The sequence below is a fragment of the Molossus molossus genome, unplaced genomic scaffold (genome assembly GCF_014108415.1).
Source record: "Molossus molossus isolate mMolMol1 unplaced genomic scaffold, mMolMol1.p scaffold_m16_p_4, whole genome shotgun sequence".
Lineage (NCBI taxonomy): Eukaryota > Metazoa > Chordata > Mammalia > Chiroptera > Molossidae > Molossus > Molossus molossus.
The window spans coordinates 128652315-128723927 of record NW_023425377.1 but is presented as its reverse complement, the minus strand read 5'-3'; the positions used below and the strand labels follow the sequence as shown (position 1 = coordinate 128723927).

Here is a 71613-nt window from a genome sequence, read left to right as displayed (position 1 = left end):
CTTTGCCCTGAAATAAAATCTCATTATAGCTCATAGTAGGAAATTAATAGTAAAAAGTTACTTTGAAAGGCAACTTCATTGTAGCATGGATGGTTTATAGATGTGCATAGTTCTATTAGACCTGTAAGCCATTTTACTATTTAACTCTTCAAATATAATATGGGAAAGATATACAGTATCATAAGCAAATAAATTTTTCAAACTTTCATAAAGCCATACTTCCTTGGCTAAGATACAAATTTAAAACTTCTAAAATTTAGTTTAAAAGAGGGGTATTCACAAAGTCCTAAGTTGGTGATTCTGTAAGTAGATTTGGTCAAGCGACCAGAACAGCAGCGTCAGGGAGAGACCCATGCAGCAGCTCGGCCCTCACGGAGGCGGTTCTTCCGACTCTGACCAGTGCCTCTGGTGTGAAATGTCCGAGTCAGGGAGGAGGAAATTCCTATCTTCCCTTCAGGAGCGCTTATGTCTGGACTAATAATGACATTGAGAGACCAGATTAATAGGATAAATATCAATTAAATGCATCTACACAGGAGATCACAAATGATGCTAGAGAAATGATAGAACCAGCCAGCTTTTTATATTTAATATTTTTAAATTTGTGAAGAACTTAAAGGACAAAAAACTATGCCAAGTTTGGGCTTGGGTAGTAACTTATATGGGCTTTGACTCTGGAGGTGAGGATCTCTCAGCCCCTCACCCCCCCCCCCCAAGCAGGGAGGCACCTTTCACAGGGACACCAGGCCTGCTCTCAAGGACACAAAGGAGGGCCAGGTGCCCTTCCTGTAGCAGCTGTTTGTCAAGTATCTGGAAACCGAAGGAATCGATACACTGCTGAGGGGTATTTTGGAGCGGCTGGCCCTGCTGGGTCCCAGAATGCCCCTTTCTTGATTTTGTCTTCAAAGGAAGTGTGACTTCTCTCAGACACAGTTGTTCCAGGATTGCTGGTTAGGATTTCCACTTTGCTGCTTTTCTTTAGGGAATGAAAGGATGTGTCACAACATCCATCTCTGTGCTTAGATATACAGATGGGAGCACCTGGATTACGAATGTAGGTCAACCTCGCGGGGACATAGAGGCCACTGTGGGAAGGAGGAGGGTCTCCAGTATGGGGACGCGGGCGGGCGGTTGCTAAGAGGTGGTGGAAAGGGCTGGGGAGCGTGGAAGGCGTTCCAGGAACACGGAGACACGTGGTGTCATAGCTCGGCGGCTGAGCACCTTTACCAACACCTGGCCGCTGGGAGGAAGAAGAGGAACTGGGCGCCTCAGAATCAGGGAACGGAGAGACCCTGCCGCTGTGGATTTAGAGCTGAAACGGCAGAGTGCGGGTTCTACACCGTGACGAGAAAATAAAAGCAAAAGGGCTAAATATACAACTAAGAGAGGCTTTAAATGTTTAACTGCTTCTTTCTTAATATCCATTTTAATGCATTTGTGTATCGCAAATGCTAGTAACAGTAAAACCAACCTGATGAGGAATCCATCGAGCACCACAGTTAAGAGCACAGGCTTTGTAATCAACTCACACGTCCTGTAATGAATGAAGACCGACAGGCACAATGAATGTCACGCGCTTACCCCACATCTGGCGGCTAGGCAGCGTTCAGTTAGCAGTCGCTGACATCTTCATCGTCATCATCCACGGTCAGGGCTCCTGATCCTAAGTGACACAGATGCAATTTCAGGAGGAAGTTCTTGGTTCATGGTTCAGGTTGTCCGAAAGGCCAGCGGCAGATGCTGCTGCGATGCCGCCATCTCTTCGCTTCACTTCCCATTGGCCTCGTCGACAGCAAGCCCTCCTGCCACCGTCCAGCTGCCAGCCAGGGAGGAGAGCGTCTCCCTTCAACAGTGGCAGCAACAGTCAGGCAGAGCTCCTTGTGGCCTTTACAAATCCCTTAGCCCGTCAGATCCAAGGAGACGAAGTGCCCTGATTGCCCAGGCCTGGAGATGGGGAAGGGGGGCATCTTCAGCCAGAACACGTGGAACCAGAATGGGTGGGAGACGGTTTCCCAGAGTTAAATGAAGGTGCACCTGGCAGAAGAAGGAATCACAGCGGACAGGCAAAAACAGCAGATTTCCATGTTGCGTGCGTGACACAGCAGGAGGCACTACCCGGGAAACAGGCAGAAGGGACCCTTAAACTGCGACCCACTCAGTGGGAATCTGCGTGCTCATCTTGAAGGAAATAAACAGAGGCCCAGACTGCACAGATTTGTGCAAAGGTCAGAATATTCCACAGAAAAACATCCCTCCTCTATTTCTACATAATTAAGTTGTCGCAACACTTGAAGAAAGATACTACTGGATTTCATTATCATGAGAAAGGTGACCACTAAGGTATTATTAATTCAGGAAGCATGATACAATAAAAAGAGAAAGAATAAAAATTATAAGACATAAATTCTACCAAAATATAGTAATAATAATAGCTGCCATATATTGAGTGATTTTGGCGTGTATTTTAAAAGCTTCTCATCTATTTCCTCATTACATCACCCTAACTCTGTGAGGCGGGTATTGCTATGCCCCCCTGGGCACTGCAGGTCAGTGGTCAGTAGCTGGCTGTGCACAGTGACCGAGCCCCATCTGAGTCCACCCTGTTGGGTTCCAAAGCCTGACTTTTTCTTGATAGGCTCTGCCACTGAGCCTCTTGTTCCTTGTTTCTAAAGTAAGAGACTTTTATTTAATTATCTTCAAGGGTCCTTCTCTGTTGAAAATCCTGTGATTATTTAAGGGTTCGCTTTTAATTTCTTGTTACTAATTTTGTACGTGTTTAAAGAAGGATTTTAGAATCATTTATCACACTCCTTCTGTATGTCTTTAATCATGGTCCAAAGAAAATCACAGTTTTGATGAGAATGTTTTTCAATGTCCATGTTATACTCAGTATTGCTGAAGGGTCATGAAGGACATGCATGTGAAGATGTTCTTCCCTTGGGACCTCCCTACAAATAGTAACACTTGGCAACAACACAAAGTGATTCATGTTAAAACAAGAGGAGGCACCTCTGCATTTCTGTACTAGTGCACTCTTTAAGTGTGAAGGGGGTTTCTTGTTTGGTTTCTGTTTGCTTGTTTTGTTTAGTTTTTGCCTCGTCTTGTTAATGTAGAATATTTCTATTGTTCACTTGAAGTCTATGCAGAAGAAGCCTGCAGGGCTCCACACATCACAGTATATCAAGTCCTAGTGTGACGACTTGTGAGACATGGCTCCTCCTTTACCAACCTTGCCCTTCCTGTGAAAGCTAATGGCAGGGTGTACAGGGTGGCATGTCTTCTAACCTATAGAACCGTAGATGATGAGTCTGTGTTGTTTTAAGCCACTGACTTTGTAATGATTTCATATGGTAGCAATAGATTCTCTTTACAAGGACTAGATGTGGAGAAATAGAAGAAGATAAGGATCACTTTCAAAGTTGTATCAGAAGATCTGGGAAGAGATTTTCCCAAAAGACCCATAAAAGTCATTGTTCCAAAGTGGGCCCCAGGCCCTTCCAAAGCCAGTACTGGGGACAGGGACTGCCCCCGGGCCCAGACGTCCTCGTCATCCTGGGGGCTCTTGGTGGGCTGCCTCCCCTGAGGGATGTGGTCTGGAATAAGGTCTAATAGCAAAGGAGGTTGGGGTGTTCAGGAACATCCACAACAGAATACTGCTGGTCCCATAAACATCCACACATTGTTTGAGATTACTGTAATAAATAATACCTTGGAAAATAAAGACCACCTTTCATTTGCCAAGAAGTGAGCAGGGTACAAAAATCTATCAAGATACTGCTCTAGTGTTTGCCAAGCACGTGGTGAATTCTGTCCATTTATTCCATTATTATTCATGCAGCCCCTTCCGTGTGCTGCTGCTCCCAAGACAGCCCCTGCTGCACACTGAGGTCAGGGGTCAGCCACAACAGGTACGCGCCCGCCCACCCACCCGCCGCTCACAGGGAAGACACTGATCAGCAACCACACACACCTTGACACCAAGTTCAGAGGCACTGACAACATCACATGGTCTATGAGACTAATGAGGGGCAGGAGGTAGCCAAGCAAAGGAGGGAGGAGAGGGTCCTGGGCACATGCACACCTGAGCAGGTGAGCGCATGGCTAGTCTGAGATGTTACAGACCCATGTGGCTGAAACAGAAAGACAGAGGCTGACCACGGGATGAGACCAGCCCAGGAACAAGCCAGACCAAGCAGCGTCTCGGACATCATGTTAAAGACTTTGTCCTTGGTCCTAAGAGCATGGTGGGGCGGGTGAGTGGGTCTGTTGTTAGAAGGATGGCTATGGCTCCGTGGGGTGAACATCTTGCCGGCAATAAGGAATGTGGCCGCGCCATTAGGAGCGTCCTGGAAGAGTGGAGGTGAGAGAGGTCGTGGATGGTTCAGGGCCTCAGCAACAGGCGGACTAGGGTCTGTCCTCTGAGGACCACCTGGAAGGTCAAAGGAGGGGAGGCTGATGAGCTGGAAGTGGGTGTGGGGAGAGGGGGTGCAAGAGGGCCCAGGCTCTGACCTTTCTCTGCGGTGCTGCCACGGGTGCATGGACTGGGGAGCACTGAGAACAGTTTGAATTTTATGTTCAATAAGAACTTATAAACATCGCTGAATTAGGTGGACTTCTGCTATCCTCACGAGACCCAGTGGAAAAGGGAAAACGCGCTACCTTGAGGGGCTTCCCCGCCTCGCTGGTTTCCACTGTGCGCAACCTCGTCGCCACTCAAGTCCTAATGTATTTCTTTCTTAACTCAGTTTTCCTGATTTAATACATTATACTGAAGTAACTGGTCAATTTTCTAAACTTGAGAAAAACGCATAAAATACGCCTGTGGATGGAAGGAAGGAGGAGATCAGACTCAGGGCCACACCCACACAGGCCTGCCCTGCGCTGAGCCCGGCCCTGCGGCATCTCGCGAACTTGCTGAGCTGCCTGCAGGGGGCGCCGCAGGGGGGGCGCTCAGACCAGCGCTCAGACCGCCCCCAGGACCGTGTGGGGAGAGCCCTGCACGTGCGCCTCTCGGAGGGCGGTGCTCGGTGTCCTGGGAGCAGGAAGCGCTACGATGGGGTAGACCGAACCCCGCTGATGGAGGGGTGCGGCCCCTCTTCTCCCCGTGTCTGAAGGGTCCCCAGCGTTGTTGGAACTCCACCCAGTTCATCGCTGGATATCTTATGTTTCCACAAAACTTCGTTTATGAAGACCAGCCGCTTTCAGGCATTATTCCAGTTATTGTACTTGTTTCCTGTCCCTCAGATGGCCCAGATGAAGTACAGCAGTAAGGAGGCAGGATTGTAATAATCATTGAATCTGGTCGACTGCTTTCTCTAGTGTTGTGTGGGCTTGGAATTTTCTTATCAATACAAGAAGCAGCAGGTGCAGAGCCCTCGCTGGGCCCGACACCAGTCGCAGTCCCACCTCCTGACATGGTCTCAGGACTTGACTAATGTCCTATTTTGAGTTAAGTGTTGCAGCACCTACTTCTTCCCCTGAAAAACCCACACTGTTTGCAGAAAATTTTAAAATACATCTTCAGAAAGAACCACATAGATGACAGTACTTTCTTTGTACTAAAGCCACAAAAATAGTCGGGGGTAAAGTCTTAAAAAACTTCAATAACAACGGAAACCCTCAGAGTACAATGCATGCATAGAGTAAAATAGATGGAAAGAGTAAAAAAGGGAAAAAAGTTAATACAAGTTGAAGAAAAGAGTCCAGAAATGATAACAGTACCTACAATGTTAGAACTGGGCGGACAGCGAGGGCTGAGGGACCAGAACCGCCGAGTAAATGACGACGTTCAGGTCCCATCCTAAAGGCAGAAAGGCTTAGCCTCGGGCGGTAACGAGAATGTTTGTTTTGTTTCCTCGATATAGTATGTTATCATGGAACACACCCAAGTATAGAAAGCTGAGAAATATGAAATGGACCCAAACACAGCACATCAGTAAAGAAAAAAAATAATTTAGAAGTTAAATACAAATGTAAGAAAATGTTAACAAATTATAATTTGAGAGGAAGTTAGTATCAGAAAGGGATCATGTAAATCCATGTTATTGATTAGAAAGCTGAACTTTAGGAAAGTGAAGTACTTTGGTCAAGGTCACTCAGCCTAAGTGTGGAGCCTGGATTTGACCTCTAAGTATCTACAGCACCCCCCCTACACACACACTCTTTTGTTATTTTATTTTTATTTTTCAGTTACAGTTTACATTTACTATTATTCTGTATTAGTTTCAGGTGTGTAGCATAGTGGTTAGACAATCCTGCACCTCACCAGGTGCCCCCCCCCCCCCGGTATTTCCAGGACTCGCCAGCTCCACGCAAAGCTCTTATGATACCATGTTCCCTGGGCTGTGCTCCACGTCCCGGGACTGCTCCGTGACCACACCCTGTGCTCCTCCATCCCTGCCCCCACCTCTTTCCCACTCTTTTTGATTGAAATGAAAATCCAATTATACACACACACACACAGACACACACACACACATATATATATATATATATATATATATATATATATATTTTTTTTTTTTTTCAAATAATTCTGGCTCAATCTTGAAGTTTGGACTTGACCACAATGTATCCCTTGAGTCTCGCTCATCAGTGACACTCGGTGCTGCATGTAAGTGACCATTATATGGGGAATTAGGACCTTGAGGTGTTACTGAGATTCATTCTGCCTGGCTATTACAAACAAAAATTAAATTTCTTTTCAATCTTCCCTTAAATATGTATTTTTAAACTGTAATACACAATAGAAAAAAACATTTTAAACATGAAAAAATATTTTTTATTCATTGATGACAAATGATCAAGCTTTGGTTTCCACTGAAGGAATCTGCGTTTGAGTCATAGTTTCGAAGAGTCTCAACACTTCTTCCAAGTCCGTGGCTCTTTGGGGCAGGTGGTTCTTGCATTTTTAAGCTAATTGACTTAACTTTGGCATCGAATGCATACTTAATGGTTTTGAATACTTGTTATTATATGAAACCCTGTTTCTAATGATTTTTTTTTAAAACATATGAGTGGATTGTGACTCCTGGAAAAAATCAAGCTTAATAAATTATAGTTACAGCTGTGTCACCAACATGACAGTTTTTCTCTTATACCAGTTTTAGGGTCTAATGAGGAGAGAGAAACTAAATCCATTATTTTAACAAAAATAATTGCATATGAAGAATTGTCTTTGGAAGAGAAAGAACTATGAGATGGTTGCTATTCTTAAAGACCTTCACCTATTCCTCATTTTCTGTCTCTGTTTTGTTTTGCCTCGTTTCTCTCTGTTTGTAAAGGATGTTGAAGAATCACAGAACCACGCTGGCGAGCCTCCCGGAGATGAGCACAGAAAGATGGGAACCCTGTTTGGTGAGCTGAACAAGAGCCTCATCGACATGGGCTTCACCAGGATGTACTTCGGAGAACGCACGGTGGAACCAGTGATTGTCATTTTCTTCTGGGTCCTGCTGTGGTTCCTTGGCCTGCAAGCCCTCGGACTGGTCGCTGTTCTTTGCCTTGTCATTATTTACGTGCAAGAGTAAGATGTGGCCAAACGGGCTGTTGTCTGACGTCCGATGGCCATGTATGTAAGTGGCGAAATTACGTATTTCACTACATGAAAGCCAAAAAGTTTCCCTTGTTTCTAATTGTGTGCTATTTTATAATTAAATTTATAAGTGGATGTTGTTTAAGATTAAACTCAACTTTTGATTATGACATGGTTGAATACATTTTGTAGCTTATTCAAAACTCTTGGTTTACTACTGCAATGTGTGCCTGCTTTTGAACACCCCTCTCCCCAGGCCAGATCCTCCTAACACACCCAAGGCAGGCAGGGAAGACAGCAGGTATGCAGTTCGTGAGCCTTGTGCAGAGATCCAGCACACCCTGCAGAAGACAGAGGGGGAAACGGAGCTGAAAGTCAGTTTTAGTTGGAGAACTGCTCCCCACCCCCCCTCAGCAAACAAGCCCTTATTATTTAGGACATAATTTGGAACTCTGTTTTCCTTGTTCATCCTTAACCGATGTATGGATAGAATCACTATAACTGCATAGCGTCTGCATGGAAACCAGTGCACCAGCGCCCCTTCTGAACACTGAAAGGAATATGCTTGCTTTTGCTGAGGAAACTTCCCAAGTTAAATGTAACTTTTTATGATGTAATGACGTGGCCGACAATGAGACTTGAATAACTTCAGCGTATCATTTGAAGTTTTAGAAAACTGTGGTGCTAATTACTTTTTGAGAATCTTTAGTTTCAAACCAGGTCCATAGTTGCCTGAACCCCAATGCTTTTTTTTAATCTTTTCTTTTTTTATCTAACAGATTGCATATATTTTTCCTAAAGAGGCATTTTCAGTGGGTTTTCCCCCCAAATTTACAGTTTATAGTTCTTTTGTAGCAAGTATTCTATTTCTTATCTTGGCATAATTTTTCCACCAAAATTGATTTGTATTACAGCTGGGATACTTTACTACTCTTTTAGAAAAAAATTGAGTGTGTATTTGTGTGAGTGTGAGTGTGTGTGTGTGTGTGTGTGTGTCATATAAAACCAAATTCTTAAATCTGGAACTTAGCCAGTTACAATAACATTCCTCTAAGGCTAAAGCCAGTCAGAACTTGGTCAGCCATGTTATTAATGTGTCTTAATTCAGCACTTCAGGGTTTCATATGAAAACAAGCAGGTCTTTAAACATACTTTGGAAATGGAAAGTGGCTTACTGATATTTTGGATTTTGTTAGAGAACCTAAAATCATTATATATGCACAAAGAAAAAGTGGTTAAGATAATTATCTAGAAATTCAAGTAAAATCAGAGGGCAATGGGGCATTTTTATCATTGGTAGAGCAATAACTACAGCATGTAAACTATATTTGCTATTCCACTTGGTGAAGTTACCTAACCTGTTTTAAAACTTAAAATTTTTTTATTAAGCCTGGCCAGTGTGACTCAGTGGTTGAGCATCGATCCTGCACCAAGAGGTCGCCTGTTCGATTCCCGGTCAGGGCACATGCCCAGGTTGTGGGCCTGATCCCCAGTGGGGGGCGTGCAGGAGGCAGCCAATTGATGTTCTCTCTCATCAATGTTTCTAACTCTCTCTCCCTCTCCCTTCCTCTCTCTAAAATCAATTTAAAAAATTAAATTTTTTTATTAATAATTTTTTAGAGAGATAGAAACATCGATGTGAGAGAGATACATCGATCAACTGCCTCTTGCATGCCCACCACTAGGGATCAAACCTGCAACCCAGGCATGTGCCCTGACCATGAATCAACCCTGGACCTCTCAGTCCAAGGGACGATGCTCAGTCCACTGAACCACACTGGCCAGGCTTAAAATTTATTCTATACATTCTCAGTGTCTTCCATTCTGAAGCAGAAATTTTACTTAAAATGTGCAACTTAGATTTCTAAAATCAGTTCATTCTGAACAAAAATGCACTAAAGAGTAGATTTTCAGAGGGCACTAAAAAGCATCGTGCCTTTGTAGAAATGCAGATCTCAAAGTTTTACTTGAAAAAGGCTTTGTACTACATCATTGTTTTTATTGGGTTTGCAAATTTTTATAGTAACCTTTATGAACTCGTTGTATGTGCAACTTTTTTCAAAAGGTGTCTTCACGTGTACACAGCAGATAAAGTTTTTAATAAAAGTTATGAGATTTTCTATATATCTGCAGTAAATATTTAAAAGTACATTCTTTTCTAATGCTACTGGGAATTTTTGTTTTCCTTTAGAATGTGAAAAGATGCAGTGTGCGCAGCATCAGCGCTGGCTGTACCTGTGCCTAACAGAAATATTTCTAAAGTGAGTTTCAGTAGCAATTCCTCAGCACACTCTGAGTCCACGCTGACTTGCACGGCGGTCACAGGATGTAGGTCAGACCATGTAACGAATGAGGTACTTGCTGTTATTTTCCATGTTATTGGTGAGAACTGTGCACCATCAAATTTTTTACTTTGATGCGGAAAAAATTTGCTTATTTGATGGAAATAAAATATTTTATTTTATGAAATATTAAAATGCATATTATACTGATATCCTGAAATGAAAATAAACTGGTAATTTCTTTGGTTTATGTTATAAGGCATAATGTTAAAGATGATTCTTAAGCATTTCAATCTCAGATACAAACCACATTTAGACACTGTTATTGCTCATGAATAAAGATGTAAAAGTCACAATACTATGTTATGAGATTGTTAATGTATACACCACTCATACCACCAGGCCTCCATACAAAGGAAATTGGTCAAGACCTACAAATAAACGGACTATAGATGAATAAATTAATTTCCCTTCATGTAAAAATTCAGTATTCTTGGAGTTCAGACCTCTTGTGTGCTCAGCTGAGACACATGCGATCTCGTCTCCTCCTGGCCACCGGTCAGCGTGCTCTCGCTCCAGTGGTGCCTGGAGCCAGCCCCAACTGTGCGCATGTTTTCCGAGCTCTGCCTCCGGTGACTTCTAGCTTCAGACTGTCTATGGCAGGCGTAGTTACACTATAAAAACTGGCAAGCCCAGCAAATCAGGGCTCTTTTATGTGGGAAAGCCCATTTTTGACCCTGTGTCAGCCGCACTAGAGGTGGCGTTCCCACTTCTGCTCCTACAGAAAGGAAGGTGTTGAGGCAGGTCCCCACCGACCCACCCGAAAGGGATGTGAGCCTCTTCCGTGTGGACACCATGACCATGGCTGTCTTCCTACTAACCTAGCTCCACTTAATTACATGTTCGATCCGAGAAAGTCTCTCTGGCCTGTCACTGAGCTGCAGACCCATCAAAGACAGCCCAGGACTTCAGGAAGCAAGAGCCAGTCACAGGCCCGATGGGGGCAGGGGACAGCTGAGCACAGCTCTGTCAGCGGGAAGGCTCAGCCACGTGGAGGAAGGGACTGAGCACCAAGGCTGTTCGGCTCGTAGTCATATTTTGAGTTCTTACAGATGTTTATTGGTTTCAGGCCACTCGAAATGTTTTTCCTGCCAATTCATGGCTTTACAAGCTGAAAGAGGAGAAAAATATCAAACTCCCATAGTGCTAGTACTTGTACTAACAGCCCTGGCCAAGGAGAATGTAGACGTTGCAATAGATGGCTTCTAGGTTCTCACTGGACTTGGGGGTACTTAGTGGCTCCTGTTTTCTGCCAAGCCCTTAATTTTTGGTGTTCCTTCCATCAGCCCATTCTCATCACTCTCTCCATCCCCTTGGGCAACGTCTCCTTTCGTGCTAACCGCGTCCTGTCTGCATCTCCCGCCCAGAGCGCTACAGAACACAGGTCCACGTTCAGTTTTTGCCCAACACTTGTGTTTTACATTCTGCATGTCCAAAACAGGAACTCAGTTCCCTTCTCCTAAACCTTCTCTTCCTCCTCTGTCTCCGACCTTCGCCAACGCACCCTTGGCCTGTGCTGCCCACACAGGGCCAGTCCCCAGTCTGGGTCTCCTTCCCGCTCTCTCCGTTCCCTGCGTCACTTTCTTCGTCCGTTCCTCCGTCACCTCACACAGATCGCTGTCTCCGAGCCCTGACTGGTTTACTGTCTTCATTTTTCCACTTTAAAGCCATAAAAATCTTTCCAAAACATAACTCTGACCTTCTTGGCCTAAATTTTTCCAGTGGCTTATTGAAGCCATTATGATAAAATCTTAGTATGTTCCACAAGACCCTCCATGAACCAGCAAGTCCCTCAGAGAGGGCCTCCCAGGCTACCAGGACGAACCATCACCAGGTGTGTCTTGGGAGCTGGAGGTAAGTCTGTGCTTTCTGCCCCTTTCCCAAGCTCCGAGGCATTTTGAATGTTCAGACTTTTGGAAAAATGTCAGAGCAGAAATCACTCACCAGAAATCGTACTCTCCCCAGTACACACACCCAACACACTATTCTTTTTCTAATAATATGGAATGTTCACGAATTTGCTTGTCATCCTTGCTCAGGGGCCGTGCTAGTCTTCTCTGTGTCATCCCAATTTTAGTATACATGCCACCGAAGCAAGCACCCAACACGCTATTGCAATGAATTTATGACGAGATTTGACTTTTCTATTTATTTTTAGCACAAAAGGTCTCAGCAGCCATATTTGGTAATTCAGTAGGCACTTGAAAAGAGCTTTTTCCAGTCTTGGCTCAGAATATTTTGGGGGCCTCTACGAGTACTTTTAACTGCTATTTTTATCCCTGGAATCTTAGGAGTGAGCAAGATCAAGCAAAACAATGGCCCCAAGCCAGTTACCAGAACTGTGGCCGGGCGGAGGTGTGACTTCTCCTCTGGTGGTGAAGCTTTAGGACAATGTACACACCAGTGTTCGGATAAACAGATTTCTTTGTGTCAGACCTGAATCTAAGACTCGGGTCTGCCATCTACTAACTCTACAATCTGCATGCGCCATACCCACATCCCTTTAAATGCCAAGACTTCCACCTGTGGAATGGGGTAATTGTTATGGATGAGTGTGTTATTGCATAGCTTATCCTGCACCTTACCCACAGCAAGCTCTCAGTAAATGCCGCCCATCATGTAAACGTTCACACATCAGAGGAAGTTGTCCCTATCCGTGGACAGGGACAACATTGAGAGCCACAAGAGGTGCGGTCATTTTATTGTTGCCAAAAGATTGAGAGATACAAGGAAATTCCGTTGCAGTGCTGTGACTCCCGGTTCCTCATGAGTCAGTCTTTGTGATGTCTTCTATTAATTTCAACTACTAGTGCTTCATGAATCAAAATGATCATAAAAATAAGGACTGGAGACACTGAGGAGTTGAAGAGACCTCCTGTGAGAGACGCTAGGTTGTCTCTGAGTTCATCACCACAGTGCCGCTCGCTTCCTGCACCTTGGTGCCCTCCGTGTGGAATGACACTCACCAACGTGTACAGTTTTGCTCTGCTTTGAACAATTCACAAAACAAAGCCAATTCTGAAAATGCTTTTCTAAGTTTTACTCCATTGTACAGGCAGAGAGCATTATGTTACATTTATAGAATCATAAACAGTATCTTGCTTTGATTCCAAAGTGAAATTTCAGACTAAAATGTTGGTTTGTGTTACGTAATGTTATGTTTTCAATACACACTGAAGGTGTCGCGCTGAGATCAACGTAATGGTTGATCTCACAGAAATCCTGGCACGCTCACAGAAAATACCCAGTACATGCCAAGGCACATGGTACACTCTGTGTACAGGTAGATGATATGAGCCAGTAAACATTATTACTATGTAGCGTTGAAAAGAATATTAATAATACCTTACCTTTTAAGACTGCAACAACATGCTAAAAGCTATTACAATCTTGAGTAATGTTTATTTTATCGTCTTCAATTACATGGAGCCACCTGGATTTCTCATTTCCTTTCCTTCAAGTACTTCTCTCTGCTGAAAAGTAAAAGTCTCAGATTGGGTATTTAGAGGTGTGAATATGGCCTAATGGTCTACAGCGTCTTGGCTGCTTCGCCTGGTGCATTTCAGAAACGGCGCTCCGTTCCCCTGGGGTCAGCTTTGCTGTCCGACGTGTTCACAAGATGCTCAGACACAGCAGCGTTGGCCAAGCACAGCCCTCCCCGGGCAGGTCTCCCTCCTCCCGGGGGCAGGAGGCACTTCCACGGAGCTGCAGGCCTCGGGGTCTGTGAAGGAGATACTGACACCTGGCTTGCAAAAGCCTTCGGCTAACAAGGCAGACATTACTTTGCAAAGCAGAAAGCTGTAGACACAAAAACACTGAACTTTAATTCTTGTTTTCCATTATAGGTGCTTCCTGTGAGGGGCTATCGCTTCCTCTGCAAATGAGTGAGACAAACTGCTGCTCACAGCTGCTCACGGGCGAGTCCCTTCTCTCCACCGTGGCCACGCGGGAGGACGGGCCCGCGTGAGCCCCCAGACGCACCAGCCTCGCGCGCGCACGTTCCCGCGAAGGCTCGTTCCCGGAGCCGCGCCTCTCGGGGCAGCTGCCCCGCAGAGGAGGCACATTTTTTGGCAGATTTTGTCCATGTGATCTTTGCAAAACTGAAATTAAAATTGTTGTGTGGCACCACCTGCTCCGATTTTTTTTTTTTGCATTTATCTTCAGATAGAGCGGGAGGGAGAGAGAGAGAGAAACATCAATGTGAAAGGGACACATCGAGTGGCTGCCACCCACACGACCCAACCAGGGCCGGGGACAAACTGCAACCGAGGTGCGTGCCCTTAGCAGGAACCGAACCCGGGACTCTCTGGTCCACGAGCCGACGGTTTAACCACTGGGCCCCGGCCTATCTTTTTTATTTGAAACAGAGCAAACAGCATCCGTTCAAACTCACAGGTAGCTTAGCAGAGCTACAGACGAACAAATATAGAAAGAAGTGCACGTGTGCGTGCAAGAGGTTGGTATTAAAGGAGTGTAGGACGTGTCACCCCAAAACATGCCATTTGGTACGCCGATTAGTTCATTCCCCTTGAGCTGTACGCACTTGTAAAACAACAAATGCAGGAGAGACTTTCTCCAAACCCCTTATCTGCCCCAGGCGGATCCCCCAAAGGAGCCCTAAAACTCCTTGGGGGCTGCACGAAGCAGGGCCTGCTGACTCCTATCGAAGGAGCGGAGAGCAGAAGTCAGGCCGCACGCACACACTTGGTCACAAACCAGCACACCCCCATCTGCTCTTCTAGTGCCCCACTCACCTCTCCCAAAGGTCAGGCACTGTCCCCTAACCTGCCTGCAGCCCCGCTCCCCTCCCCCGCTCCATGGCAAGCAAGTACTCCAGTCTCTCCTGCGTGTGTGGGGGTGGCGTGTTTCTTCTTCCATGCGCCCCTGCATGTACTGTTCACATGTAATGAGTGGGCATAGCTTTCTTTCCTCCGTAATCTGTCTGTTGTCCGTTTGTTTCACGGACCCAGCTCCTGGGACTGGAGGAGTAGAGGGAACTCGTTCTTCCCTTACCCTCAGACCTCTCGGAGCCAGAGCACCTGCAAGTCCCAAGCCCACTGAGAACCGCAGCAGCACCGCACTGTCTCCAATGCCATCCTCTGGGAAAAGGGACCAAGCTCCTTGGAGAAATGGCTGATTCCAGGGCTGGGCAGGTAACAGTCAAGATGAGCCAAGGATATCTTATAGATCCAGAAATTTAAAAAGTGCTAAAACCACACACACACACACACACACACACACACACGGTTCAAGAGCCCTGACAGAGCTCCCAGTACCCAAGCTGGCACTGTTTGAGCAACAAAATATGTAACATGGTCTTGTGTTGTAATCCAAAGTATAAAATAAACATCTATGAATATAAATAAATGATTCCATAAATAAATTAATGTGGAGAATAGACAAATCTCCTGCACAGAAATCTATCCAGAAGGTGGAGCATAGTGTCCCATGCAGCAGGTGTGAGTTTTCACTTTCCCACCGATGGGAGGGAGGAGGAGAGTGACGTCAGAGGGCCAAGCCTGACGAGCACTTTTCGGCTTCACATCTTCAGTAACCAATCATGTCACAGCAAGTCTCCTTCATGGGACACATGAAAGTGTTGGTTTTTGTCTCAAGAAACCAGAACTACCGTCTCATCATGGGGAAAAACATTTGACAAGCCCAAAATGAAGGCCTTTCTACAAAATATCTGACTGGTGCCCAGCCAGCGTGGCTCAGTGGTTGAGCGTGGACCCAGGCACCAAGAGGTCACCAATTTGATTCCCGGTCAGGACACATGCCCAGATTGTGGGCCCAATCCCCAGTGGGGGGCATGCAGGAGGTGGCCAATAGATGTTCTCTCTCATCGATGTTTCTCTCTCTCCCTCTCCCTTCCTCTCTCTAAAATCAATAAAGAAATTTAAAAAAAAAAAAACAGGTACCCAAAATATCTGACTGTTACTCCTCAAAACTGTCAACATCATCAAAAACAAGGAATGTCTGAGAAACTGGTGGAGACAAATGGAGGAGACTTGATGGTTAAATGTATAGAAAGGGTTCTGCAACAGAACAGAGACATTGTGGAAAACAAAGGAATTCTAAATAAAATATGAACTTAAAATGTATTGAGATTGGTTCGTTACTTGAGACAAATGTACTGTAAGTATAAATGTAAGATATTAGTAGGAGAAGCTGGATGCTGGATATACAGGATCCCTACAAACACTATTTGCAACTTGTCTATAAATCTAAAATTATTCTAAAGTTTAAGTATTTTCTAGGTAATTTAACAAATTCTTCCTGATCCTTTAATCATGCCAGTAACTATGTACTGTCCCCTTTACATTAAATGTAGTGATTTGTGTTATCAGACAACATGAGTTTCTACTGGCTTCTTTTTTTACCTCTTCTTTCTATACATGTAAAATTTACATTAACCCACTTGTGTTTGAAAAATTTTTGATCTGTAACTTTCCATCTGAGCATTTTATTAATGTTTAATAATTTTCCAGGAAAGGGGGGAAAGAACAGAAATCTAAATGTCCTCATACAAAGCAGAGCCTTTGGGTTTGTTGGTCTCCCCTACTTCTGGAGGGTCCTGCGGGGGGTGTGCCTGTAGGGCGGCTCATGACCACGGAGCACTCTGATCTGCTCCCCCACAGATCCGATCTACCCAGAGAGCTCTGGGGCTGGAAATACCTTAAAAGTCTTTCCAGGGCAGCTTCCCAGGTCGGTATCCACATGCAGGTGGGTCCTGGGCCTGGCACGCCCCGGCACTCACGCTCAGCCACGAGGCATCCACGCACCCGCTTGTCACCAGAAGCCCATAGGGTTCCTGGGGTTGGACATTTGCTTCTGACAGCCACGCCTGCTTTCTGTTCAGTAACGGGCTCGGTTTATGAGATTTTGAAAACGTTTCTGCCTGAAGATCTCCAGTACACCGCTCTCAGTTTTTGAAGATTGGCTACTCCAGCTATCCAGTTATGACCTGGAGAATATCTGTACATTGAACAGGTGATGGACACAGAAAAAAGAATTGCACTTGCCCCCTAGGAATCAGGCTGTGCCTTGGTTTTCCTGTCTGTAAACATCAATTTAATCCAGTTATCAAAGAGGTGAGCCATTATCAGAGAGAGTTTGAAAAACATCTTGACTTTGATTACATTTAAATAAATTTGATTATATTAATATATTTAAAAAAATTTTTTCTTTATTGATTTTAGAGAGGAAGATAGAGGGAGAGAGAGACAGAAACATCAGTGAGAGAGAACATCGATTGGCCGCCTCCTGCATGCCCCCCACTAGGGATTGGGCCCACAACCTGGGCATGCGCCCTGACTGGGAATTGAACCGGCGACCTCTTGGTGCAGGGTCAACACTCAACCACTGAGCCACACCGGCCAGGCTTTATTTATTTTTATATACATTTTCCAGGAGATCGAGTTAGCTGTTGGTGATCACTGAGTGATGGGCATATTTTTATTTAATAAGTTTTGTTTATTTTCTACAATACAGTATGTGTACACTAATAATAAAAGTTATTGTTTTTAATCTATGCTGATTTATGCAACCTCTCACCTGATCCCCGCCTTGCAGAAAAGTTGTTTTTTAAAGGATAATCTATTTAATTAAGAAAAAAACCCACAAAATTCAAAGACATAGACAACAGTAAGTATGGTGATTACCAGAGGGAAAGGGGTTGGGGGAAGTAGATGAGGGTAAAGGGGGTACATGGTGATGGAGGGAGACCTGACTTAGGGTGGTGAACCCACAATACAATATACTGATGATGTATTATGGAATTGTACACCTGAAACCTATATAATTTTATTAACCAGTGTTATCTCAAAAATAAAAATAAATAAAATGTAAACTAATTAAATAGAAAAGGTGCTGCAAAAGTACATACTAAGAATGTTAGCAAATTTGGTTTCTGTTAATAAATAAAATGCTTCTCAAAGTTTTCCATGAGGTGTTGGCTTTTGAGGTGGAAATTTCCAAACTATTTTCACTTGCTGCATAAAAGCTGCATGAGTGGTCGGCCTGAACAAGGAGGGCGATCTCGGTGGCTCGGGGGTGACAGAAGGACAGCAAGGCTCAGAGCTGCCTGCTTGCTTCATGCAGCTGGTATGTGGGCTCAGAGGCTCCAGCGCCCACGTCATAATTGGCTGCTGGGAAGGTCAGTCACAACACTGAAAACAACTTGAACTGAGGACTTTTTTTTTGTCACAGGCTATGACTTTTAACCTAATTTTTATACAGTTATTTGTTCAACAGTTGCATATGTGAGATCGCTCATACAGGTTTAAATTCTGGAATGGCTGAAAACACACAGCAGCCCTGGCTGGTTCGGCTCTGCAGTTGGAGCATTGGCCTGCAGACCAAAGAGCTGCAGGTTCGATTCTGGTCAAGGGCCCGCACCGTTGCGTTTGTCCCGGGCCCTGGTCGGGGAGGTGCGGGAAGCAGCCAGTGATGTGTCTCGCTCACATCGATGTCTCTCTCTCCCCCTCCCAGTCTGACTGGAGATAAATGGAAAATATATCCCCCGGTGAGGATTTAAAAACAAGCACACACCTCGGAAAGCTCCCTCCTCGCTGCCCTTCCACGCTGTCCTGACAGAGGCCTGGGGGAGAGGGGTCCCCCAACCAGGGCCAGACAAGCTCTTCTGCCGCCTCCACACCCTCCTCGAGAGGAGCCCAGTTGCCCCCAGTCGGCAATAACGCCTACTTTACTCCAACTAATCGCGTTAACGGCAGATCCGAATTTCTTATTTCTCAAACATTAATCCCCCCTCCGTGATGACCCGGAAGTGCTCCACCCACCTGCCAGGTGCAGGACCGAGTCCGCAGGAGACAGAGGCGGCCCAGCTCTCCAGGGATCCGCGACGCCAGCCCCCAGGCCCATCACTGCTTCCTCTGCTCCTCCTCGGGAACGTGTGCAGAGCATCAAGCAGTGCAGGGTGAAAGGCAAGTTTAAATGCAGATGTTTAGAAGGTTTGTTTCAATATTTTCTCAAAACAAGGATCGAAGTGAACGTCTCCCACCTGTGTGCGGTGCAGACCGGTTTGTGGCCATCTGCTTTCTGCGCTGAGATTCTGTTTGGTTTGGAGGTCTGCCTTTTCTCTCCAGGGTTTAGGGGTAGAACTGTTGCTCAATGGCTAACATAGCTTGCCCACAAGAACCTCACTTCTTCTCCAGACCTGGGGTTATTGCTGAGGCTCGAGGCTCCTGCGTGCGTGGTTGGGCCTCCCTTGTGCCCAAGAAAACGTCTGAAGCTCAATGACATGCTTTGGGGGTTCACTCAAAATTTCTTATTTCTTAACATGCATAATAAACAGTAAGGATACATTACATATGGTTGTCCTAAAGAGGTTTAGTGGGCACTCTAACCAACTGAGCTACCTGGCCAGGGTTCTATGTGTATTAAGCAGTTTTCTTAAAAGAAAATACTTTTTAAATGCATATCTATAACATCTAAAAGCATTTGTAGCAACATGTAATAGTACTTATCTCCAAAAGATAGACTGGTTATTTTTCTTTTCTTTTTTGTACTGTATGGTTTTCAAATTTTCTACAATAAATGCGTTAATCTTACAATAAAAAAAATACATATTTTAAAATACCTCTAAAAACATGGATAAAGTAGTTAGTAATCAATGAATCAAAGTTAATAAAATCAATAATGTCAGTACTACCATTGCAGGATATTAGTTATCTGTTGCTGCATAACAAGTTACCTCCAAATCATAGTAACTTAAAACCAAAACACTATCTCACGGGTTTTGTGAATCTGGAATTTCAGAGCAGCTTAGCTGGGAGGTCTGGCTCTGGAGCTGTCATGAAGTTGCTTGAGGTGCCTTCACCTGTTCACTGTACCTGCAGAGCTATTGGCAGGAGGCCTCAGTTCCCGGCCCATGGAGCTGTTTGATGTTATTCTCAAAACCTGTCCACTGGCTTCCCTCCTGGTGAGTGAGCCAAAAGAGAGCAAAGAGGAGGCCACAATGTCTCTTATGGTCTCATCTTGGAAATCCCACATCATCATTTCCATGATATTCTAATCATCGAAAGATGAGTCCCTAAGTCCAGTCCACACTCAGAGGGACCAGGCTCAACCTTTGCAAGAGAGGAATGGCAAAGACTTTACAGAGACATCCCTTTGAAATCAATGTATCATCATGAGTATAGTTAATACATTAAAAATAAACCTTATGTGTGTATTAATTTAGCTCCAAATTTCACCTGACTGTTTTGGAAGTTCAATGATAGAAAAACGAAGTTCTTCTTTTTGGAATTTTCCCCTGTTTTATACATCATTAATTTCTGTAACAAAAGAATGAACAATAAAAGCAGTGTGACACAGCTACTGACTCTCATGAAGTGCTTCTGTTCACTTCTGTTCACTTCATAGTCTCCCTTGCAGTCACATTGGGCCGTGTATCAAGTTCTGGCTGATGAACTGTAAGTGGGATTCACAGGTGTGACTCGTGCTAGGACAGTTAAGAGCTGAGTTGCCTTTTTTCTTTTCTCTTTTTTTTTTATTAATTTATTTTTGTTACAGATGTTTCTCCTTTTCCCCCCATCGACACCCTCCTCCCCATCCCCACTCGCCCTGTCCCCAGCATTGTTGTCTATGTTCATGGTTACATATACACGCATATAAGTTCTGTGCTCTGTCTCTTCCCCTCCCCTCCCCCCCGATCCCCTCCTCTGAGGTTTGTCAGTCTGAACCCTACTTCTATATCTCTGGGTCTATTTTGTTCATCGGTTTGTTTTGTTCATTATATTCCACAAATAAGTGAGATCATGTGATATTTGTCTTTCTCTGCTTGGCATGTTTTGCCTAAGATAATACTCTCTAGGTCCCTCCATGTTGTCTCAAAGGATAAGAGATCTTTCTTTCTTACAGCTGCATAGTACTCCATTGTGTACATGTACCACAACTTTTTTATCCACTCATCTGCTGTTGGACACTTGGGTTGTTTCCAGATCTTAGCAATTGTAAATAGTTCCACTGTGAACATAAGGGTAACATATATTCTTCCTGATTGGTGTTTCAGGCTTCTTAGGGTATATTCCTAGAAGTGGGATCACTGGGTCAAATGGCAGTTCAATTTTTAACTTTTTGAGGTAACACCATAGTGTTTTCCATAGTGGCTGCACCAGTCTGCATCCCCACCAGTAGTGTACTAGAGTCCCCTTTTCTCCACACCCTCACCAGCACTTGTTTGATGAGTTGCCTTTTTCTAGCTCTGTCTTTCCCTCCATGACATGCTTGACCCTCATATTGAAGCTGGTCCATCTACAAGTAGAAGATATCCCGAAGATTACCAGACTGTGCTGTCAAGAAAAGTAACCATTTACCGTTTTAAGCCACCAAATATACCGGCTACTTTTTGATCCAGCACAGTGTAGCACAAAGTGGCTCATAACACTTCAGTTAAAATTTTTTTAAAACATTTTCTTTTTTTTTTTTTTCTTTATTGATTTTTAGAGAGAGAGAGGAAAGGAGAGGAAGAGAGACAGGAAGATCAATGAGAGAGAACATCAACTGGCCTCCTCCTGCATGCCCCCCGCTGGGGACTTGGCCCACAACCTGGGCATGTGCCCTGACTGGGAATCAAACTGGCGACCTCTTGGTGCATGGGTCAACGCTCAACCAGTGACCCACACCAGCCGGGCACTTTAGCTAAATTTTTAAAAACATAATTCTCTTATGTCTTAGACAAGATGGAAAGAAATGATAAAAGAAGACTGTAACATTATGTGTGAATTCACTCTAAAATGGTATTTCTTAAAGATAAAACTTCAAAAATAGCCCTGACTGGTTTGGCTCAGCGGTTAGAGCGTCAGCCCACAGACCAGAGTCATGGGTATGATTCCCAGTCAAGGGCACATATAGCCAGGTTGCAGGTTTGATCCCGGCCCTGGTCAGGTTGTGCTGGAGGCAACCAATCGGTGTGTTTCTCTCTCATGTCGATGTTTCTCTCTCTCCCTTCCTCCCTTCCACTCTACCTAAAAATCAATGGAAAAATACCCTCTGGTGAGGATTAACCACATTAAAAAAAAAATTAATGGAAGAAAGAAGAAAAATAATCAGTTAAATAAGCATATTCCTAATCCGTGGAATCTAAAATTAAATTCCTAAATCAAATCATTGTACTTTAGGAATCTGGTCGCGCGCGCGTGTGTGTGTGTGTGAGTGTGTGTGCGCGCGCGTGTGTGCTGCCATACAAGATGGTTTTAATAAGGGAGATGAAGAGGATGATGTGGCTGGAAGGAACTGGGGATTAAGAAAACAAAGGAAAAGCGGGAAACACGAGTAAATCAGTGGCAGAAAGGGGGCGCAAGACGATTTAAAATGAAGAAGAATAGTGATGAATTCAATCCTATTCCAAACGGAAAGGGCCCGTGAGTCTGTTGCACGTTCTGCCTGCAGGGGGCAGCTTCCTGAGGGCTCCAGACCCTGCCCTCGCAGGCAGTCCTGAGAACTAACCCTGGCTCTTGCTAAAAAAAAAAAATCCAAAATTGTATTTCAGTCACTTCTCAAGATAGTACTAAAGTAGGAATTTTTCAAAATAGCTTTAATTCTAGTAAAAATATAAAACAAATGTCTTTCAGGGGCATAATTAAAACAAAATAGCAAAGATACGTATATTTCTTCTAATACAGCGATTCTGTTATTATTGAACTTCTTGGGGTTGTGTCTTGCTTTACTTTGCTTTGCTGTTTTTGTAGGTTTTGAACTGTCAGAACTCACTGGTGTGCTCTAGGCCAGAACGTGAAATTCCGGCATTGGGTGGGTGACACAGCACAATACCAATTATATTAAAAAGGTTGAATATACACAAAAGCGCTGTGTATTTGTTCAAGGTTATACATATATCTACATAAGGATCAGGCGGGTGTATTAGAAAGATATATATTACATGCATTACTCTATTGTCTGTGGAGGAGAAGGGATGGCATTGGGAATAGAGGATGAGGGAGAAAAATAAAGATATTGATTTATCCCCATGTTATTCCATAGCTTTTGTTGCTTTGGTAAATAACATGTTTTAACATTTTCAATTGCTTGTTATTATATATAAAAATATGATTTTTTTATATTGACCTTATATCCTGAAATTTTGCTAAATTTACTTATTGGTGTTAGTATATTTTTGTAGATTCATTGGGATTTTCTATGTATATGATTATATCACTCTTGAATAAACACAAGTATTGCCTATTGTCAACTGGTATATTATTTCTTTTTTTTGCCTTATTTCACCACCTAAGACTTCCAACTTAATAGAAATTTGAGAGCTGACATCTTTTACCTGGTTCTTTTTCTTTTCTTTTTTTTTTACTTTGTTAAAAATTGCTTTAAATTAAATACGTATGTTGGTAACATTGGTTAATAACATTAAATAAGTTTCAAATGCACAATTCTATAATGCATCATCTATATATTGTATTGTGTGTTCACCACCCAAAGTTCAGTCTTCTTCCATCACCTACTTGACTCCCTTTCCCCTCTCCTAGCTCCCCCACTCCCCATCCCCCTGGTAACCCATGGTATTCTCTGTGTCTGTGAGTTTGTTTTGTTTATTTGTTGTTTTCTGTTTTACATCCCACACATGAGTGAAATCATATGGCTCCTGTTCTTTTCTGTATGACTTATTTCACTTAGCATAATACTCTGAAAATCCATGCAGGTTTTTGTAAATGGCAATATTTCATTTATGTTTATGTCTGAGTAGTATTCCGTGGTATAAGGTACTGTATCTTCTTTATCCAATCATCCACTGAAGGACGCTTAGGGTGTTTCCATCTTGGGTCTTGATTTTAGCAAGAAAAGATGCACTCCTTCATCATTAAGTATGATGATAACTAGGTATTTTATAGAATCCCTTTGTCAGGTTGAGGAAGTTCCCTTCTATTCCTAGTTTATTAAAAATGTTTATTATTCATGGATGTTAAATTTTGTCAAATACTTTTTCCCTGCACCTTTTGAAAGGATCATATGGTTTGTCTTTTTCAATCTACTGATATGGCAAATTACACTGATTAAAAATCAAACATGGACCTGACCCACGTGGCTCAATGGTTAAGTATCGACCCATGCACCAAGAAGTCGCCCGTTCGATTTCAGGTGGGGGCACATGCCCAGGTTGTGGGCCAAGTACCCAGTGGGGGGCATGCAGGAGGCAGCCAATTGATGTTCTCATTGATATTTCCATCTCTCTCTCCCTCTCCCTCTAAAAATCAATAAAGAAAAAAAAAATCAAACATGGACCAAACTGACATTCCTGGGATAATCCAATTTTGCTATGATGTATTATCTTCTTTTATATATTATTGGATTTGATTAGTTAACATTTTGTTTAAGATACTTACGTCTATATGTATGTGATATATTGGTCTTAAATGAAATTTTCTTGAATATGTTTGTTGTGCGTTGTGTGTTGAAATCCGTAATTCAGGTCTCATAAAGCGAGCTGGAAACAGTTTCCTTCTTTTCTATTTACTAAAAAAGTTTAAATAGAATTGATGTATTTCTTCCTTAAATGTTTGGTAAACTTCACCAGTGAAGTCATCTGACCCTGGAGTTTTCTTTGTGGGAAGGTTTTTACCTACAAATTAAATTCCTTTAATAGATATACATGTATTCAGTTTATCTATCTCTTCTTGAATTAACTTTGGTAGTTTGGGTCTTCCAGGGAATTTTTCCATTTCATTTACATTGTCAAGTTTATTAGCATGAAGTTGCTTATGTTTGCTTATCTTCTTTTTCACGTCTGTAAGATCCATAGTGAATCTCCAGATACTTTTTATTGTTATTTTAATGTGTTTTTTTAGTGAGACAAGAAAGAAGAGATAGAAACATTAATGTGAGGGAGAAACATAAATAGGTTGCCTCCTGCACACCCGGGCCGGTGATCAAGCCTGCAACTCAGGCATGTGCCCTGACCAGAATCAAACCGGCGACCTCTTGGTGTAGGGTCTATGCTCAACCACTGAGCCACACGAGCCGGGCTTGCCTTGTTATTAAATTTTTTTCAAAACCCATTTCTGATGATTACATAATATGGTGAATATATCAGTGAATTCGACTGTTGAGCATTTGTTTTTACCTCTCAATAAATATTCCCAAAGGATTTTTCAGTCTCACTATCCCCAGCAATTCACAATACTCTCATTGTACTCTTGCAGACTGGACATATCGTTGTAAAGTTTTATCAACCTTACAAGTAAACAGTGAGTTTTAATTTGCACTGTTTTGATTACTGAAGTCAATTTTTAAATCATTTGTATTGATTCGAGGATCATTCATAACCTTAACTGAGACCACAGTTACTTTTAATGGAAGTTTATAAGAATGCCTATTGGAAAACGTGTCCACCTACTGGGTACAGTTGCATTTTTAAAACTTACGCTTTTTATTTTGAGATAAGTATGGTATCACATGCAGTAGTAAAAAACAATGGAGAAATCACATGTACCCTTTACCCTGTTTCCTCCAATGGTAACAGCTTGGAAAACTACAGTCTAGCATCAGAAATAGGATAGACATCGCTTCAACCAAGACACAGGCTTCCCACAACGACAGGACCCATCCCCCTCTGCTTGACCCCTTCCTGTAACTCGGTCACTTCTGGGAGAAGACACCCCGGGCCCGGCCAAGGTCCGGCCCAGCAGACGGGCACTCCCAGGAATCCAGCGCGTCACCCGGCGGCCCAACCAGCAGCGGCGGAAATTACGTCACAGCAGTCGCCGGAGGAGGCGGGGCCTCCGTGGAGCGCGCCCAATCGGGCCCCGGAGAGGCCGGGGGCGTGGCGGCGTCGGCAGCGAGGCCCAGGCCCAGGCGCTCGGGGGCGGGGCCTGGCAGCCTTCGGGGCGGGAGCGGCAGTCGCGCGAGGCTGAGCGCTGGGCGCTGGGGGCTGGGGGCTGAGGCGAGCGTGGCGACATGCGGCCGACCCCGGGCCCCGCGCCCGCGCCCCGGCGCTCCTTCCGCGCGCGGCGGTGACTGGGCGGCCGCGGGAGTAGCCGCCGCCTTTGTTCCAGCCGCGCCCCCACGCCGCCCGCTCCGGCCCCGTCGGCTCGCGCGGCGCGGATGCGGCTGCCGGCCGGGCCTGGAGCGGGCGGAGGAGCGGCGCCGGGCGGCTGCCATGGGGAACTGCTGCTGGACGCAGTGCTTCGGGCGGCTCCGCAGGGACGCGGGGCGGCTGCAGCGCGGCGGAGGGTAAGCCGGCAGCGCGCTCGCGGGCGGCGGCGGGGCGGCGCGGGGGCCGGAGCCTGGAGCCGCGAGCCGCTGGGCGGCCGGCCCGGTGGGCGCGTCCCCGGCGGCGGGGCCTCCGGGGCGGGCGCGGGACACGCCCTGCGGGGTCGTTCCCGGCCAGGTGGCTGCACGCGGGGCCGCGGCCACGGGCCGGAGGAAGCCCGGAGTCCGACGTGGAGCGACCGCCCTCGTTCGGCGTCTGGGTCCCGGCGGCAGGGGCCCGTGCCCCCGAATTCCCGGGGTGTCGAGAGCGTTCCCCGGTCTGTGCGGGCCCGAGCCCCGGATGGCGCGCCCGTGCGCTTCACCCCGTGCGGGCGGACCGGCCGGCGCACGGCCCTGGAGGTGGCGGGTGAGGTGACTGTGCCCCAGGGCTCAGACTGAGGGTTCAGACCGAGAATGGGAACCAGAACCGAGCGCTCGGCGTACGAAATGAGGCTCTTTCAGCTTGTAGAGCAGATCGCTGAGCTCTCAGGACCCGTCGTCCCATTGAACCACGCGACTAGGCAGCAGGGTGGTTCAGCGTGAACACGGCGGCCACTCGGTTGGCAGCCGGACCTTCGGGGTTCCGCCGACACGAGGCAGCAGCCCTCGCTCAGGCCGCCTCCGGCACCTCCCTGCGCCAGCAGCTCGGTGGCTCCCGGCCCCGGGATGGAGAGACCGGGCTTGTACGGCTCGTTCGGCTGGTTTTCCCGACCTGACAGCGGCCTGTTGCGGGGAAGCCCGGCCAGAGCCACCTGACGGGCTTGTCACCTGTGTGGCCTCGTCTAAGGACTAGAAGCCGGAAAGCTTCGGCTTTGTTAGTGTTTTATTTGTCGTTTTGTTGTCCGGTGTTAAATTCTAACTGTAGTAGCGGGGTGTTCACCTCTAATCGTTAAGCGAAAATCTCTTCTACAGGGTGAGGCAAGAGTAGATTTACAGTTGTGGGTACGTGAAACAGTTTATTCCTGTATTGTTTATTAATTTCTACATTCTGTTTTTTTGTTTTGTGTTTTAATCCGTATCCGAGGACATTTTTCCATTTTTTGTACAGACAGAGTGGGAGGGAGAGAGCGGAAGAGAGAGAAGGAAACATCGACGTGAAAGGGACACATCGAGTGGCTGCCACCCGCACGACCAACCAGGGCCGGGGACAAACTGCAACCGAGGTACATGCCCTTAGCGGAACCGAACCCGGCCTCTCCGGACCGCAGGCCGACGCTCTAACCGCTGAGCCAAACCGGCCAGGGCAATTTCTACATTCTGTTTATGGACAGCCGTACACCTACTTTTGCCCCACCCTGTATTTTATGTTGGACTACGTTGGTGTGTGGGGTTTTTTGTTGTGTTTTCACGTTGATTTTATAAACTGTGTTTTCCTAGAGGATAGCATTGAAGTTGGTTGTGCTCCCTGAGCCCAGGAGCCCCGCAGCGCAGGGAAGGGGCGGGGCCGTCACCAAATCTGTGTCCTTGCCCGTAGGTAGCCATGAAAATGTAGTTGGATCTGGACTCTTCTGCTTGTGGACAAAACTTGAACAAACAAGTGCAGATGAGGCAACAGGAGCTTGTGGGTCGCAGACATTGCCATTTAATATCACGTGATGCGCCCTGACCGGGTAACTCCGTTGCTTACAGTCTCCTCCCCATACACCAAGGTTTCGGTTCTGTCCTGGGCCAGGACACATGAAAGAAGCAACCAATGAATGCATAAATAAATGGGACAACAAATCGATGTTTCTCTCCTCTCTGCCCCCCATTTTCTCTCTAAAAAAGCAATAAAAAAATAAAATCATATGATGCTGGTTTTGATCTATTTCTTTTCATCTATAAACGTAGGTTTGCACAATTTCCGTTATTCGAGTCTTCTGATTAACTTACTGTTTTACATTGATTTTATATTAGGAGCATCTAGTAAACATGCAGAGACAGGTGGTTATGATTCATTGTCATTTTCAGAATGAGATTAAATTTTACCTCTCATTCTTGTTACTTTTTTTTTTCCACCTAGTAGCTTTGATTTTTTTTTTTCTCAGCTCAAGGTCTAGATAGCTAACTGGTACTTAGTGTTAGAGCAAAAACTTAGGAATAATAGCAACTTGATGTGATTTATATTTGTCTAATAGGTCATGGCTCTTTATTCTGTAGATAGATACGTGGTTACCATTATCTCTCAGTGCATTGTCTTGTACTTTATCATTGGAGGATCTTAGGTATATATTTGTTGACAGAACTGAGTGCTGTTTCTTAAACGTATCTTGATCTTTTCATTCTCCCTTACCTTCAGTACCTACTGTTCCTTGAAACATCCCTTTTCACTACTTGGGGGACTGGTTAATTCCTCTTCCTCCTCAGGCTGACTTTCGATGCCCCTTATTTGAACATACTGTTCTAAGAACATGGTATTTGTTAATTCACCTATATCTGTCCTGTTAGACCATAAATCTGTCGGGTACATATGTCAATTTTTATTCACTTTTAAATACATGGCTATGTCTCTCATTCAGTAACCCAGGGAAGTAAGAACTGGAAGGGCCAGTACCATAGACAAGTAAGTGACTAAAAGAAGAGGAAGGTCAAGGGGTGTGATCAGAGCAGGGAGCCTGAAGCATGGCTGCTCTGTTTACAACACATCCAACAGGAACCTGGGTTTACTCCGCCCGGGTGGCAGGATACTTTGACCTTCCTGTGCCATTACGCCCTGTACATGGACAGAGTAGAATAAAGATGGTCAACAGTATCAGATGCTGCACACAAATTGCAGGGATGAAGGAAAAAGAACTAAAAGACCTAAGGTTCCGTCTAGTCATTATATTCCTCTAACTCAGGCTCCTCTTAAAGGCCAGTGACTTTTTTTAAGATTGTAACTTTTTATTTTATTTTTTTAATCCTCACCTGAGTATATTTCTCCACTGGTTTTCAGATACAGGGGGACATCGATTGGTTGCCAAGGGTTTAATATTACCACCTATGTTGATGCTATCCCTACCTGGAAAAATCTGTTGATGGATCTTCCCTTGAGATTTCAAATGGTTAAACCTTTCAAGTATTTGATACTAATTGAAAAAGTCATCTTCATTGTAATAATTTTTGCCAGAAATCTGCTTTTTAACTTTTCCAATCTTTTGTTCAGAAAAAGACTCTTGGGAAGATTTTAATTTTTAATAGACTGCACTAATTTATTATGGTTCATCATCATTTGTTTATAATGTCAAACAGAAGGTAGAGGGACTTTCCTATTTTATTTTAACAGATACTGTATAGGAGAATATGAAGAAAAGGAACAATAAAAATATATGATCTGTGAGAATTTCCACTTGTCTTTTACATAAGTCACTGGTGTACAGTCGTCCCTCACCACTTTGTACTTTGACTTTCGCGGCTTCACTCTGTCGTGGTTTGTTTCAAATGCTGTGCTGTGCTGTGCTGTGCTGTGCTGTGCTATACCGTATTTGAAAAAACTGCGATATAGTGAAGCCGCGAAAGTTGAAGCGCAAAGTGGCGAGGGACGACTGTATATAAATAAAAAATCCTACTTCACAGAAATTCATTTATCGCGGTTGAGTCTGGAACTGATTAACCATGTTAAACCAGGGCTGATTGTAAAAAAGAATATTTACCTGCTATGCAAAATAATACATAGGGCACAAATGCCTGCATTTTCAGTCAATTCTTGACAAGACTGAGTTTATCCTTAGTAAAAGATTGTCTTGATATCTGCCTCGATGATAAATATATAGGCAAGACTCTCCACTTTTGTATCACATTCCTTTCAGACTCTTCAGATTCCTTTGCATGCCGCATCCTGAGTTTGGAATGCTGCCTTCCTACCTCTCTGACATCCTTCATGTGTGGGAGTCTGTGTGCACATGTCAGCAGTAGTAGAGCAGACACAGAAACTTACTCTGCTTCATGTAGAGACAGCTCTCAGGACATAAGTGGTGTGCGACGAGGACTATGCATGGATGACTTTAGGAAATTCAGACTGTTAAGATAGGGAAAATACACTTTTATTTTCTTTAAATAGTTTTCTCAGTATGTTTGTTTCATCAGCTCAGCTATCATCATAATTGATGTGCCTGGATGTACCTGCAAGGGGTGCTTTCTTTCCAGGAATCCTGACACATTGGGACCCTCAGGTGGAAGAAATATCAGTAACCTAAGCTCTGCAGATGAACTGTCTGACTGGCATATAGTAGTGGGGATTTGAAATGACTTCTCTTGAAAGGGAAAGAAGGAAGTGGCCAAGCAGGGCTGCATCTGACCATGAAGAACACAGAAGTGCCGGGCACGTGTGGCTCGGTGGATTGAGCGCCGTCCCATGGACTGAGGTCCTGGTTCAGTTCCCGGTTGGGGCACATGCCTGGATTGAGGGCTCAATCCCCGGTGGGGGGCATGCAGAAGGCCGCTGATGGATGTTTCTATTTCTCCCTTCCTCTCTACAAAAATCAGTAAAAACATATTTAAAAAAAAATAATGTGGCAGTCATGACTGCTGAAGAAACACACAACTTCAACATAGAAGATACTGACATTGTTCAAGCTTTTCTGACCTTGATTCAGTCTTCAGTTCAAGTGCAGACAGCAGTCAAGAAATCGGGAAAAGGCTGAGACTTGGAAGGGCAGCAGCGGAAGAATTAGGAAGGTCACCAGGAGCACAGACGTGTCCTAGAGACATCTAATTACCACGTGTGGAAGGCTGATGGGAAAAATGGATCCATGTGCAAGGAGGTGTTGAGGGAGGGCTCTACGGAGACCCTGGACTTTGAGAAAGACAAAGAAATAGGTCTCGGAGCAAATTAAGCCTGAAATATTGCAGGGGCAGAGTGACAGACTGAAGTGTCCTGCTTCGGACACCTCATGAGAAGACAGGGTTCTTTGGAAAAGACAATAATTCTGAAAACATAGAAGGCAGCAGGAAAATAGAAATACCAAACACGAGATGGATGTACTCCATGAAAGAAGCCACAGGCTGAGTCCAGGGCTGAGCAGGGCTGTGAAGACAGGACACTGGACGTCATTCATTTATGTGGTCGTCAAAAGTCAGGGCTGACTCAGTGGCACATTGCACATGTGGGAAGATGGTTGGTCCTCTCTTGCATCAATTTTGGCAGCTGTAACGGAAATCATGTTACAAGTGAAAGCCATAATCTTCTGGCCCTTCCTGTAGTAAAGGAGTTTGAGTGACTTGTCCTGTACTAACTGAGTAGTTACAGTATGTGGAGCAGATATGACAGAGGTGCTTATTTGACTATAAGGTTTACTAACAGCAGAAGAGAATGATTACTTTTTCTAAATATCAACATCATTGAGTTATAATGGAGAATATTATAAGATATTTAAAGTGTACATCATGCCCTGGCCGGTTTGGCTCAGCGGTTAGAGGGTCGGCCTGCAGTCCTGAGAGGCCCGGGTTTGGTTCCTGCTAAGGGCACGTACCTCGGTTGCAGTTTGTCCCCAGCCCTGGTCGGTCATGCGGGTGGCAGCCACTCGATGCGTCCCTTTCACATCGATGTTTCTCTCTCTCTCTCTTCCTCTCTCTCCCTCCCGCTCTACCTAAACAAAAAACAAAAAAATAAAGTGTACATCATAGTGACTTGATATATGTATACATTATGAAGAGAAAGATTAAAATTAAAGTCATTATTTGGCCCTAGTTGGAAAAAAATGTAATAGATTATGTGGTTGATGTGTGTATGCATTGTTATTATTTTTATTTGTGTGGGCTTGGTGGAAGAATCGAAAACACTTAGCTTTGTATAAACATGATCCCACCATCCCGAGATGACCACTGTCAGCACATTGGCATATGTCCTTTTATTGATTGATCAATTGATTTTTAGAGAGAGGAAGGAGAGGGAGAGAGAGATAGAAACATTGGTGAGAGAGAACATCGACTGGCCGCCTCCTGCATGCCCCCCACTGGGGATCGTGCATGTGCCCTGACAGGGAATCGAACCCGCGACCTCTTGGTTTTAAAATCTGCACTATTTATATTCTTAGGTAAATTTGAAGGTTGAAGCTCAACCCCTGAGCCACACAGGCTGGGCTGGCATATGTCCTTTTAGATTTTTGTTTTGCATGTTTAACAGACTTGGGAGGTACTCTTATTATATTTAATGCATCAGTATTTTAACAACATATTTTTCTTAAGATAGTAAAAAGGAGATACATTTTTAAATTTGCTTGTATTCTGTTTTATGAAATTGATTATCATAAGCTTAGTAAATATTACTACCAATAGAAAAGCATTGGTTGACAAACCGTTTTTAAACTCATAACTAAGTTTTAAAATCTGCGCTATTTATATTCTTAGGTAAATTTGATGGTTCGGTTTTATAAATGAAATACTATATGTTAAAGAACTTAAAGTTGTTCTTGAGAAAATGTCTTTATCTCATTATATTAAATCAGTTTTAGGATTAAATTTGATTTTAAGGTGGTTTTTCTGTTTTTCTTTCCAGATCCAAATATTTTAGAACATGCTCAAGAGGTGAGCATTTAACTATAGAGGTAAGTAGATTCATTAATTTCATTGAATACAAGTATCTTCAGGGTTTTTTTGTTTGTTTGTTTTTAATTAAGGGGGAAGGATCAGGCCCTGAGTTTAGTGTGGACTGTGTATGTCAGTGTTATTGATGTTAGTGAAGAGGAAGAAATTGCGGAGGGGGGCAAAGAGGAAGTGGGCAGAAGGTCTGGGTCCTGTTCTAATGGAATCTCTATTTCTACTCAAGAAAGTGGGGGTTCTGTTCCCACCTCACACAGCACAGAGGCAGGTGCTCTTCTGTCAGTGGGGCTGAGCCCTGCAGACAGGCCTGGACCTGCCGTGAGGAGCTGCACCAGGACCAAAGCAGCGAGCTCATGTTTACATCACAGAACTGCCAGGCTCACTTTTTCTCTGTAGGCAAAACAGAATAACAGAATCTACCATTCACTCAGCCCCTACTGTGTACCAGCTACTCCACCATGTAGTTGATGAATGCATTGTACATAGTTCTTATTACATGTGGCAGTCATCCCATTCTGTGAATGAGAATCGGAGGCTTAGGTAGGTGAAGAAATTGGGCTGTATTACACAACCTGTACGTGGCAGAATTTACATTCTGGTTCCAGATTGCCGGGCTTTCACACTGTACTGTCTTCTTTATTAAATAAAAAAGCATGTAAACCAGAAATTAGTTTTTAAAAATCCAAACCAATACAAAAATATAAGTTCAAGATCCTAATTCTAAACAATTTTAAGTAATCCCTTTAAATTCCTGTATTTTCTGAACCTTTCATTGTTTTCTTGATCTTTACACAACAAAACAATATTAGGAAGAAAACTCTTTTATTCTTTCTTTCAAGTGGTTGTTTATCAAGTTTTTTTATATTTAAAATACAAATATTTTAATAGTAATAACTTTCATTAGCTAATTTGACACGGCCATTCTTATTCTCTAGAAAGACATTGTGTTGGGAGCAGTGCCTACTGTAGTAGATTTTCAGTGAATATGTGAATGAATGGATGAATACATATGAACATTGTAAGAGAAATTCTTGTTTGGCTCTTTTCAGTCCCTGGTTTTCAAATTATTTTCCTTCTTATGATGTTAATTTATTCTGAATTCAAGTGGAAAATTCTGGCAGTGTGGGTTTAAAACCCCTATATGAAATGTTCAATTCAGGTGAAATTTTTTATCAGTTTCTGATTTATGTAGATACTTTAATTCCCCTTTTTGTTTTTTATGTAAAGTCATAAATAAAAAAGATAGCTTGTCTTGGCTATCTTGCAGGACTGTTAAATATATATATATAATGAACTGATGTGTAAAAAGACAGTTAAGTATCTTACAAATATAAAGATGCGTGATTTTTAAGTGAAATGTGACATAATTATTGGTGGGATTTATACCTTAGACAAATACTTCTCCTAACACTTACTTTCTTGTTCTTTCAGTTTGAGAACCTGGTGGAAAGTGATGAAGTGAGTATCCCAGCGCCCACCCACTCTCGGTGCTCGCCGGGCAGTGCTCACAGCCGGCTCATTCTTAGCGCTCACGTCATCTTCTTTATATTTAGAATTTTTATATTTTTATTTTTACTGTTTAGTTCCTTATTTTCTTTTTTTCACTAATTTATATTAGTAAATAATTCAGAATTTTCTACTGTGGAACATATGTATAATTTGATTTACATATGGTTCTGTATATTCATTTTGTATAATATATATATGTATATATATATATATCTCAGCTACATAAAACAGGTTTTAAAAGCATTCTTTAGAAATCAAGGAACTTTAAAAAGGGATATTTCTAACCTCTTGCCCTTAGGTGGGTAAAATTCCTCTACAGTCCAGAGTAGGCCCATTCTTTAAGCATATCTTCATGGATGTATGAAGGTGGAACATGTTCATTCTACAGTCAGTTTCTGACTTTCACCATTATCTTTTTTATCAGTTATTTTTGGTTGATTTTTTGCATTTCATCTCATGTAAAACTCAGTCAATTATAAGATGCAACCCAAGTACAAAAACGTTGCAATATATTTTTTTAAGTACAGAGTTAGTGAAATGGGTATCTATTTCCTATGTCCTAGTGCAGTGAGAAGAATTTCAGTTTGCTAATGTTCATCTTCACTGAACTCACTGTATGAATTTCTGCCAGCTAGTTACCCTCCCTTGGGCCTAAAGTCCACATCTCTGAAATGAGTGAGGCTAGAAGAGTCAGGCAGGTTCTGACCTTCTGTTTGTTTTGTTTTCTAAGAAAAGACGAAAATCTGGCCTGGCTGGAGTGGCTCAGTGGACTGAGTGTCCCAGGGACTGAGATCCCAGTTCAGTTCCTGGTCAGGGCACAGCTCCGGATTGCAGGCTCCATCCCCAGTAGGGGGCGTGCAGGAGGCAGCCTATCGATGTTTCTCACATCGATGTTTCTAGCTCTCCAAAAAAAATCATTAATAAATAAAATAAATAAATATTTTTTAAAAAGAAAAGAGGAAAATGTGTCAAACCAAATTTAAATTATTCTTTAGCTCAGCATTTCCCAGTGTATACAGAGTGCTAATCTCAGTGTAAATTAGCATATTAAAGATCCTGAGAAAAACTGTTGCAAATGAAAATTACTTAAACTTGTTCAACTCAGCATTTCCCAAATTAATTTGGGTCTAAAGCCTTTTCTTAAATAGCAGTATATATTATTATCATCTGATAGAACACTAAGGAAACTGTTACCCTTTTGTTTTCCAACTAAAATTTCTTCCCCGTATTTTAATGTTTCATAGAACCTAGTTTCTTTTCCTTGTCAAACATCACTTTAATCTCCGTGTGTTTTTTGTTTAACACAGTGAAGGCCAACACTTAACTTGATATATTTTTTAATATGTTTTTATTGATTTTTTAGAGAGAGGAAGGGAGAGAAACATTGATTTGCTGCCTCCTGTGCGTCCCCTACTGGGTATCGAGCCCACAGCCCAGGCATGTGCCCTGACCAGGAATTTAACTGGGACCTCTCAGTCCATGAGACATAGCTCAATCCACTGAGCCACAATGGCTGAACTTACCTTGATATTTTTTAAGTTTCTGACAAATTCTAAATGTAAGAGTTCTTCAACCTTCAGTGTAGTTCATCCAGCATCATACTGATTTCTAAAATATAATCGATTTTAAGAGAGAGAGACAGAGAAACATCGATTTGTTGTTCCACTTATGCATTCATTGGTTGATTGTTTTTGGTGTCCCGACGGGGGATTGAACCCGCAGTCTTGGTGCTTCAGGACTGGGATGGTGCTCTAACCAACTGAACTGCCCGGCTAGGGCCATGCTACTTTTTAAAAGAATCTGTGGTTCCATGTGTTTTCCTAAGGTACTTTTTGTGTGGTAGAGTTTTCATGTTTGATCATTTTCCTTTCTGCTGATCAGTCTCTTTCTCTTGCATCACATTTTGTGTTGTGTTTGGCCAACCCCAAATTCATTGGGGCCGTGTAGAGTTTTATTTCTGCTGTTACGGAGTCATACATTTTAACGGTCAGATGAGACTAGCTTAATTATATAAGATACCTGAACCCAAATCAGTCTTGAAATTACTTATGGTTTGCTTTGAAGAAAATAAAACTAAATGTAATTTCATATTATGTGAAAGAAAACAAAACAGTTAATCCTCGTTCAAAGCAGTTATGTTCTGTAAAGTAGCTGTGAAAGCTATATTAGTGAGTACCGGAACATCACTCCTAGGTAAGATACAGAATTAGGTTCCTGCAAGCTTTTGGTTGCAACATTTCATATATTGATCAATATATAACCTTGTTTTATGTTTCTGTTTGACACCTTATTTTAATATATATTATTGACTCATTAACCTGAGCTCATAGCCAACAGCACTGAAACTAGCCTGAATAAAGCTTATGTAACACATGTATTTTCTCCTTGAGAGAAGGTGTCACAGCTTCCTTGTGCTCAGGAACACTAGGCAGCACTGTGCATGGGGTCATTTCCATGAAATCACCAATAAAAACACAGAAATGTGAAAATTGTGCCATGAAACAGGCTGTAAAAAGAACACAGCATGAGAATTGACACAAGAGGGTGAAACACTGTGCTGACTCTGCTGGGGTGTGCATGTGGGCAGTGCCTGGTGGCTGCTCTGCACCAGGCTGCAGGGCCCTGGAGGGTGCAGGGGGCTGGCCGTGAGCGCCCGTACACGATCTCCCGGGAGGGGTCTGCGCGCACGGTCCGAGAGTGATGAAGGCGTAGAGAACATGTCTGGTACTGGACGCTCGTTGGTATAGGATAAATATTTGTTAGGGAAATTAAGAAATATTCAGCGATTTGATGTTATATAATTAAGCTAGGTATTAAACCAGTAAAATTTTTAAGCTTTTAGCTTAAACACTTAATAATTAAACTTGTTTACTATGGTAAACATAGGTAAGTGGAAATATTTTGATTAAATAAAATTTTTATTGACTTGCCTAAAATAGAATTAAGCAAATGAAAATGTTTAATTGTTTAATTATTTTGTTATACAGGGGGAAAGCCCAGGAAGCAGTCACAGGTGAGGGTCTGTCTGTCTGTCTGTCTAAGGTTTCTGTGTGAACTGCAGAAGCTGTCTAAGAATCACTCTGCCCCTGTTTGCTTTGTACAGTTTACATTCCAAACCCAGACTTTTCTCTTTTTACAGAATTGAGACAAATAACACACATTTCAAAAGATTATTTTGAACATTAAATACTATAATGTACATAACTGCTTTGCTATTGAACCTGAGTTCTTACGTGTTTGTTTTTAAAAAACCATTTACATTTTTCTAATTTTAAACTTTATGCCACTTGTACTTCCTTATGATGTTCTAAAACTTGTTTTACTGATTACAGACCTTTAAATGTCTTTACATAGTAACTAGAACCTCAGTACTCTAATTTACTTAACCACTTTATATTGTTTATTTTTTTAAATTATTTTTATTTATTTTTTTGAGGTTTTTAAAGAGAGAGGAAGGGAGAGAGAGATAGAAACATCAATGTGAGAGAGAAACATTGACTGGCTGCCTCCTGCATTCCCACCACTGGGGATTGGGCCTGCAACCTGGGCACGTGTCCTGACCAGTAATCGAACTAGGACCTCTCAATCCATGGGATGACGCTCAATCCATTGAGCCTACCAGCTGGGCCCTCTTTATTTTCTTTTAAAATTACTTCAGCTAGCTACTTGAAAAATAACCATCCTTTTTTATTTTTGGTAGTCCTCACCTGAGGATATTTTTTCATTGATATCTAGATAGAATGGAAGAGAGGGAAGGAGGAAGAGAGAGAAAGACAGAAACATCGATGTGAGAGAGACACATTGATCGGTTGCCTCCCGCACAACCCCGACCAGGGCCAGGGATCAAACCTGCAACCCAGGTATGTGCCCTTTACCAGGAATTAAACCCATCACCCCTTGGTTAGAGCAGGCCAAAGCTCTAACTGCTGAGCCAAACCAGCCAGGGCAAGAACCATCTATTTCTAACTCAACGTTGAAAGTTCTTAACATCAAGAGGATAGTTAAATATGCCGTTTTATATTTTGAATGTGTATTTCTTTACCTTTTTAGTTTGGTTAACGTTTATTAAGCACTGTCGTATGGCCAGCACTGTGCTAGGCACTGGGATTACAGAACCAGGCGTGGTTCTGTACATCAGAAAGAAGAACAGCCTGGTCTGGGGGGTAGTCCTGGAGATGATTAATTTCCACCTGGGGTAGGAAAAGCGATTAAGTAGCAATTATAAAACATGCTAGGAAGTCCTTGGGGAGAGGCCCTTTGTGTACAGTGTGTAAGTGAGAGGTAGACTTCTTTAAGGAGATGACACCTGTGTTGATCCTTGAAGGTTTGATTAGTGGTGACTGTCCCAAGGGAGACAGCTTTCCAGCGGAAGAAACTGAATGAACAGGCGGGAGAAGTGACTGGAAAGAGGGAGGCACAGGGAGCTTGGTGGTGATGGAAATGTTCTGCATCTTGTTTCGTTGGCATTAGTTACACAAGTGCACATAGTTGTTACATCTTGAGGAACTGAATACTTAAAATTTGTGTTATATTTTATGTAAGTTAGACCTCAGGGAAAAAAAGCCCTGACAGAAGTTAGGGCCAGAGGAACAGCAGTAGGGACGTTACCTGTCGGTGGCTGGTTGAGACCATGGTCGTTTTTCACATCGTCTGCCCGAGGTTGGGAACAAGGAGGATGGGCAGCGGAGCCCAGACAGAGCAGTGTCTAAGGACTGAGTGCTGGACAGGAGAGGAGGAGAGGGATCTGAAGACAGCTCAGGGGTGGTGGTGAGAAGGCCCAGGAGAGCAGAGCAGCCACAGGAGGAGTGGATATGGACGAGACCAATGGAATGGGGGCCGGTCAGCACTGTCAAAGGAGCCAAAGGAGCAAGGGCTTCAGCCTGCCCGGTGCTTGCCAACAAGCCACTGATCCCCTTCGCTAGAATTATTAGAGAGATGGGAGTGGAGGGAGACTGCAGGGGCTGCTGAGAACATCGGGTCGGGACGTCGGAGGTAAGAAGCACAGCGTTCGAGCAAGGAGCTAGACTGCCTCCTCCTGGAGGGCCACCTGGTGCGCTCGTAACCTGTCTCCACCTTGTTCCCTCACGTGATCTGTGTCCTTCGAGAGGTTGCTGTGAGGACTCAGTGAGTGAATATACGTGACGCACACAGAAGAGAGCCCGACACTTGCTGAGCACTGGCTGTGCGTTCGGGGTCTGGGATCTGGGCTGACATGGATGAGAGGAGGAGGAGCTACAGGTGGATCTAGGTCAGAGGAAGGCTTTTCCTTTCTTCTCTCCTTTCCTGCCTCCTTCCTTCACAAGAAAGAGGTGGATGCGGACAGGAGGCTGAGGGTGCCAGGAGCTGCCAGGTCGGAGGAACTGGGGTGCGTGTGTCAGGAGTGGGGGTGTAGCTGTGACCCTGTGCAGATTGAGGAACGCCATCTGGCTGGAGGGTGGACTCAGGTGAGGGAGGAGCAGCAGGATCTGAAGGAATCGTTGGCTGGACTCATCGTTTCCCACTGGTGGAATGGGCTTTAAGGAGAAGAGAGTCTGAACAAGGAACTGAAGGTCGTGAACACTCTTAAGGTCAGAGTGGGGTGTGAGGAGCAGTTGACCATATATATCAGTAAAGGGTTGTTGTTGAGGGTCAAACATGCTGGATTTTCTCTGGCAGCTCTCAGCAGAAAGGGCGAATCACACTCATGGTCCGAGAGTGGGTCAGCTGGAGGAGGAGGCACAGTGACGGGTGCGGGCGGGAAGTGTGTTGCTGAGAAAGTGGCTGAGATCTGTCGTGGCCACACTGACGGGAAGTGACACAGGCCAGGACAGGGTCGAGATGAGCAGACGGGGACGGTGTGCAGTGAGCATTTCTGGGTGATGAGGTGGCTGGAGCAGAGGGAAGGGGAGGAGCTGTGTTTCTCCAGAGGTGGCTGCAGATACATGTGCTCTGAGGATGGGCCATTGTTAGAATGTACCCTGTTTGCCCTGATGCACTAACACGTTTTTATAGGACAGTTTGAGAATCTTACCGTTTTCATGTATTTTATTTGGACTCGAGTCATCAGAAGTTGTCTTTCTTTTTCTCCCTCATTTCCTGTGCAGGCCTCTCACTGAAGAAGAGATTGTTGACCTAAGAGAGAGACATTATGATTCCATTGCTGAAAAACAGAAGGATCTTGATATGAAAATTCAAAAAGAGGTAAATAGTCTTTTATGTATATTAATATAAATGGTATGTTTGTAGGGGAAAGTTGTCGTTAAATAATACATGGATACAAGTCATTGGACCTATATTTAGATATATACAGATCAGTTTATGTAAAAGTTAAAAATTATTTCAGCCTATTATAATCTGTTTCAGTTTGGTTTAATTTATTATTAATTATATGCAGCCCAAAATGAAGAGAATACATTCTCCTAAAAATAATATCTTAATTCACAAGTTGAGACTCTGGCAGGATATATGCACCTTTGTGTTTAAAACCAACTTTAAAATTTTACTCTGTTTCACAATAAATGTGGTTTTTTAAAAAGTCTTTTTGTTTGTCTCAGATTATTTGTTCTTAGTAATTGAACCAAGTACTTCTAACGGTCATAAATGTTGTATTTATTTTAATGTCTTTACAGAATGGCCTGTAATTACAATAGATAACCTATAATAGATAATATTAGCTTAAAGGAAAAATTGTGTTGAGATTTGATGCCTAGGTTTTATGAAATGCAGGAGATTGTCACCAGAGCAGTCTGTATGCTCTTAGGAATGGTGAGAAGGTGAATCTGAACAACTTGATGTAATGCAGCTCAGAGGACGTGGGACAGTGAGACGAGCTCTGTGGAAACTCCTGAGTCCACGTCCGTAGACGGTGGGATGATTGGCCTGAGGAGGCCCAAACCCTTGCCCTCATCAGGGTGGAGGCAGTGGAACCATGTCAAGGTTCTGAGGAAGAAGTGGTTCTGTATTTGTGCAGATTGCATGCTGCTACTTCATAATTCCGGGTTCTGAAAAGTTCTGTAATGTGATGGATTTCATTTTAGTTATTTGGTAGAAGAAGAAATTGAAATGAGCAATCAAAAAAGTGTGAATTCCATGATGCTTTGAAGAAATCAATTTTTAAATAATTTACTTTTATTTTATAATAGAAACATTTTATTTTTAGAGCAGTTAGACAGGTTCTGCTTTTGTTAACCCTTATTGTTTTGTTCATGCACAGTTAGCCTTACAAGAAGAGAAGTTAAGACTAGAAGAGGAAGCTTCATACGCTGCCCAGCGTGAGGCAGCCAGGGCAGCAAAGCAGCGAGAGCGCGCGGAGGTGAGGGCCCGGCGCCCGGCCGCTTCCCCTGCTTCCCTGGCAGGGCGCAGCGGGACTTGGCCTTTCCCTGCAGTCAAGGCTTTGTGTTTAACGAATGTGTTCATGCCTTCGTGTTTAGGGACTTAAAAGCGAATTAGATGAACTGTTAACTACAAATAACATCAAATGATACGCTTGATACTGAATGCTTTAGATTAGCAGACACTAACTCTTGTTTATCCCAAAGATCCATTTTGGTTTTCTAAAATTCAGTATTCTTCTGGAAAAACAAATATTCTTTTAAACAGAAATAGGGCAAAGCTAGCCTTTTTTAGTTTAATTTTGTCAGTTTTTAAAAAGATGGGTCCTTAAATTGCTAGAATTCCTTACACTTCCCAGAATCAGGTAAGCTGGGCAGCTCTGCCCCACAGGGATATGGTACGTTTCTCATCTGTGTTCTTGTGTTTTGGGGAGACTGGGCTTTTGGGTCTTGAGAACTCTGGCATGTTAGAGAAGGCACCAGATTTACCCTCTTACAGTGTGCTGACGGCATACGGCATTATAACACCAGGTGGCTTGGATGGCGGCACTAATGGAGCCTGGCAAAGTGGCAAGAACTCTTCTGAGTAGTTCACAAGTCCTACCTTGCTTTGTCCTCACAACAACCTGAGGAGATAGGTAGTGTGTTGAGTCCCCATTTTATAGATGAGGAAACCGAGGAACAGAGAGGTTAAGTACTTGGCTTGGGATTCTACAGCCAATAAGGAGCAGAGCCAGAGTTCAGGCTCAGCAGTGCTTAGCCAGTATCCTGCTCAGTGTCTTCCAACATATTTTGCCTATATGAACTCTCTGAGACTGTTAGGTTAACTGACATGGTACAAAGATCTTGTCATAGACAATTACAGTAACTTAAACTAAAACGTGTCTGTCACAGGCTATGTGATTTCTGTGTGACCTGTGTCTTCTCTCTCTCACTCGTGTGTGTGTGTGTGTATTTCAGCAGAATAATTCTATTACATGGGGAATGTCTTTTTTTTTTTTTTAAGTAAGTTCTAAATAGTGGACAAATTTAACAATTCACCTCTAAGAAATAAAAGTATTTTTCTGGTTGTAATGGAGGCAACTCTTTTTACTGTAATGAGTTCTCATCTGCTCGCCTTCTAAAGACTGGAGGCACTGCATACTGGGAAGAGCATCTGTGTTCTCTTCCCAGGCTGAGCATTGAGAGAGGCACACGACAGTCCCTGCAGCCTGCACAGCACACCCACAGGCAGGTGCACAGGACAGGAGGTGCCTTGGACCTTCACCACAGTCCTGTGCACCTGCTTGGCGCCTTCCAGCCTCTGCTTTACAGGTAAAGGAACAGGAAGTAAAGGACATGCCAGGGACACAGCTGATCACTGTCAAACCACAGCTCCGCCAAGTCTCCTGGGTCCCTGCTGCTGCTCACCCAGAACAGAACCTCCTGCACTGTGTTAGCTAGTCCATTCTTGCCCCTCATCCTTCCCGTTACTAGAAGTTCTTAGGTATGATAAGAATGTAAGGATATATCTTTTTAAAGCTACTTTTAAAAACACTGACTATTTTGACTACTCGAAGATTATACACTGATAAATTAAGAGAAATTTTACCCATAAATATAAGCATATAGAAGTAAACTGATAAATTTAAGGAGAAACTTCAATAGAATAACTTCCTAAGTTTTGGGGTTGTATTTTTAAAAAAAAAAAAAAAGAAAGAAAGAAAACTACAAACAGTGCATTTTGGCATTGCACAGCTGGTCTTGACAAGTCTGCTTGGGCAGCAGTGACTGATCGTTCCGTGTTCCCAACCAGGGCAGAGCAGGCGCTGTGCACGAATGCCACCACCCCAACCCTGCGGAGTGCCAAAGGTGAGTAGAGGGCCACCCTTCTCGTGGTAGAAAGTGTTCTCGCCTTTGCATGTCTGTGTACAAACCGTGTGTGTTCCCCAGACAGTCATTGCTTGTCAAAGATACTGTCTTGCAAGAATAGTGAGAACATTTGCCTTTTTTTATGTTGAAAAGTGACCATCATTTTTTTAAAATTGATTCTATTGCAGTTTTAGGGGTGGTTGCATCTTCTGTATAGAAATGACACCATAGCATACTGATTGCCTTTGGGTGAACTTTGTGCCTGGTTGTGTGTGTCTCCTTTAGCCCTCTCTGCTCTAACAATGAAGTGTTATTTTTTTTTAACAGTGTTTCCTACTCATTCAGAGACCCTTTCCACACTTCGTTATTATAAATTGTAAAGTGAGACTTAGGGCTAAGCTATGGAGATTTGACATCGGGATTAATGGAAAACTTATTTTTAATTTATTGCTAACATTAAAAAATTTAAGACCCATTTTTATTTGGTCATTCTAATTGTACAGTAATTATGAATTTGTGTGGGATAGACCATTAAGCCAAAGAGTCATTATTAATCTATATATGCATTATGTTACATCTGCTGTGCATACATTAAAAAATTGTTTCACTGTTATTACAGTTCAGGACCAGAAGACGACTTTGAATCTTGTTTGAGAAATATAAAGTCACAGTATGAAGTTTTTCGAAGTAGTAGTAAGTCTTTTAAAATATTCTGTGTACATTCAGTTAAAAGTCCTTAATTATATAATACCATCTTTCCTCGAGTTGGAGCCAAAAAAGGGGCGGAGGGTTGGAACAAAGAACCTCAGGCTGTTTCTGTAGACTTAGGTGGAGGTCTGGGCGTTCGCTTCCATTTCTACTCCAACTCCACCCCCCACCCCCCACCCCAGAAAGAGCGGAAAGGAGGGGACCGTGCAGCGTGCACTTATTCGGTTCTTACGTATTGATTCATGAGATGGACGTGGGTTTCTCTGTGTCTGAAGAGTGGAAACTCCCAGTAATGGAAGCAGGGTAGTGGTTACTCTGGAAAATGAGGCTGCTTTTTGTTTGTTTTGTCATTTTTTTATCTTTTCATTTGTTCTTTGCCCCCTTTGTAATTGACTAGTAAAAATAATACCTAGACTTTATTATATTTGAAAAGTTTATAATTCATTTAAATTTGCATGTTAACTGTGCTCGTTGATGGCAAAAACAAAAAGAAAAAAAGGGGGTTGAGGGGAAGCCCTGTATGTTATTCTAAACAAACTTAGAGATGCAGTGACACAGCCATTGTCTCTGTGCCATTAACGGGAAGACGCATTTGGGGAGACGATTAGTGCAGAATAAGTGCTCGTGGCGAAGAGGACGTGAGCACATTGACTGTTGGGTTCTGTTCTAGGGCTCTCGTCGGATGCCACCGTCCTGACACCAAATACAGAAAGCAGTTGTGATTTAATGACCAAAACTAAGTCGACTAGTGGGAACGATGACAGCACGTCCTTAGATCTAGAGTGGGAAGACGAAGAAGGTATTTTATATTGAATTAACTTGGAATGTTTATTCCCATTATTGTTAATTTATACAAATCAAATTAGTATTTCACTTTTAAACGGAAATGAATGCAAGGCTTTGAAAAATCAGTATTAGAAAAAAAACATCAGTATAAAAATTTCTTAGACTCTTATTGTATTTGTGATTATCATTTTTTAATAAATTATTTACAAAGTTATTATTTTTAACGTTTTTTGAGATTTAGAACGTAAATGTTGTTTTCTCATTTTGAGGATTTTGTAATTCAGGCCATTGGTCCTCAGTAAGAGGAAGAGCTGCCCCCTTGTGGGCAACCTCAGGCCAAAAGTTGTCTTGGTTCATTGTCAAGGAGGAATTTGTTACTTTTCGTGATAGCACAGAAGCTGTAACACGGGGGATGTTCAGGATGTTCGCTAAGCTGCAGTTTGTTTACATAAAGAACCTGCTTTAGAGGGTGATTCATTCACTGCTGTGACCTTGGTGCCTGATACATACTAGGCAGTTGATAAATATTGAATAAATGAAGGCATAAATGTTGTAAAGATTAAATAAAATTTGTATATAACACCCAGTACAGGGTGTTGCAAATAGTAAGTACTCAAAATTATAGCTAAAATGTGGATATTTTTTAAAAGGCTGTTTCACTGAATAAAGCTCAAGTTTTCATTTTCATTTTAAGAAATTGTTAATGCATAAAGGAAGAAGCAATTACAGAATATAGGACTTTAAGAAAAATAATAAGCATTAAATTTTTCATAGAACTCTGAGAAGGAATGGACCTTAGATCTTTCTCCAGTCAAAGCCATTTGTTCTGTCAGTAAAGAAACAGATATGTCAGGAATTTGAATAATTTTACCAAAGATTGTATTAACTTAAATCATCTTCTCAGCTGAATATTGTTTCCCTTTTCCTGTACTTACATTATTGCATATGTGGGTTCCAATCATCAGACTTTAGATTTATTTCTCTTTTAGCATCTTGTTCAGTTTGATTCGAAACCTTTCCATCATTTGAATTCTTGATTCTGTCATCCACACTGCAAGCTAATTGGATTTGTAGATGGCATGACTCTGGAGGTCAATATTCAAGTTATTAACATAATTAATTGTTAACTTGCTAGGTGAGGGCAGAGTCCACTAGAAACTTGCTTGTAGGTCGATACACAGTCTAGCTTCCTGTAGACTTAGTGTCACTCAGTCACATACAAACCCACAGAATTGTATTAGCAGCTTGTCTTTGATCTTGTCTATAGAAATAACTTGCTCAGCTGGGTTGAGTCTTTGAATTTTTCACTAGTGACAGACAACAGTGATACTGATTTTAATGTTCTATTACTGTAAGGTTTGATTAGGGTCAGAAAACAAAGTCATTAAATGTGTCTAGGGGTATTCTCTTACAATCCCTTTTCTAGTCCTTGATGTAATTCTATTACTGATGTTGATCCTCTACTTACAGATTCAAATTCCTATCCTCCTGCCTTCCCTCTGCCTACAAAATGACATTGTTTTTCTTCCAAGAATTTATATACTTTCAGTTTACTGACCAGTTTCTTTCTGTTCAGAATTAGATCTACAGTAGTTTCCCCGGAAAGATCTCTGCTCTGTTGTGGTAGCAGAGTAGAGAGGGGCACAGACTTGGAGCTCTGTGACCTCGGGCAGGTCACGTTCTTTCTTTCTCGGTTTCCCATCTGTGTATGTAATATGCATGAAGGAGGTAGAACATTAACGGGAATCTACGTGCTGGAAAAGTATGTTGTTATCCTTATCATTAGAGTTGTTACCTCTGGGAAAGGAAATTTCTGGGTAGGAAAGGATTTGGCAGGTACACAGATTTGTCCATATAAGACTAATAGCTATTGAGGTCCTCTGTTCATTCTGTTTGATTTATGGATCTTCAAACATTTCATCTTATTAGATGGTCAGTGTTGCGTCAGAACTGTCCTTGAGTTAGTAATAATGTACATTCTCCGGACCGCAGGCCGACGCTCTAACCGCTGAGCCAAACCGGCCAGGGCTAATGTACATTCTTATCTAAGGCACACCCTGGGGTGAGACCCAACAATTACCCGTAAGAAGGCCTCCATAGTACTGGTCCTTTAAGTTAACTCACAAATCCAGTCTGTTAAATACAAACTATATTGTTTAACTGGGAAACCTTTTAATACAGCTTTTTCATCTTTACTGAGATTTTTAATAACTTTGGCCAAATAATAGGAATGAATCGCATGCTCCCAATGAGAGAGCGTTCTAAGACAGAGGAAGACATTCTCCGGGCAGCACTCAAGTATAGCAGCAAAAAGCCTGGAAGCCATCCTGCATCAGCCTCTGACGACTCCAATGGGCTGGAGTGGGAGAGCGACTTCGTGAGCGCCGACATGGATGATAACGGCAATTCCGAGTACTCTGGCTTTGTAAACCCTGTCCTGGAACTGTCTGATTCGGGCATGAAGCAGTCTGATGGAGATCAACTGAAACGAGAGGGTAAAATTTTGTGACCCTGCTTAACAGTTACAGCCAAATGCTAAAAACAAACGAGAATGCATAAATTGTGCTGAGCCTTTTCCTAGGGAGGTAGAAACCATGTTGTAAATGCTCGTAGAAAGGACTGGGAATGATGGGCTGTATCTGAATTGCTTCAGAATTAAGTGCAATTTCATCATCTGCCTTCTGTTGTTCAAAAACAAGTGAATGTTCTGTCAGGTTATTAATTCCATTTGTTTTAACTCCTTTAGAGCGTTCCTGTTTGCTGTTGGTAGATTTTCATTTCAAAACTATTGTTAGTTTTACTTAGTATGTTTTCGTAAGCCTGCTTTAGTAGATAGATGACTATGAAAGTATCAGACGTTTTGTGTTGATGCTCAGCACACGGGAGGGAGCCTGAGGATGGACCAGGCTCAGGGTTAGGAGTGTTCCCTCTTCAGCTGCGTCTATTCCTACAGCTCATTCACACTTTATTACTTAATAGTAAGCACCATTAAATTTAGTAGATGACCTTGAAGAAATGCTTGAGTATCGTTTTCTTTCTACACTTACTGCATATCCAAGTATGATGATGTTGATTCAGTCTGAAACAAGGATGTGATAGGACAAGTAAGTTTTCAGAGTTTGGACACTTAAAGTTGGTAATCAAAAGTAATGTTGAAGAAAATAAATACTCTTAGGTTTTTCACTTTCTTTTACATGCACTATAAATGAATGAATATTGACTTTAAATTAATTGATATAAAATTTCTAGGTATCATTTTTTATATATATATACTTCCAATGCCTGGTCTTAGAAAGATCATATTCTCTGTGCATTATTTAGTAAGAAAGGAAAACCTAAAAAAATAATACGGGTATTTCAAAGTAAATAAAATCCTTTCTGGTATGAAAGGATCTGTTGATTTTTATTAAGTGTTCCTTTGCCTTGTAATACAAGGTGCATTAGTGGGATAGAACTTAGTGTATCAATACATGTAACTACTTTTTGTGATATACAATGAACTCTCTTCTCTAAAGTTTAGGCATCAACTTAAAAAGCCAAGGATATGAGACACTCCCTAATCGCTTGTCTTGATTTTGCTGAGGATTGATATGATTTCAGTAAGCAAACTCTTTTCATTTTTTTCCTTAGTGTTTCTTTCTTGCAACAATGACAGTGCATGTTTTTAAAAATATGGGAAGGTCCAGATGTAAATAGTAAAGTTCTTGCTGTAATTAAAAAAATCATGTGGTCCTTTCAATATTTGAACTGCTAGGCAGTGACATCTGTGGTTTCATCTCTTTTCTTATCTCACAGAAATAAATATGACACTTTAAATATATAAACATATTAGGCAATGCTATTGTTTATGTCTGTCTCAACATGATTTACGTTGTAGCTATGTCATGGGAAGTATTCTGAAGGTAATCTATATTCACACTGCCTGTTATGCTTTTTGAAGTTTGTATACATGAGATGTATATATTTGGTTTGGCATAAGCTACTACTGTAATTTTTGCATTTGGTTTATAAAAATTTTTTTGAAGGAATGACAACTTCTCAAGGATTGTGAATAAACACATTTTTACATTTAAAAATTGAATTTTTAAGTTATTATTTTACTCCATAAACACGCAATAATTCTGACTTCTGACATAATTATTTTATTAAATCTGCTATGAGGACAAAAAGGAGTGAATTAGTAAAGCAGGCTGGAAAACTCTGTTTTAGCTGCTGAGAAAAGGATACTAACTTCATATGTTTGTTAAAAACACTGGAAATAACTGATTTATTCATCAAATATCAGAGACTCTCCTGTGTCTAGTAGGGTAGCAGGAACGTAGCAGTGAAAAGACCTACCAACTTCCTGCTCTTTGTTTATATTCTGGTGAGAGACAGACAGTAACAAGTAAACATATAAATGGAAAGTCACAGGAACAACTACGAAATACACAAGACGACAGGACAGAGGGTAGCAAGCAACTGAGCGACTGGTTCTGATCAGTGAGGGAGGCTTCTGTGAGATATTTGAACTGAGACACTGTTGAGCAGGAGCCAGCCAGGTGAAAAGGCCAGGAGAAGGGTGTGGTGAGAAAAGGGAACAGCAGATACGAGGGGAGGTAGGAGAGAGTTTGGTATATTCCGAGCATAAGAAGACCGCTTGCACTGAAGCGTTGTGGGGAGGTGTGGTAACAGTGTAGTTAGGGGCCGGACTGTGTAAGGCCTGTAGACCATGGTTAGACTAGGAAGCCAGAGCCTGCAGTGAGGTATTTGCATTTTCTGAAGATGGCTCTAGGCGCTGTGCAGGATGCTTGTGAGAGGGCAGCCCCATGGGCCGTGGAGTGGCTGGGGGTGGTCATGCACAGAAGATTGATTTTAGAAGTGGAACCAACAAGATTTTCTAATGGGTTAGACATGGGGCAAAAGAAAGGGTGGAAGCCAAGACCACTCAGTTGCAGTCCCTTGTATCAAAACACCCCCACCTCACTGAGCAGCCATTCTTTAATGTGACCTGAGCAGAGCTGATTGGTAGGGTTGCTCCCCTGACCCCAGCTGACCCTGTGTGGGACTGGGATCGGGAGATCATTCTCTTTGGATGGCTGATCAATCCTGGGCGGCGCTGGTGGCCACGTGTCAGCCTGTGGAGTGAGGAGCATGGAGAAGGGCGCCCACCACATGGGGGCCGAGCTGGGGGTGTCGGAATCACAGCCACGGTCTCAGCCACACTGTCCTTTCCTCAGAAAGACTTTCAAAGAAAATGGTTAAAGAATTAAACTTGGATTAAACTTTTATTACATGCACGATGCTGTTAACATTTTGAATTCAGGGAATTAAAAAATTTATAGTACATAAAAATCAAACAGTTTAAAATGTGAGAAAATGGAAAAATCTACTTTTAATACAGTGGTTCATTAAAATGTTACTGTTTTTAGATGCTGAATATAGACAAGAACCTTATTCTTGGGAATAAACACTGTAGTTTCATAGACAGAAAATCAAGGTTTTATTGCTCGAATAAGCTCCCACATTAAAACCAAAGTGGCGTGCGGACACTGCTCCAGAACACACGCTCTTTCCCAGGGCTCTGGCGCTACAGGTGCCAACAGGCTCCAGGACCAGCAACGGCTTGGCTGGAGCTTTGACCTTGAAAATGAATGGCCACTGTGAAATAATAGGACCAAGAGATGGTTCTTACAAAGGAAAACATAGGACTGAAGTCAGGCATAAAGGCAAATACTATAACCTCGTTTGACAACATGCCCTTCGTCACAAAGAATACATCTTGTACATTAGCCCTCAACAGACACACAGCTGACATTTTGCTCCGTACATCTAGGAATGCAACAGGTGACCAAGTCAATGCCTAACACAATTCACAGTTCCGCATGGCAGTTCTAGCTCCCAGGTTTGGCGGCATTAACAGATGACAGGCATGCACCACACTAGACTCAGCAGTGTCTGCAGAGCCCTACACTCTCCACCCCGCTCCTTGTGCCCTCTCTGTTAACAGTTCATTTTCATCCATTTCTGTGGGACAGGGGCTCTGAGTGGCCCAGGGTGAAGAACTGGAGAGCTCAGGTATGGGCAGGTGTGCTGGCCAGTGGTTTTCCTGCAGGAGTGGTCTTGGAGACATATTAAATAGAATCTCAAAAAATTCCATTGACTCTCCATCTTCCTTCTCGATCAGAAACTGGTACTCGCCACACCTGACAATGCACTTGTACGGCAGGTCTGTTTTGTGTAGGTAGCCCAGTTCCTTGTTGTCCACAATTAGATTGGTCTTCTTACTCATATTTTTAATTTCAAACGAGAGAACTGAGCTATCAAACTTTCTAAACAGCTGCAGGGAAAACTGAACTCGGGAAACTTGTTTGTCCTGAAAAGTATAATGACAGACGTTGGAATTTCGGCCAAATTTCACCACTTCGCTGGAGGGGAGTTTTTCTCGGTTATAGAACCTTATTGACTGGAATATTCCACTTTGCTTCTGGCCAGGATGGTATACGGTGACCTGGAGACAAGTCATGGTCTCTTCTGTGTCAGCGTCTTCGAAACTGGACATGATGGCAGCGGAATCCACCTGCTGCAACAGTCACACGGCAGGTTAGTTCCCTCCCTGCTGCAGACGAGTCCTGACTCTAATATCTGGATGAACATCTTCTGACAGGTGTTTTATTTATATTTTAAATTAAGAAGACAATACATAGAATACTTTTTCCATTATATGTGAAATTGTATACCAAGCCCTATGAACTTAATCTATTTTTCATTACTAGTTTGACGATAAGACTATACATGTAACCCGACAACAAAAGAAACAATTGTTGATAATAAAGTAGTTTGTGGGGAATAGAATGCAACCTCAGTTTCCTTTTCATTTAAATTAGGGCAGCCTGGGTCCAGACAAAACACGACGGCTGTACTTCAGAAGGAAAACCAGGAACAGATAGAGTCCCTTTGGTTTGAATGCCCTCAGAGGATGTACATAGAACAGCTATAGTTTATTTAACTGCTGCAATTACATGTGTATGAATTGTGGAATCTGATTGAATAATTAAAAAGTCATAAATAATTGTAACATTTACCTTTATCGTCGTTTATATTTCTAGAAGTTAAATGGTTAAAAATAGTAAGTTATTTAAAAGATTATTTTACTCATAATTTTAAAATTTAAATATGCCATAACTTAAAAGAAATCTCCATGATGTACTTGTAAACAGTCTGCACTATACTGGACTCATTTATTTTTGTAAGCGGTTCCTAATGAGTGGACAAACCGTCAGCAACCACAGCAGTGCCCTCAAACCGCTGTTCACCCCATCTGGCCACAGCCGGGCCAGGACCCCCCCAGCCTCACTGCACAGAGCTCCAAGGGTCAAGGGTCCCTGCAGTGCAGGACTGCACCCTGCCAGGGAGCTAGTTACTGACTCTAAGGTTGTTCTGAGAAGAGCTGCCATTAAAACTAGTGTAAAAGATGCACATGTTCGTGGTCATCGAATTCAAGCAGGAGGGAGGGTTTTTCTAAACGTATCTTCCTCTGCCCTGAGCCTGTTTCCTCTTCTAGCAGCAGCTGTGACCGTTGCTTGCACAGAAATCACACAACACACGTGGTAGGCCTTGTGTTTTTCACAGTGATGCAGATGTGTGATTTTTCTCCATAGTGACACATGCCGCCACATTCACAGGGGTGCTTGCTGCCTGCCTTCTTTAAATGTGGTTCTGGGTGTCTGGGGAATGGTGGTCTCAAGTGAGGCTGATTTGTACTTCAGTGTTTCCTGTTTGCCATCTGTATTAGATGTTAATATCAGAGGTGCTTTTATTTATTTATTAATCCTCACCCGAGGATATGTTTACATTTATCTTCAGATAGAGTGGGAGGGGGGGGAGAGAGAGAGAGAGAGAGAGAGAGAGAGAAAGAAAGAAAGAAAGAAAGAAAGAAAGAAAGAAAGAAAGAAAGAAAGAAATCGGTTGGTTGCCACCCACATGGGGTGGGGTCGGGGATGAACTGCAACAGAGGCACGTGCCCTTGGCTAGAATTGAACCCGGGACTTGGTATGAAGGCCTACACTCTAACCGCTGAGCCAAACCGGCCAGGGCCAGAGCTGATTTTAAAAAGCTGAATGCTTTTATTTTTTTTTCTGTGGTTCCTGGTGTTTACTTTTAACATACAGTTTTTTAAGTTATGCTGCTAAAAATCAAACTCAACTTATTCAACAAATGGCATAGCTAAGCAAGTTTCTTTATTATTCATTTGAAAATATATTTTAATTCTAAATTTACTTTCATTTTGCACATTATTACGTTATATTGCATTACCCAAGGAGACAGATGCTCAGCTATAAGCAGAAAAAGTGAAGGCAACCCTCAAGATCATGGGCCAGTTTGTGGTAAAAATTGTTATGACACCAAAGACAGAAAGAATCAACACACTGGTAAACTTGGTTAATCCATCCTAGAGTGTGATTTGAAGATACTCTAATTACGAAACCCACAGGGAAGGGGTCGGTGGAGGTGTGTGTATTAGAACCAGCAAGACACCAGCTAGAATCTGGTGCTGAGGGGTACCAGGAAGAGGCTGTGCACCAGGGGCGGGTGTAGGGATATTAGCAGGGACCTGGTCCCTACTCACTGGCAGTTGGCAGGTTAGGGAGCCCTGGAGCTGGATAAACCATGCTCTCTGACCTCAAGGAACACAGAAACAGAACTCCAAGGTCCCTCTACAAAGTGGCCTGAATCTCTGCCATTTCTGAGTGGTCAGCAGAAAATCAGAAAGCCAGAAACTAACAACAACAAAAAACCCTAAAGGTTAAAACTGGTGTATCTTTTATTTAGTGTGGAGGTGCTCAAAAGCAGCTTTTTCAAATCTGGCTTAAGTTATCAAACTAGTGGCATGAGCTGGTGGTACCCCTGCAGAGAGGACCTGGGGTCGGGGAAGTAGACTTCCCCCTCTGCACTTTGAACTTTGTACCACGTGCACTTAACAGCGATTCAAGATTTCAAAAATATTTACAAAATCACGAACCATTTGATTTATGAAATTAAAGTTGGAGATTAGCTAGTTATTATTTCAAGTTGTATGTAAACTCTGAAATCTGACATGAAAGTTGTAAAACACTGTGATGCTATCTGACAGCAATGTCTGTGTCAGAAACATACAAGTAAAGAGAGGCTCTGCTCCCCGGACCTGGGGCACAGGAAGCATCGCACAGGGGGCGGGGGCTGCCCTGAGCGCAGCAGCTCAGCCCGGCGCTGGGTACCCGGCAGAGGCGCTGACCTGGGATCTCGGCCCGGGCAGACTCGGGGGTGGCCCGGAAGGAGCATGTGTGCAGACGTGTTCAGTGCAGAAACCCGCCTCCGCCCCACTGCCCCGCCACCCGGAGGCCAGGGCAGGCCCTAACCTCACCTGGCGGACGGGGTTGGCCTTCACCTGGCGCGCGAACAGGATTTACAGTAAAGGGAGCCGGGCGTCCACGCGGTTAACAGAGTTGGGCGCCCCGGGGTGGCCGTACATGCAACAGGTCTCGTGCTTTCAGCCTTTGTTTTCTAAGACGAGGTCGATGTGCGTCCCTCCAACATGTTTACCCTCCCCCGCCCCGGTGAGAAGAGAAACTCGAGACCGGTCTCGGGGTCCCCCCTCCGTGTGGGTCGGGGCAGCCGGGACTCACCGCTGAGCCGTGCGGAGGACGCAGGTGCGGACCAGCAGGACCCCTGGGACGCTGCGCCGGGTTCAGGGCCGTCTTCCTCCTGCCCGGCCGGCCGGGCTCCAGCGGTCTGCAGCGGCCCAGCGGAGTCCGGCCTCCAGGGGACAGATGGGGGCGCCTCCTTCCAACCGAAAGCGGGGAAAGCCCCGGAAAACAACGGATTCCTGTGTCCTGACGCGGCCCGGGCGTCTTGGCGGGAGCCTCGCGGAGCGCTGACCGGCGCAGAGAAAGTGCCGGCTGGGCCCTTCCCGCCGCCACCGCAACAGCTCCGTCCTCCCCGCCCTCCGCCCCTCGCCCCGCCCCGCCCTCCGGTCCACAGAAACCCGCCTCCGACCCCCTGGGCCCCCTGGGCCGCTCCGCCTGTCCCCGCCTTCTGAGCCCCAGGCCCGGCTGATGCGCAGTGACGCGGGACCGGGGACCGCACCGCCCCGAACCAGCCGGCCCTCCGGGAGGCTGTGACTTGAGAGCTAGGCTTGGGGACGGAACGGAATCGCTTCCACCTACGGGCGACTCCCCCACAGCACCCCGTAACAAGTGTAACAAATGTGGGCAGGGACGGGTGTGGCCGGCGGGGAGCCGAACTGACGGCCCAGCAGCAGGCGGCGGTGTGCGTTCCCTCCGGGTCTCGGGTGGGAGAGCAGGAGCCCGTGCAGATGAGTAAACTGAGGCTTGGGGAGTGTGGAGTGTCTGTGAGCTGACCCCCCGCGGTCCTCCTTACCTGCCTCCCCCTTCACCTCGTGCAACGCCCAGGGTCCGGGTCCCACAGGGAAAGGCGGGTGCTGGGTGCAAGGGGGGCACTCTGAGCCATAGGGGAAGGTGAGTTTCTTTCTGCCTCGGGAGAAGGGGGCGAGGACCTGAAGACGCTGTGTCTGGAGGGGCAGGAGCGTGGAGACTGACGGGAGAGAGTGAGAACCCGGGGGAGGCTGGAGCTCGGGTGGGTGACTCACGCAGTCGTCCAGCTCTCCTTACCGCGTGGGAAACCGTCCACCAGTTCTGGGGAAGGTCAGCTCCAGGCCGCTCACCTGTCTGGGTTCTGTCCTGACCTACGGACGGTGCTTGTTTATGGGTCCATCTCACTAGCAGTAACATGACATTGAGCTCTGCCGCCATCAAGGGGTTCGGAACTCTCCCAGTTAGGTCAAGTATCACCAGGAATCAAGCCTCAGGAAGGAAGGTGCTTCTACAAAGTGTGGGGGTTCCTGTAGGGCTGCAATTTTTTGTTCGTTAATCAACATTTATTCTCCGAAACAGAAACAGCCAGAGTATCTTCTCTGAAAGAGAAGCAGGAGGAAGACAGGACATGAAAGTTGACCCTATCAGTAAACTCATACAATAAAATAATATTGGAATTAGAATTCCTGATCTCTAACCTTTTATAATTTTTTTCCTTTATTGATAGGGAGAGGAAGGGGGAAGGAGAGAGTGATAGGAACATTGATGAGAGAGAACACTGATTGGCCGCCTTCTGCATGCCCCCCATTGGGGATCTGGCCCACAACCTGGGCAGGTGTCCTGATCGGGAATCGAACCAGCAACCTCCTGGTGCATGGGTTGATGCTCAACCATTGAGCCACACTGTCTGGGCTGATCTCTAACCTTTTAAATGAAATACATGACAAAGCTTTATAAGCTGCAAAGGACTGGTTAAGTACGTGTTAATAATAATAGAGAAAATGCAATTGCTAAAATTCATTATGCTGGGGGGGAGGTTCCTTTAAGATGAATCACTTGATTTACTAAATGACCCAAAATGAGGCTGCAGAAGCCTTCAGTTCTAGGTCAGAATCTACTCTCAGTAACAGTTTCCTGCCTCTGCCAACTGGTTGAAAACAATGGGCCTTAAAACTGAAGCTGCCTTCTGGAAGTTGCATGCACACTGGAAGTTCGTTCCTTGAAGCTTGAGGTGACACTTGAGTGGCTGCAGCTACTTAACCCTGTGTTTCCCCCACCCCCACCCACACTCCCACCCCATGGGCATCACACCCAAACTAAAACCTAGGTATGTGCCCAGGCCAGGACGAGGCTCCAACCAACTGAGCCACACTGGCTGGGCCTTGCATTTCCCTTAAAAAACCCAAGGCACAGACATTTACAACTTCCTGAAACATCACAAAAAGCCCAGAAAACTTCTAAAGCTTGAAAGGGCCAGAGTCCAAAAGAATGTGCCCATTTCTTTCAGTAATTTCAATTAAGTTTTCTGAGTATACTCTGGCAATATTTTTTTAAAGAAGTGATTTTAAAATCTCTAATGTCGAAATCAGGCAAAGTAATTTGTAATATGTGCTTTATTTTATTGTTTCTATTTGTGTAAAACCACTAAAAATATTTTAAAATAAAATTACTTTGCAGTTTTACTACAGATTTTACTCTTAAGATTAAACAAATGGAGTAATGATGGCATTTATCGGAAAACGTACACAACAGTCTTTGGAAATGTTCACTTAAAGCAGCAGGTAGCACTGTGCACAGGGAGCATCGCAGACAGGACAGGCTTCCAGCACGTTCCTGTCACCAATCTGCAGAACAAGAGCAGGCCTGCAGGAAACGGATTCTGGGGGCTTCTTATTTGCAAGTTTCCTTTTTGAAAAGGAACAAAATCTTCTTTTTGACGTGGTGTCACTTTGACAAACCCATTTTTTGACCCTGAAGTGGCAAAAAATTTGAATTCAGAACTGCTCATGGGCTGCCAATGTCTTTTAAATTAGTGGTTAAACTCCTACCTGTGAGTCTAACAAAGACTTTGGGTGTTTTTAAACTTAGTTACCTTCATTCGATGCCGCCAAATGCTGTGGGTGTTGCTGGGAGCATACAAAATTACATAAACACTTTCTCGAAGGTTTAAGTGTCGGAGGCTACCAATTTAGGAAGAAATTAAAAGGAACCTTTCGGTGAAATGGCACCCCAACAGTTGGCTGAGAACAGTTCTCAAAGCAAAACAGGAAAAAACACCAGGCGTGTATGTTGTCGATATGAAAAGAGATTTACTGTTGGAACGACCCATGACGAATCATTGAATTTGAGAATAACCAGTGCAACTGCGGTGTTGCTCCCACCTGCTTGGCTTTTAAAAAGTCTGGCCTCACCAGGTGTGCCTGCGGAGTCCCACGGGGCTGCTGCTGCTGTCCCGTTCTTCATAATGTTTGGACAAGAGACCCCACAAATTATGTAGCAGGTCCTATTTTTAAAGCATTATTTTCTCTTGGTTTTCCTGCTGCTGTCCCGGCATTGTTTCCACATCCCCTTCGTGGGCCCCTCTTTCTGCCTGAACCCCAGCATGTGTTCCCTGGGGTCCTTCCCATGTGCCTTGGGGACTCCCTAACTGAGGTGTAGTTTTCGACTGTTGCTGTCTCCCACCAGACGTAGGTGAGGGATGTAAATCTGTCTCCCAAAACGTTCTTTCCCTTCCAGTCATTCCTGCTGTACTCTCATGGGTGAACCTGGTCATCACCTCGGTCTGACCACCGCAGTGTGCCCACCTCATTGTCCCAATTCTCCTCTCCTGATCCATCCACCATGACCTCCCGAAAACCTGTTCCATCAGCCAACCTTCCTACCACAGTGATGTTCTTTCTAAAATACCAGCATGATTTCATTGCCATAATTCTTAAAATTTTCTATTTCCACGGTGTTTTCAAGATGAAAGTCCCAGATCCTTAGAGTGGAACCCAAAGCTCACGCCCATTTTCCAGCTAATTTCTAACTGTATCTCGTCGACCCACCTGTCACTATGGTTGCCTTAAAAATACTGCTTTCAAGGTCAGTCTGAATCCATGTAGCACTTGGCACACAATAATGTGAATGAATAACATCAGCTTCTTTGAGCAATTTACATTCAAGATTATAAACGCTAGAAAATCAAGACGAATATTGCCACAGTCCAGCTGCAGCAGGGTCCAGGGGCCCCGAAGGTGGTGAGGCGTCGGCGCTGGGAGACAGATGACTACACGACTCAGAGGCAGTGTGACGCTGTTCCGATTTATTACAAGTCTCTATGTGCTTATATACTTTCTTTTTTGGCATAGATTTAACATTTGAGGTTAAAGAAGCAGGGAGTTACATTCCATAGTACCAGGATGTTAGTTTCATTTTTGTCAGAATTAATTTATAACTTTTTGTGTTTATAGATACTATCAAAGAAGGGAGTAGAGTAACCTGTAAGGTGAGACAGAGTTTTCTATAGGCCCTTTGAGATTAAGAGTTGGTCTAGTTCTGGGTTTTTAGATCAGCTAGTTTTTGATTTACCTCCCTAGCCAACTCAGGACATTTCTTATAAAACCTACTCAATTGCAATGATTGAGATTTCTTTTGTTCCCTTGTGTGTAAGCACCAAGGGGGCCTTGGCGTGCCGATCCTTCCATGAAGGCAAGCTCCCATAAGAACCATGGAGTCCGTCTTTGTTAACTATTCTTATTCTATCTGGGGAGGAGGCACAGGAGTATTAGGTGCCTCCATTAGTTCTACCTGTCATAATTCATCCATGAATTGTTTATTAGGGACTTTCGGGGGGGAATTTTTTACCTAATTGAATTAGTAAAGTATTAAGACAGTCTGGACATGCAGTGGTGAGTATTTCAGGGGAAGCTGGAGTTTCTTCAGAATTTAATTGAAGAAGCATGATTCCCAGGTTAGTCCTATAGTAAAATAACAATTCCCAATATTATAACTCCCGTGATACCGATTAACCCCACTCCCATGCCACGTCCTCTTCCTAGGAGATGCATCCTGGAAGCTTCCTCTCCATGTCCGGACTTTGTCAGACAATGTGGTTGGAAGAGGACACGGCAGAATATGATAGTGCAACCATGTTTCCTAAATGATCATGATAGACTGGATTTGAGAATCCTGGGAGTCATGAGCATACACAGGGTGTTTCCAGTCATAGGTTTATAGATATTTATAACAGAAGTGATACTTCTTTTATGAGTGCACATCTCAATGATCCCACCTGAAGGAATTCTTAGTTTTGAAATATGTCCGAAGCGCAGCACTGTGATCATTAATGAGACATGCTTTGTGTTTTCGCATCCCTGGGGCTTCTACCAGGCTTCCCTGTTGGGGAGACTCGGCTGCTGTGCAGATGGTTTAGAAGGTGACAGCCTCCTGCATTTTCCGGGGAGGGTGATGGCCGTGCCACACTCTCTTCTCTCCTCCCACGGTCCTTGCCAGGCCCTAGACTGCTTGGGCCCGCTCCAGAACAATGCACTTCTAACATTTTTGCTCATCAACCCTCAAACAGAATTTTAAAAAAATAATAACTCTTTCATACTTTTTAAAGTTAACGTTAATCTTTTATCATAATTGTAAATAGTTGCAAAGGATCTAAGTCAGATATTTAAGTACTTTTAAACCTACCCAAGAAAATTACAAACGTAAGTGATTTGATGACCACTGTCACCCATTTAAAAACATATGTACAGCCCGGCCGGTGTGGCTCAGTGGTTGAGTGTTGACCCTTGCACCAAGAGGTCGCCAGTTCAATTTCCAGTCAGGGCACATGCCCAGGTTGTGGGCCCGATTCCCAGTGAGGGACATGCAGGAGTCAGCCAGTCGATGTTCTCTCTCATCAATGTTTCTATCTCTCTCCCTCTCCCGTCCTCTCTCTCTACAAACCATTAAAGAAAAAATATTTTTTAAATATATGTGTAAATTCTTATACATAAAAATTTAATAATTGGAGACTTTCTAATATTTATCTCCTTAAACTTCTATTTTTATTCTACTTCCTCCATAGAATTTTCTCCTAATACTAAGTAGTTTATATGCTTGTAAGTTTTCTTTACCATATTTCTTTACAGTAAGAACATTGAAATGAAACATTTTTATTTCCTCTGGCCATAGACTCTAAGTATTAAACATTTTAAATACTGACTTATACTATTATAAATTCATAATTGATTAAAAAGACAAAAATCAATTGTATATTTTTATAACTGTTAAACAGAATAAGATTTTATGGAAAATGCATTTCTTTCTTAATGAGATTTAGGTTTGTTTGTTTTTTAATGACTTCATGGATGACTCTTAGCAGTACTTAGAATAAAACAGCATCCACAGAAACACATGTAGAGTAACTGCACATAAATCAGCGGAGAAAGAGTTTGTTACAGTGATGTCATTTGGTTATTCGAACTTCTAAGATCATAGAATTACGAAGTGAACTTTTATTAGAAATTAAGTGGTATAAATACTGGGTGCTGGATTTAGTACTTCTGTGTTTAGCTGGCTACTTGAGTATTTCCTTCTTGTCGTGGTTTGGAAGCGGAATTGGGACCATCTAATTTGCCGTGCGATTTGTCATCCAGTTATTAGAGTTGTTTTAGGGAAATGCACCAAAAAGGCTTTCCCAAGATTTATCAAAGTACTACAATGAAATCCCTACTCCTTCACCAGAGAGGAACCTTTTAACCCAGCAGATCCAGAGAGGACCGAGAAAATTAAAATATTGTTGACATCAATAACTTTTCATCAGAGCTGAAACCGGACAAGGAATGCGTCCGGCCGCCTGTCAGTGCTGCAGCCCGTGAAGCAGCAACAAGGTTGGATGTATGTGAGCATTTATTCCAACATTGTCGACAGTGTGGGGAGCGGTGGGTCATCCGTGAAATCTGCTCTGCCCCACTCACTCGCCAGCTGCTTTTAAAGGTAGAGAGACAAAGACTATGTGAGAAAAAACATTTAGCCAAAAAGAAGAAAAAAAAAATGGGTAAAGTGGTCACAGGCGATTAGGGTCACTAGGAAGAGGGCGGGCGGGGTGACTGCAAAGCCCACCCCCCCATCCCAGCGCTCCGATAACAGTGATAATCTCCCCATGAGTCAGGTAGGAGAACCCTCAGGTGAGCGCCAGAGGCCGCAGCCCGGTCAGACTGGGCTTCCTTTCATCGGAACAAAGCAACCATGGTGCACAGAGGAAGGATGATTAACATTTCTTGTAACTATGGCTAGTGACTCACTACGATGAGTTCTCCATCGTTCTCTCCCTCCCCTTTCACAACCACGGTCCCTGAGGGTTAACGCGGTGGACGGGCAGACAAGAGCAGAGCGAGCAGATGGGCACAGACGTCACCAGGGCCCAAAGCCCACGTGCTAGCAACGGGCAAAACTGGGGAAACGGGACCTTGCCCCAGGGTAACTGCTCCCCTAGCACATCGCTGGTCATGTGGTCCCAACCCCCTGACCTTCCCCCCCTGGCAGGATGCTGGCCGGGAGGTGAGACCCTTAGAGGGGTGATGAACAAGGGTCGGAGAACAGCCCTGAAGCACGAAGCCCCCAGGACAGTGAGGTTCTGACCCATCAAATACTCCGAGGTCTCGGCTGGGTTTCAGCGCCAGGCCCAGGAAAGCAGCAGAACAGACCCGTGACCCACGGCTGCCCCGGGACCAGCTGCACCGCCTGCCTGGCGCCGGCCAATCGGGGGGCCCACCCACCAATCAGGGGACCAGGGCCGGGAAAGGTCCCGCTGACTATTCTATGGGGGTCCTCCCTCGAGGCCTCCAGATAAATGCTCTGAAGGGGGCCTGACCGGGCCCCAAGATGCAAGCCCAGCCCCTCCCCCCTGGCCTCCCCTGGCTTCTCTGCGGGCCCCCCTCTGCCTCCTCCCGCAGCCCCTGGGACGTTCTAAGTGACTTTCTCTTACAGTTTGAAATTAAAACAAAAACAAAAACAAACAAACAAAAAAACACTCTTCCAATAAAAAGTGTTACACATACAAATCCTATCGCGTACTCTAGTGGTTCTTGGTCCGGGTGGGGAGCTGCAGACTCAGACCGTCCACCTGAAGGACAGTCCGCACGTCACTGACAGTCCCGGCTAAGAGCTCGGCGAGGTTTCCTGGAAGAAAAACCCTAACTTCAGTTTTCATCCAATACACCCGTGGAATGTGCGTCCCCCTGAAATGCGCTCTGGTCCCCGGACCGACGCGGACCGAGGCTGCGGCTCAGCGCAAAGAATGAGTTTTGTGGCACTTTCTTTAAAAGGGCTTTTCTAGTCAGAGGAAGACAAGTGTCTCATAATCTCGCTTATATGTGGAATCTAATGAGCAAAATACACGGATGCACACAGGTCCAGAGACATGGAAACGGAGCAGGAAGGGAGACCCCTGCGCTCGGACAGCAGTGTGGGGACGGCCTGGGGTGGGGTGGGGCGTCTGTACTGCTTCCAACCATAAAATAAACTTTCTACAAAAGGAGGAGTTTTCTGTAGCAGTACTGCTTCCAGAATGCCCGTCACCGAGCGAGTCCTGCAGGCGTGTGGGCCCCAGAGGCTGCAGTGAGACGAGCTGAGACAGCTCCTGTTCTCTCTCAAATGCCCACTTCCCGAAACTGATGCTGTTTATGAGAAACAGAGTATCTCAACGAGCTTGCGCTTAATTAACTTTCTTCAGAGTGTTTTTCGTCGTCTTCAAGATAAAAGTATCAGCTTTTAAATGTCAAAACTCTGTAGATGTGGGTAAAAAAATGACATTTTAAGGGGCTTATTCTAGATTTTGAAAAAGTGAGTTATGTGCTTACTTTAACGTGAATTAAAATGAAATGTGTACAAACTGTATCATTCACGGATATTATTTCTCTGAAAGATGTTAGGTAAAGACAGTGAGCCAACGCACTGTCGATGTGAAAGAAATCCCACTGCAGGCGATGTGCAGATGCGGTGAAACTGACGGTGACCTGTGAAGGCTTTGGAAACACGGTCCCGAGTTTGTGAAGTGGATTTTCTGATCTAGTGGGTACACTTTAACCTTGCTGGGCCTTGGATAGAGTTTAACTGGTAATACGATCTGTTCAAGTCCCTAAGTACAGATATACAAAGTATCTGATGGATGAAGAAATGTTCCATCGAACCTTGGTTAGGCCTCCACCGCTCCGCCTTGCCCTTTGTCGTGAAACTGGAGGGTGCAGATGCAGCCCACGTGAGAAGTAACAACCCCAGAGCGGCGAGTCACCCGGAGTGACCTTCGTGGCCCCTCCGGCCCTGTCACAGGTGCCTCAGTGCTGTGGGTTTGTCACAGTGCAGGTGCGTCACAGTGAAGATGGGCACAGTGCGGGTGTGTCACAGTGCGGGTGTGTCACAGTGTGGGTGTGTCACAGTGCAGGTGGGCACAGTGCGGGTGTGTCACAGTGCAGGTGGGCACAGTGCGGGTGTGTCACAGTGCGGGTGGGCACAGTGCGGGTGTGTCACAGTGCGGGTGGGCACAGTGTGGGTGTGTCACAGTGAAGATGGGCACAGTGCGGGTGTGTCACAGTGCGGGTGTGTCACAGTGCAGGTGGGCACAGTGTGGGTGTGTCACAGTGCAGGTGGGCACAGTGCGGGTGTGTCACAGTGAAGATGGGCACAGTGCGGGTGTGTCACAGTGAAGATGGGCACAGTGTGGGTGTGTCACAGTGCAGGTGGGCACAGTGTGGGTGTGTCACAGTGAAGATGGGCACAGTGCGGGTGTGTCACAGTGAAGATGGGCACAGTGCGGGTGTGTCACAGTGAAGCTGGGCACAGTGCGAGTGTGTCACAGTGAAGATGGGCACAGTGCGGGTGTGTCACAGTGCGGGTGTGTCACAGTGCAGGTGGTCACAGTGTGGGTGTGTCACAGTGAAGATGGGCACAGTGCGGGTGTGTCACAGTGAAGATGGGCACAGTGCGGGTGTGTCACAGTGAAGGTGGGCACAGTGTGGGTGTGTCACAGTGAAGATGGGCACAGTGCGGGTGTGTCACAGTGAAGATGGGCACAGTGCGGGTGTGTCACAGTGCGGGTGTGTCACAGTGAAGATGGGCACAGTGCAGGTGTGTCACAGTGAAGGTGGGCACAGTGCGGGTGTGTCACAGTGAAGATGGGCACAGTGCGGGTGTGTCAGAGTGCGGGTGTGTCACAGTGCAGGTGGGCACAGTGCGGGTGTGTCACAGTGAAGATGGGCACAGTGCGGGTGTGTCACAGTGAAGGTGGGCACAGTGCGGGTGTGTCACAGTGAAGATGGGCACAGTGCGGGTGTGTCACAGTGAAGATGGGCACAGTGCGGGTGTGTCACAGTGCGGGTGTGTCACAGTGAAGATGGGCACAGTGCGGGTGTGTCACAGTGAAGATGGGCACAGTGCAGGTGTGTCACAGTGAAGGTGGGCACAGTGCGGGTGTGTCACAGTGAAGATGGGCACAGTGCGGGTGTGTCACAGTGCGGGTGTGTCACAGTGCAGGTGGGCACAGTGCGGGTGTGTCACAGTGAAGATGGGCACAGTGCGGGTGTGTCACAGTGAAGGTGGGCACAGTGCGGGTGTGTCACAGTGAAGATGGGCACAGTGCGGGTGTGTCACAGTGAAGATGGGCACAGTGCGGGTGTGTCACAGTGCGGGTGTGTCACAGTGAAGATGGGCACAGTGCGGGTGTGTCACAGTGAAGATGGGCACAGTGCAGGTGTGTCACAGTGAAGGTGGGCACAGTGCGGGTGTGTCACAGTGAAGATGGGCACAGTGCGGGTGTGTCACAGTGCGGGTGTGTCACAGTGCAGGTGGGCACAGTGCGGGTGTGTCACAGTGAAGATGGGCACAGTGCGGGTGTGTCACAGTGCGGGTGTGTCACAGTGCAGGTGGGCACAGTGCGGGTGTGTCACAGTGAAGATGGGCACAGTGCGGGTGTGTCACAGTGAAGATGGGCACAGTGCGGGTGTGTCACAGTGCAGGTGGGCACAGTGCGGGTGTGTCACAGTGAAGATGGGCACAGTGCGGGTGTGTCACAGTGCGGGTGTGTCACAGTGCAGGTGGGCACAGTGCGGATGTGTCACAGTGAAGATGGGCACAGTGCAGGTGTGTCACAGTGCAGGTGGGCACAGTGCGGGTGTGTTACAGTGCAGGTGGGCACAGTGCGGGTGTGTCACAGTGAAGATGGGCACAGTGCGGGTGTGTCACAGTGCAGGTGGGCACAGTGCGGGTGTGTCACAGTGAAGGTGGGCACAGTGCGGGTGTGTCACAGTGAAGGTGGGCACAGTGCAGGTGTGTCACAGTGAAGATGGGCACAGTGCGGGTGTGTCACAGTGCAGGTGGGCACAGTGCGGGTGTGTCACAGTGAAGATGGGCACAGTGCGGGTGTGTCACAGTGCAGGTGGGCACAGTCTGGGTGTGTCACAGTGAAGGTGGGCACAGTGCGGGTGTGTCACAGTGCAGGTGGGCACAGTGCGGGTGTGTCACAGTGAAGGTGGGCACAGTGCGGGTGTGTCACAGTGAAGGTGGGCACAGTGCAGGTGTGTCACAGTGAAGGTGGGCACAGTGAGGGTGTGTCACAGTGAAGGTGGGCACAGTGCGGGTGTGTCACAGTGCGGGTGTGTCACAGTGCAGGTGGGCACAGTGCGGGTGTGTCACAGTGAAGGTGGGCACAGTGCGGGGTGTCACAGTGAAGGTGGGCACAGTGCGGGTGTGTCACAGTGCGGGTGTGTCACAGTGCAGGTGGGCACAGTGTGGGTGTGTCACAGTGCAGGTGGGCACAGTGTGGGTGTGTCACAGTGAAGGTGGGCACAGTGCGGGTGTGTCACAGTGAAGATGGGCACAGTGCAGGTGTGTCACAGTGCAGGTGGGCACAGTGCGGGTGTGTCACAGTGCAGGTGGGCACAGTGTGGGTGTGTCACAGTGAAGATGGGCACAGTGCGGGTGTGTCACAGTGAAGGTGGGCACAGTGCGGGTGTGTCACAGTGCGGGTGTGTCACAGTGCAGGTGGGCACAGTGCAGGTGTGTCACAGTGAAGGTGGGCACAGTGCGGGTGTGTCACAGTGCGGGTGTGTCACAGTGCAGGTGGGCACAGTGCGGGTGTGTCACAGTGTGGGTGTGTCACAGTGCAGGTGGGCACAGTGTGGGTGTGTCACAGTGAAGATGGGCACAGTGCGGGTGTGTCACAGTGAAGGTGGGCACAGTGTGGGTGTGTCACAGTGAAGATGGGCACACTGCGGGTGTGTCACAGTGAAGATGGGCACAGTGCGGGTGTGTCACAGTGAAGATGGGCACAGTGCGGGTGTGTCACAGTGCAGGTGGGCACAGTGCGGGTGTGTCACAGTGCAGGTGGGCACAGTGCGGGTGTGTCACAGTGCGGGTGGGCACAGTGTGGGTGTGTCACAGTGAAGATGGGCACAGTGCGGGTGTGTCACAGTGCGGGTGGGCACAGTGCGGGTGTGTCACAGTGCGGGTGGGCATAGTGTGGGTGTGTCACAGTGAAGATGGGCACAGTGCGGGTGTGTCACAGTGCGGGTGGGCACAGTGCGGGTATGTCACAGTGCGGGTGGGCACAGTGCGGGTGTGTCACAGTGAAGATGGGCACAGTGCGGGTGTGTCAGTGCGGGTGTGTCACAGTGAAGATGGGCACAGTGCGGGTGTGTCACAGTGAAGATGGGCACAGTGTGGGTGTGTCACAGTGAAGCTGGGCACAGTGCGAGTGTGTCACAGTGAAGATGGGCACAGTGCGGGTGTGTCACAGTGCGGGTGTGTCACAGTGCAGGTGGTCACAGTGTGGGTGTGTCACAGTGAAGATGGGCACAGTGCGGGTGTGTCACAGTGAAGATGGGCACAGTGCGGGTGTGTCACAGTGAAGGTGGGCACAGTGTGGGTGTGTCACAGTGAAGATGGGCACAGTGCGGGTGTGTCACAGTGAAGCTGGGCACAGTGCGGGTGTGTCACAGTGAAGATGGGCACAGTGCGGGTGTGTCACAGTGCGGGTGTGTCACAGTGCAGGTGGGCACAGTGCGGGTGTGTCACAGTGAAGATGGGCACAGTGCGGGTGTGTCACAGTGAAGCTGGGCACAGTGCGGGTGTGTCACAGTGAAGATGGGCATAGTGCGGGTGTGTCACAGTGAAGATGGGCACAGTGCGGGTGTGTCACAGTGCGGGTGTGTCACAGTGAAGATGGGCACAGTGCGGGTGTGTCACAGTGCGGGTGTGTCACAGTGAAGATGGGCACAGTGCGGGTGTGTCACAGTGAAGATGGGCACAGTGCAGGTGTGTCACAGTGAAGGTGGGCACAGTGCGGGTGTGTCACAGTGAAGATGGGCACAGTGCGGGTGTGTCACAGTGCGGGTGTGTCACAGTGCAGGTGGGCACAGTGCGGGTGTGTCACAGTGAAGATGGGCACAGTGCGGGTGTGTCACAGTGCGGGTGTGTCACAGTGCAGGTGGGCACAGTGCGGGTGTGTCACAGTGAAGATGGGCACAGTGCAGGTGTGTCACAGTGAAGATGGGCACAGTGCGGGTGTGTCACAGTGAAGGTGGGCACAGTGCGGGTGTGTCACAGTGAAGATGGGCACAGTGCAGGTGTGTCACAGTGCAGGTGGGCACAGTGCAGGTGTGTCACAGTGAAGGTGGGCACAGTGCGGGTGTGTCACAGTGAAGATGGGCACAGTGCGGGTGTGTCACAGTGAAGGTGGGCACAGTGCGGGTGTGTCACAGTGAAGATGGGCACAGTGCGGGTGTGTCACAGTGCGGGTGTGTCACAGTGCAGGTGGGCACAGTGCGGGTGTGTCACAGTGAAGATGGGCACAGTGCAGGTGTGTCACAGTGAAGGTGGGCACAGTGCGGGTGTGTCACAGTGCGGGTGTGTCACAGTGAAGGTGGGCACAGTGCAGGTGTGTCACAGTGAAGGTGAGCACAGTGCGGGTGTGTCACAGTGCGGGTGTGTCACAGTGAAGATGGGCACAGTGCGGGTGGGCACAGTGCGGGTGTGTCACAGTGAAGGTGGGCACAGTGCGGGTGTGTCACAGTGCGGGTGTGTCACAGTGAAGATGGGCACAGTGCGGGTGTGTCTCAGTGCGGGTGGGCACAGTGCGGGTGGGCACAGTGCGGGTGGGCACAGTGCGGGTGGGCACTTCAAAGAGCATCTAGTCAGGGGCCATGACTGTATCATGATCTGTGCCAACGGCCGTTAAAAGGGGAAATTCTTTGGCCGAACCCATTCTGGGCAGGAAATCACTGTAAACATGGAGCAGCCTCAGAGGCATCACAAGCGTGTGTGCTGAGGAAGAACCTGCTGCCACGAGGGGGCCTTGGGGCGCCGACGAGACAGCGCTGGTCCAGGGAGCGCTGGGGGGTCAGGTCAGCTGTCGCTATGACAACTACCGACGTGAAATGGCAAAGATGATTCAAAAATACTCAGAAGCGAGGGTTGTCCGAGCGGTAGCTTATTTCTCTCCGTTTTCCTATCTTTCTCTCTCTAGCTCTATAACCTCTGTCTACATCTGTGTCTGTCTGTCTGCAAACTGGAACCGATTCTTTGTGTCTGTACTGCGATGCTGATATTGGCTCCTGACGACGTGTTTGAGGGGACGGAGAGGAAGCATCGGAAACAGACTCCCCCAGAGTGAACTGCAGCCTTTGTCTTCCACGAGGACCTGTCTCAGCCCCGCACGGACAGGTGGACTCAGAGAGCTCAGACGAAACACCACGGAAACGCTTTCTCCCGGCCGGTTTGCTTGTGGTTTTGGTCGCTCCCTCTTATTTATGTAAACCTTCACCCCAAGATACTTTTTCCATGGATTTTTTTTTTTTTGCCAGAGAGGGGAAGGGAGGGAGCGGGAGAGAGGGAGAAGCACATCAGTTGGTTGCCTCTCACGTGGCCCCAACCAGGGATCAAGCCTGCAGCCCAGGTATGGGCCTTTGACCAGGAATCAAACCCAAGACCCTTCGTTGCTCTGGCCAATGCCTAACCACTGAGCCACGCTGGCCAGGGCCCTCTCTCGTTTTGCAGAAAAGAAAAAAGTAAAGGGAGACTGGGAACTTGACCCGAATGCGAGGGGACACCTTCTTGGTTTCTCATCCCTGAGCGTTCCTCTGACGCAGGTTCGTGACTTATGTCAGCACTGACCATACTGGGACTCAGCTGTCCCGTCTTAGATGCTCGTGTGACGCCCCAAGGTGCGCGGTGTCCTCGGCCCCGCGGGGCAGCACGTCTGGTTCCCGCGGCCATTCCCCATCGCTGCACGAACACCGGGCACCTGCAGGCTTGCGGTGAAACCTTGTTGTTCATTACACCAGTTTTTATTCCCCTGAAAAACAGAAACGTTTAGATATTCACTGTGTCCTTTGACTCGGCTCCTTCACAATAACTTAACCTCTCAGTAAAGGTCGGGCGCTGCAGGTGGTAACTTCACAAGAAAACCATATCCTTACCCAGAAACTTGCTCCCGAGGTCCTGCCCCAGTTACACGGGGTGGGGGCGGGAGCTCTAAAACAGGAGTGAATGGAATCTCTCCTGAGATATTCATGAATCGGTCCGAGGTGTCTTCCAGAAGTTGCAGGTTATTTAATAAGAAACATTTGAAGAAGCCCTTGAGCTCAGATTCCCTGCCACCCCACAGCCCGTCTCCCCAGCGGGCGAGAGAGGACACCGGGAGCCGGGGAGACTCCCAAGGCCAGTGGGCCAGGCACCGAGAAGCAGTCAGAAACACCCCGAGCATTGTTCAGAGACACGCAGGTGTCCACCTTTCCTGCCAATGGGGCTTTGCTCTCCTCCAGGACTACTTGGGGTACATTCTTTCAATAAATTTGCACTCCATAAAATGACCTCGCATCACTTTATCCAAACCCAAAAGTCACTTTTTAGACTTTCATGTCTCTGTCTTTGCAGTTTTGATGCTGTGGACGGATTTCTATGCCGGCACACATTCCTGAAGCCCTCCTGCGTCTCTGGCTGCCTGTCCCCTTCAGATTCCATTTCTGTTGTCTATTGAACACCAACATCCAGTCTAGGCCCCTTCATCCGCGCCTGTGGGAGCCTACGGGGGCTTCGACTGGGGAACGCACTGCCCTGGCAGCGCGACCTCTGTTCCTTCTTTGCTGTGTGGCCATGATTTTCTCCGAACCACTACCAGGCTCCATTTTCCATCCCTGGCTCGAAGATGTGTTCACGATCTCTTACGGTTTTCATTTAGCTATTTATTTTTACACCTACACATCTGTATTGTATTTATTTATTTATTATTTTTAATCCTCACCCGAGGATATTTTTTCATTTATCTTCAGATAAAGTGGGAAGGAGGGACAGAGAGAGGGAGAAACATGGATGTGAGAGAGACACACTGACTGGTTGCCTCCCGCACAACCCTGATCAGGGCCAGGGACTGAACCGCAACCAAGGTACGTGCCCTTGACCAGGATCAAACCCGCCATTCTTTGGTGCACGGGCCAACACTCCAACTGCTGAGCCAAACCGGCCAGAGTCCCTTACAGTTTTTATGAAAATGAAATGAGCTATGCACTGAGACCTTGGAGCAGTACTTGGTCATAATAGATGCCGGCTGTCATTAAGTCCCTTGGTGTCTGTGTCGATCCCACACCAGCCCAGGCTGACACTGACCCTCGGTTCCTTCCCGCTGAATTTCGAGAGGGTGGAAGTAGCATCACAGAATCTGTGAGTTGGAAGGGACTTGGGAGACCTTAGCAATATTCCCTAATTTTAAAGAGGGGGACGTGGAGGTCAAGCAGGGAGTGGGGATGTATCTAAAGCCACAGTGACCTTCGGGGTGAGGACCCAGGGCCTCTCAGGAGAGCAGTGTGGTTGGGACTGAACAGACCCGGGGGCAGGAGATTCACAGACAGGCAGGAGGTAAAGATCTAGTTCATTGTAGTGCTCATTTGGTCAGCAAACTCTTTCTCCACAGACAGTAAAAGTGTAACTTTATCACTGTTATATTGAGACACCACAGATTTTGAGACAATGGATTAGCGAATTTTTTTTTCCTACAATGAAATCCAAAAAGATGAATGGATTTTTACTGAAATAGATTTCAAAAAAGATTCTTGGTCAGGTAGATAATATGCATCACTATTTCAGTGTTTCACAGAAGTTTTCCATTTTCTTCGGTCATTACTAAGTTTTGTCATTTATTTAGATCTTTTTGTTCTGAAAACAAAGCATCTGTTTTCCTTCCTAAGTAAACATACACATCAAGCGCTCCCTCTTCTGCCTGCGCTGTTACGAGCCACCAGCAGGGGGCGGCAGAGAGGCGCCGGGAAGAACAGACCAGGCCTCAGACTGAAGAAGGGACTTAGGACTCTGAGGTGACAGACAGACCTGTGTCGGGACTGATGTCCTAACTCACTCACTCATCTTCCGCGCCAGAGCTGGGATGGTAACACTGCTGCAGAGCTTTCAGAGAGTCTGATGATGTCCCTATAATGCAATAAGGTAATAAATTTGTGGACGTGTCTGTTAAAACGGCTGAGGAT

At 45.2% G+C, this 71613-nt stretch overlaps 1 protein-coding gene and 2 non-coding genes across 6 annotated transcripts; 2 read left to right on the top strand and 1 right to left on the bottom strand.

The window, feature by feature from the left end:
- Positions 1 to 11871: 11871 nt before the first annotated feature.
- Positions 11872 to 11977, bottom strand: LOC118616605. The gene has a single exon (XR_004956601.1). It is a non-coding gene; the product is annotated as a U6 spliceosomal RNA (small nuclear RNA).
- Positions 11978 to 25975: 13998 nt separating this feature from the next.
- Positions 25976 to 51399, top strand: AP1AR (adaptor related protein complex 1 associated regulatory protein). 4 transcript variants are annotated; one of them, XM_036240804.1, is made up of 12 exons: positions 28581 to 28639; positions 32552 to 32600; positions 33531 to 33613; positions 34027 to 34053; positions 37092 to 37117; positions 40188 to 40284; positions 41297 to 41395; positions 43210 to 43265; positions 43885 to 43958; positions 44644 to 44772; positions 46988 to 47254; positions 51234 to 51395. In XM_036240804.1, exons 3-12 carry the CDS (start codon positions 33605 to 33607, stop codon positions 51344 to 51346), a joined length of 897 nt encoding a protein of 298 aa, XP_036096697.1. In that variant the 5' UTR covers positions 28581 to 28639; positions 32552 to 32600; positions 33531 to 33604; the 3' UTR covers positions 51347 to 51395. The 4 variants fall into 4 exon arrangements, with proteins under 4 accessions (XP_036096695.1, XP_036096696.1, XP_036096697.1 ...); XM_036240806.1 differs by lacking the exon at positions 28581 to 28639 and adding an exon at positions 32992 to 33135; XM_036240802.1 differs by lacking the exons at positions 28581 to 28639; positions 33531 to 33613 and adding an exon at positions 25976 to 26079 and having other exon boundaries at positions 51234 to 51397.
- Positions 28669 to 28778, top strand: LOC118616705. Its single transcript, XR_004956680.1, has one exon. It is a non-coding gene; the product is annotated as a small nucleolar RNA SNORA11 (small nucleolar RNA).
- Positions 51400 to 71613: the final 20214 nt, after the last annotated feature.

Bases quoted from the DNA above. Each gene is read 5' to 3' on its own strand.
- AP1AR (XM_036240802.1), top strand. From the start codon at position 26,006: ATGGGGAACTGCTGCTGGACGCAGTGCTTCGGGCGGCTCCGCAGGGAC. The intron at 37,118-40,187 runs GTGAGGGTCTGT...TTTCCTGTGCAG, and splicing joins AGCCCAGGAAGCAGTCACAG to GCCTCTCACTGAAGAAGAGA. The intron at 40,285-41,296 runs GTAAATAGTCTT...GTTCATGCACAG, and splicing joins ATATGAAAATTCAAAAAGAG to TTAGCCTTACAAGAAGAGAA.